Source organism: Vicia villosa, linkage group LG5 (genome assembly GCF_029867415.1).
Source record: "Vicia villosa cultivar HV-30 ecotype Madison, WI linkage group LG5, Vvil1.0, whole genome shotgun sequence".
NCBI classification, from domain to species: domain Eukaryota; kingdom Viridiplantae; phylum Streptophyta; class Magnoliopsida; order Fabales; family Fabaceae; genus Vicia; species Vicia villosa.
The window spans coordinates 102121144-102193232 of NC_081184.1; the positions used below are offsets into that span (position 1 = coordinate 102121144).

The following is a 72089-nucleotide window of genomic DNA, read 5'->3' on the forward strand; positions in this document are numbered from 1 at the left end:
TGCGTATGATACGCGTATGAGGGATGGTGATACGCGTATGGACGCGTATGGACTTGATGATACACGTATGGCTTCTGTATGTGAAATTTCTGTTTTGTGATTTTTCTGGAAAGTTCAATGATGCGTAACTTTCGATCTGTAGGCCTATTTTGTATGTTGTTTGAGACTGTGTAAACCCTGTGATGTGATTCTGTGGTTTACTGATGATTGATTGTATTGAATGATGTTAATGTATATATGAACATGCTTAGTAATGATGATGATGATGATGAAATGAGTATAGATGATGCTACTCATAGAATGGTAATGATGAAAGTATGTTATATATATGTTTGCATGCATTCATAGTCATTTGATGAGGGCTGTATCTTAATGATGAGAGGATACAGTGAAGGGCAAGATTCCCATTGTGTGGAATCTGTGCTGGCAGGGCCGTATCTGGATGATGGTAGATCGGTCGGTGGATGATTTCCATTGGTGATGTTGGTACCACATGCATAGTGTCAGTTTCATACATGTGCATGACTTGTTTTAATATGATGATATATGTTATATGACGACTTGTCTGTTTATCGGTGGATGTGTGAACGATGATTTGTCTGAATATGAAACAATTGGGTGAATGATATAACTATGATATGTTATTATTTATGATGCAATAACATTGGTTAACTGTGATGAGACTCACCCTTACTTGTTGACATTTTCAGATTGAGGATAGCGACACGACTTGGTGAGGATTAGCTCATAAGTCGGTTATTAGTTATCGAGTCGGTGTCATGCTCTGGTAGTTGTAACACTGGGAACGCGTTGTTTTGGAGTTTTGGATTATAACTCTATTTTGTTTTGTTATTTGAAGTCTTATACATTAAATGATGAATGTTGACTTGATGAATTAATTCCGCTGTGCAAAACATGATTTTGGTTAATGAGTTATAATTTCAGACGTTTCAGTGAATGCATGACATGTACCAATGTGATTTTCTTTACTTATGAATTGTGACACCTCTTGCATGCTTACTCTGATTTAATAATTGTTTAATTGCCGCGGGTTATTAGAGGGGTGTTACAATAGTGGTATCAGAGCATAGTCGGTCGTTGTGACCAGAGTCTTTGCGTCTTAGTGTCAGTCTTTCCTGTGTATGCGATTAATACGTGTTATTGTCGATACTTTTGTTCTGACTGGATTGTTTGTGTTAAGTAGAACAATGGCTGGAAGAGGAGGAAGAAATGATGATGCTATCGTTGAGGCTCTGGGCATGATTGTTGGTGTGCTGGGAGGGAATGCCAATGGAGCTGCGATCGGTGCTGACAGGCAGCTGAACAGTTTTCAGAGGAACAATCCTCCATTGTTCAAAGGCACGCATAATCCTGAAGGTGCTCAGAAATGGCTTAAGGAGATCGAGAGGATTTTCAGAGTCATTGACTGTGCTGAGGATCTCAAGGTGAGGTATGGTACTCATATGTTATCTGAGGAGGCTGATGACTGGTGGATGTCAACCAGAGCTGAACTGGATGCTGATGGTACAACAATTACTTGGACTGTATTTAGAAGGGAATTCCTGAGGAGGTATTTTCCTGAAGATGTCAGGGGCAGAAAGGAAGTTGAACTTCTGGCACTGGTTCAAGGCAATATGTCGGTACCAGAGTATGCGGCCAAGTTTGTGGAACTGGCAAGGTACTATGTGCACTACAATGAGGATGAAGCCAGTGAGTTCTCGAAATGTGTCAAATTTGAGAATGGTCTTCGTGATGAGATCAAGCAAGGTATCAGGTACCAGAGAATCCGGAGATTTGTTGACCTTGTAGATTGTAGTAGAATCTTTGAGGAAGATAACATCAAGATGAAGTCATCTCACTCTCGCGAGTTGGTTGACAAAAAAGGAAAGAAACATATGGATAGAGGTAAGCCATATGGTAGAGGCAAAACTGCTAATTGGAAGAAACCCAGTGGGGGAGATTCCAGTGCTCGTATCAGATGTTACAATTGTGGCGAGATGGGACATCGTAGGAATGAGTGCAAGCTTGATCAGAAGAAGTGTTACAAGTGCGACCAAGTGGGTCATATTGCTGCTGATTGCAAGAAGAGGGTTGTGACTTGTTATAACTGTGGTGAAGAGGGTCACATCAGTCCGAATTGTCCTAAGCCGAAGAAGAACCAATTAGGAGGAAAGGTTTTTGCTTTGACCGGGTCAGAGACTACTCCAGATGACAGGTTGATTAAAGGTACGTGTTTCATTCATGGCACGCTGTCGCACGCTCGCGAAAATGAAACAACAGAGTCGCCACCAATATATTTATCCCATAAGGGAAAGGAATATCAGAAAACCTAGAATAAGGATAAGAGAAGGTCTTGCGACCAGAGATAGGGTACGGGAGTCGGTTACGCGAGGGGAAGGTATTAGCACCCCTCACGTCTGTGGTACTCCACAGGATCCACTTATGTTTGTTCTATTCTAAGGGTGTATAAATCTAAAGCTTAATTACTAAGGGAATGCATGCAAATGAAAGAAAAGAAACACGGGGAAAAAAAGGTTATAAATAATTGTGCTCGCTTAGGCCCCGCGACCCAATGCCTACGTATCCTTTTCAGGAATCAGAGCGCCGTAGTTCGGCTCTTTAGTTTTTGTTTGTTTTTATGTTTTTTAGCTGAACAGTTACATTCGCACTCCGCTGCTCGACCTCTGGAGTCTTAAGCTGGGAATGGAGCGGAAATAACGTGTCCGATTAATGAGAAAGAATGCCCTGAAGGCAAGAGAAAGAAATGCCTCGGAGGCAAGAGAGAAAAGATTGGTTTGTGTCTTTTAGGTGTAATTCCATGATGACGAGAACCTACTACAAGGTTTCGCATCACTTCCTTACTTTGTTTAGGTCTGAGCCTTTATTAGATATTTTGAAGTGTTTTTGTTTAGGTGTCTTTTAAGGGAAATTAATTTGTGACTTAGATCATACCAAAAAGAGTTTTGTTTTGCATATTTAGAGAAAGCACATCGAGGCCTACGCCACAATCGTTTCTCTAAATAACGGTTAAGAAATACATCGAGGTTTCACACCTCAATCATTTCTTCTCCGCTAAGTAAAGGAGATACAAAAAAAGAGTTCTTTTGTGAATATTTAGAGAATGCACATCGAGGCCTACACCACGATCGTTTCTCTAAACAACAGTTAAGAAATACATCGAGGCTTCACACCTCAATCATTTCTTCTCCGCTAAGTAGGAAAGAACATACATCAAGGCCTACGCCTCAATCATTTCTTTCTTACTATGAAATATAGTAACGGTATGATCTTCATCGATATTTATTAAGTATTTTAAAAGTTGAAAAGAAAAGAAGGAAGACTAGCCTAAAATGATCAACTAGCCTAATATGATGGGAGCCTCTAAATCCTAAAGTTGTCATGGTTTCTACCTAATGGTTAGGAGCAAAAAAGCGGCATGAAAGTAAAGTCACGATTATAAGTCATAAGATTGAGTAAGGATACATTGGCACAAAATTATACACAAGCATGAAGTAGCAAGTCAAAAATATAGTACAAAATGAAATAAAATACTACTATTTTTTTTTTATATTGATTTTTATGGGAGAAATTGAATTACAAGCAAAAGACTAAAAGCAAATAGCCTAAAACTAATGTTTTTGTGATTATTTTTTTATATGTCAAAATCTATGTACTAAAGTCTTAAAATTAATAGGAAAAAATCAGTTTTTATTCACTAAAAAGAAATGGCAAAGAAAACTAATAGAACCTAAAAATATTAATGGAAACAAAGTAAACAGAGGGGTGTGAATCTGAAAAATTCGTATGGCCCAAAGAAGTTTTATTGTGACAGTTTTCTCTTATGTCAAAAATGAAGACAATGGGCCAGGGGTGTGTGCTAGCAGTTACGGCCCAATAGAGTTTATTAGTATTCAGATTAGTCCAAATTATCACAACTTTAATCAACAATTAATGACATTAAATCAGAGACTGAATTTCTGTTAACATTCTCCATTAACTTAATTAATTCATTCTGTTAATTAATAATAGAAAACAAATTGAAATGAAAAAGAAAAATAAATTGAAATGAAAAAAGAAAAGGGATTAGGGTTAGAACCTTGCGTCGTTCCCCCTTCCCTACTCGTCTCTCACTCTCGCGAATGGCGCACCTGAGCGGCGCCGGAGAAATTCACCCTCTCCGATCGGCCATCCACCAACGACACCACTCAATATCTCTCTTCGCACCCTCAATCTCGGCAAAGAACTCTTCTCCTCTCACGAGCAAGATGAAGCGGCGGCGGTGATTCTGCCCTTCTTCTCCGATCAAACTCTCTATCGCCGTCACGAAACAACCATCAAACTCTCTATCGCCGTCACGAAACAACCGCGAGACAACAATTCTCTCGTCTCTTCGTCTCCGATTCAGATCCTCCGCCTCATCATCATCGATTGCCTCGCACTCTTCCTCTTCATGAACGACGCGCGGAGAGTCTCACCGTCTCCGATCAAAACTCCGGCCAACGCCATGAACAAGCTCTCGTTTCTGCCCTCTCGTTTCTGTTAGCCTTTTTTCTGACGATTTTGTTGACTAATTGAGGTGATTGAAGGATTGAGGATTGGATATTGAAGGAGATGGAAGAAGCTTCGATGAATGAGGATTGAAGGTTGTTGATGTGTTTGGCTATGGTGATTGGAGGTTTGATTGAATGATGAAGGTGGTGATGGTTTGTGAATGATGAAGATTGAGTTGTGCAGAATGATGGAGTGAAGTGAAGTCGTGAAGAAGCTGATGCAGATTGAAAAACCAGTGGAGGATTTGTAGGTTGATGAGGTGATGAAGATTAAAGAAGATAGGGTTTTTGAGAGTGAAGGTTTAGAGATTTTGAGGGGAAGAAGATGGAAATTGGAGTGTGAAGCGATGAAGATGATGGAGAGTTGAACTTTGATGAATGATGAAGATGGAAATGGTGCGGAGATAGTGAATTGAGAGTGAAAGTCCAGAAGGAAGAATGGTGGAGAGAAGGTAAAGATGGTGGAGAGTTATGGAGGAATTGAAGAAAATGGTTGAAACCTGAAGCACTGCAGAAGATGATGATTATATAGAGGTAAGTCCCTTGACTTTTTCTGTCACATTCTGAACCTTCTCCTGCTGAATAATTCTCAATGATTCTGTTCACTTTCAGTTAGTTTGTTATGGAGCTGTTGGTTAGTTAGCATATTCTGTTAGAGTTTGTTAGAATGAGTAACTGATTCTGTTTGAGTTAGTTATAGGTGAGTAATGAAACAGGTTAGTTATATGCGGTTATTGATAGTTGGAACTGTTTTTAGTTTGGTATGTGGAAATTCTGTTAGAGAAGTTAGGGAAGTTTTGTTTGGATTTTCGGTTAGGGGTTAGTTATGGATGGAGGGCTGAGATGGTTAGAGTTAGTTAGTGAATTGATGGTGACAGTTATGAGTTGGTTAACAGTTAGTATTTCTGTTATAGGGTTGAGTGTTAATTGGTTTAAAAAGTGGTTAGGAAAGGTTTGGTTTAATATAGTGAATGAATGCTGATTTTCTTATTGTTTATGCAGGGCTTTTATACTAGTGCAGTTTGGATTTATTTGTGTACATTCTGAACTGGTGTGAACACAAATGGTTTCTTTTTGATGTGTATGTATGCTGATGTGTAGGGATGCATGATAACACCATTTCTGTTTTGCTGGTGCAGTAGGAGTTTATGAGGATTGAAGATGGAAAATGATGGATGACGAAAAGAGGTTTGAAGATGGAACAAGAGATGGAACCAAGGCTTGGCTACAAGAATAGAAATAACTTTTGTATTCAAATGGTGTAATGTGCAATTGGATATGGATTTATAAAAGTGTATTCTTGTATGTTGACTTTTGATGATTTGTCATGAACATAAATGGACTTTGGTGAAATATTTGGATGAAGAAACTTGGATAATAATGTATTTGACCATGCTCTGACAATGCTCAGATAAATTGAACTTTGAAGTTGAATCTTAACAAATGAATTGGATCTTAAATGACATTGGCCTTTGTGAATAAAGTTGGATGATGATAAATGCTACTTGAGTGACCATAATGATACAGACCTTGGAACTTGTTTCTACGCCCTCCAATTTTGCAAGCTCAAGCAACTTGGATCCACCTAAGTCCGTCTCCAATTAATAAACTCCAATGATAAACTTAAGTAATTAACCAAAACTCTAATTTTCTCTTGAGATATAAAATTGATGACTAGAGATGTGGGAAACAACCAAAGTACAATACCAAGTAAACTTCTTTTAATCCCCGATGAAACAATATGCACTTGATGTTCTTAAGGAATTTTGATAAAGATGTTGTAGCTTGACATCCTTGAATGAAGAGGGGCCTTGAGACCATGGATACCTTAATTACCTACATCCTTGATCATAAACCAGATTGCATGATATGTTAGATGACCTAAAATGCAAATGAAGTTAAGAACAATAAGCTAGCTAGTAGAAAAATTGGATGGGCAAATTTTGGGGTGCAACAGCTGCCCCTATTTAATCATCTTAAACCTGAAGGTGAGATTGGCGCTAGCCTTTCGAGCATTCGAGGTAGAAGAGGATTAAATACTAAGTGAACCTGAAAATTTGCTTGATGAGAGATAGGATCCACTGGGGAAAAGACGGTGTCAACTCTACTGAGGAAAAGTGTATCAATTCTGGATTGAACAAATTAACTCTGGGTTAGAAATGAAATAGAACTCAACTCTGGGTTGAAGAAGAATAGTGGGTCAACTCTGGGTCGAAGAATAAAGGGAAGTCAACTCTGGGTTGGACAAGATGTAAACATCAAATCTGGGTTGAGAATAGAAAGGGAAATCAGTATTAATGGGACAAGATATAGGCATCAACTCTGGGTTGAGATAGAAAGTAGGAATATCAACTCTGGGTTGAAAACAAGAGATAGACATCAACTCTGGGTTGAGAGAAAGTAATTCAACTCTGGGTTGAAAGGGGAAGGATGAACAATTAGAAATAACCGTCAACTCTGGGTTGAGTGGGAAAGAGAAATCAATTCGACATAACCGTCAACTCTGGGTTGAGTGGGAAAAAGGAGAAGTCAATTCTAGATTGAATAAAGGATGATCGTCAACTCTGGATTGATTGGGAAAGAGAACAAAAGACAAACGTCAACTCTGGGTTGAGTGGGAAAGGAGAAAAGATAATGAGCAATATCCGTCAACTCTGGGTGAGAAGGAAAAAGACAAAAGATAACCGTCAACTCTAGGTTGAGTGGGAAAAGTGAAGTCAATTCTGGATTGAATAAAAGATATCCGTCAACTCTGAGTGAGAGGGAGGGACAAAAGATAACCGTCAACTCTGGGTTGAATGGGAAAAGACAAAGGATAACCATCAACTCTGGGTTGAGTGGGAAAGGAAAGGATTAACTCTGGGTCAAATAAGAGATAACCGTCAACTCTGGGTTGAGTGGGAAAGAGAAAAGATAACTGTCAACTCTGGGTTGAGAGAAAAAGGAGGAAATATGACCGTCAACTCTAGGTTGAGTGGGAAAGACAAAAGATAACCGTCAACTCTGGGTGAGAGGGAAAGGAATCAATTCTGGATTGAATAAGAGACAACCATCAACTCTGGGTTGAGAGGGAAGAAACAAGACAACCATCAACTCTGGGTGAGAGGGAAAGAAACAAGACAACCATCAACTCTGGGTTGAGTGGGAAAAAAGATAAGCATCAACTCTGGGTTGAATAAAAGACAAACATCAACTCTGGGTTGAATAAAAGGTGACCGTCAACTCTGGGTGAGTGGGGAAAAGGATAAAGAATAACCATCAACTCTGGGTTGAGTGGGAAAAGACAAGGGATCAACTCTGGGTTGAATAAAAGATAAAAGTCAACTCTGGGTTGAATGGAAAAAACATAAGATAACCGTCAACTCTGGGTTGAGTGGGAAAATATAATGAACTCGGGGTTAAAAGTTGAAAAGGAAATCAACTCTGGGTTGAACACCAAAACATCAATTCTGTGTTGAAAAAGGGATAACCGTCAACTCTGGGTTGAGTGGGAAGAGATAATTAACTCGGGGTTAAAAGATGAAAGGAAAGTCAACTCTGGGTTGAACACAAAAACATCAACTCTGGGTTGAAGAAAGATGAACATGATTGACTTTAGAAGATGACACCACAATGGTAACTCTGAGTGCCCCAGTGGAATATCAATTGATTGCTTGTAGAGAACCCATCTGATGAGTAACTTGGCTTATGCTTCACATGCAAATGTTTGATTTATTTGTGCACTTCTGGAGATGCAATGCAATGGATTCTATATGCAGTGTACTGAATGATCGTTCAGGGTTTCTGCTTCGATGTGGAATAGATTAGGTGGAGTTCTGAACTCTGCTTGATTCAAGATGGGGTGGATGGCCCTGCTTTGTTGATGATTGGATCATGCGGGAGAAATGATAATGAGAATGCAATGATATGCATGATAATTGTATGATTATGAATGGGATGATTGTCTCCAAGATACCAGGAGTGGATGGAGAATGCCTTTGTGGAAGGTTGTTGCTTGAAGAATAGAACTTGCGAAGGTGAGGTGTTGACTTGACTCCTCGACACTTGTATCCATATCTGACACTTGCTTGGGGATAAAAAAAATGACTTGTTACTAGCTTGCCCCAGCTTGTATGACCTTTTGAGATAGAATTTTGACATGCTTGAATCATGGAGATGTGCAATGGTCTGCCCCAGTGTGGATGAAGGGATGAATGCCCCAGATTGAAGGGAACTCTTCTACCAGATGGGTGCTTCAGAGATTTGCTTTGTGGATGACCAACCTTTGCCTTTGTAAGATTATTTGACTGACTTTCGATGTTAAACTTTCCTTGGTATCAAGTACTTACTTTCTGATTAGAGGCAATTCTGTTTTGAAAAGATAATGAGAATGCAATGCACATGTTAATCTCAAAGGAGAAGTTTTATTTGTCAAAATGTTGTATTGATACTAACACAAATGACAAGCAACATTAGGAGTCAGTTTTGACATGATTTTACAGTTTGTATGCTTTCAGAACGAACCCTGCTTCAATTAGGACTTTTGAGGGTTGTAACGTGGTCGGGTTCACGGTTTGAGAAACAAAGGATAAAGGCTCAAATTCTACTTAACCCACCCCTCTTCGTGATGTTCTCCAGTCCTACGTTCAGTTAGTTTGACACGAGTTCACCTTTCAGGAAGAATTGTGATGGATGAGGATCCTTTGCAACTTTGATGGAGGTGGCAGCCACCCTTTGGTGCTTTCGTCGATGATCACGACAACTTGTCCCTTGGAGGATTTTTGCTCTTTTGCTTTGTCTTTTGCTTTCCCTAATTTTTGCCTGGACAAAAGTTTCTCTTGACTTTGGTTTTCGTTGTCCAGCGGGATATGCCCTAATTTTTGCCTAAGTCATTTGCTTCAAAGCTTTTATTTTCTTTTTTTTTGACTTAGCGGGCTATTATTTCTTTCTTTCTTATCATGATTCATAACTTTCTTTTCACCCTTTTTTGTCTCGTTCGGGAACAAGTTGTATGACTTTTGTGATTGACTTGAAGAAAAGTTTGTGATTGCCTTCTTCTTAGTGAATGAGAGACACCCATTGTGGATTGTGCTCTTCCCTTTTTTGTTGTGAGATCTGAAATATGATTGATCCTCTGATGGAATACCTGAAAGTTGAACGCTCGGTCGCACTAACTGAAGACTACCCTGCCCCTGGTTAAGATTGAGGGTTTTATATATTTGAAAAGAAACTACTACTCCATAGGCTCAAAGGGGTTGACGAAGGTTTCACTCCCTTATAACTCCGGTGTTTAGGAATCGAAACAATGCCTGCACATCGTCAGTAGGATCTTTGTTCCAAAAGCATACAGTTAGTAGTTCATGTGTTTTTGATTTTTCATCATTCTCCTTTTTAGTTGCTTAAGACAAATGAGTAAAGTATCAATGAACATAATGACAAAGATGAAATGATTTGAGAAAAACATGTATATTGCATTATTTTTATTTATTCAAACAGAATGAGTTTCTTACAGTGAGAAGTACTTGATAACAACAAAAGTAATACAATTGAAAATACTAAAGAAATTTATACAATGGCAAGCTTGGCCTTATTCTGATGCAAATGAAATGTTCTCTGACAAACACAAAGTCTTCAGGGTTCCTTGGTAGAAGGTACCCTCACGAGGAGGCGTGGGGTCTTTAGATAGTAGCTTGATTTTGTTTATAATCCCCCATGATTCTTTGTTCTGTGAGCTTTTGTCAGATATCGGTGTGGAGGAATCGTTTTGACTGATCTGGTGGAGAGGAAGAGTGTAAGAGTCCTTGGTAACCATGGATGCAAATGCATGAATGCACAAATGTTAATGGAGATGCAAATGTATCATAAATCAGGATCAAGGATCAAGGCCTCTTGGATAACATCTTCTCATGATCAATAAGATATGGTCGAATCCTCCAGATTCAGAGGTTCGACGTTGCTTTCTGGATAAACTGCTTGTGCATAAGTCAAGGGTGGTCGAATCCTCCAGATTCAGAGGTTCGACGTTGATTCTGATAGATAACCTTTGCAAGAGTCACATAAGGTCAAACCTCCAGATTCAGAGGTTCGACGTTGATTATGATAGATAGTCTGAATGGTTTAAGGTAGGATGGAGGCATGTTTTCCTGCAAAACAAAATTCCCCACCCCTCTCACAGGTAGGATCTAGCATATGGTAGGTCAAAAAGCCAACAGAGGATTGAAAGTAGGCGCTATCATACGATATTGCCTCGTTCAACCAAGCTCTGTCCGTGGATACATGATCGGATCAATCAGACATACGTCTTCTGTCCGTCATGGCCACTCTATTCCTAGTTCCTAAGGTATCACTCTGGCCTGGGTATTGGGCCTTTTACCTCATAGAAATCCCACCCAACCTGCAAACATAGAAAATATGTGGTCCCCACGGGGACCCATAATATAGTCCAGATGCATGCGGAAAGTAAATATGATATGCAAACAGGAATAAACATGATATACAAACATATATACACAGGATGTAAGCATATAAACAAATAAAGAAAAACACCCAAAGAAAAGAAACAAACAAAGACTAGGATCGACTCGTTAAGAATGGACCAGCACAGGTCTACCACATCCCCAGCAGAGTCGCCAGCTGTCGCACGCTCGCGAAAATGAAACAACAGAGTCGCCACCAATATATTTATCCCATAAGGGAAAGGAATATCAGAAAACCTAGAATAAGGATAAGAGAAGGTCTTGCGACCAGAGATAGGGTACGGGAGTCGGTTACGCGAGGGGAAGGTATTAGCACCCCTCACGTCTGTGGTACTCCACAGGATCCACTTATGTTTGTTCTATTCTAAGGGTGTATAAATCTAAAGCTTAATTACTAAGGGAATGCATGCAAATGAAAGAAAAGAAACACGGGGAAAAAAAGGTTATAAATAATTGTGCTCGCTTAGGCCCCGCGACCCAATGCCTACGTATCCTTTTCAGGAATCAGAGCGCCGTAGTTCGGCTCTTTAGTTTTTGTTTGTTTTTATGTTTTTTAGCTGAACAGTTACATTCGCACTCCGCTGCTCGACCTCTGGAGTCTTAAGCTGGGAATGGAGCGGAAATAACGTGTCCGATTAATGAGAAAGAATGCCCTGAAGGCAAGAGAAAGAAATGCCTCGGAGGCAAGAGAGAAAAGATTGGTTTGTGTCTTTTAGGTGTAATTCCATGATGACGAGAACCTACTACAAGGTTTCGCATCACTTCCTTACTTTGTTTAGGTCTGAGCCTTTATTAGATATTTTGAAGTGTTTTTGTTTAGGTGTCTTTTAAGGGAAATTAATTTGTGACTTAGATCATACCAAAAAGAGTTTTGTTTTGCATATTTAGAGAAAGCACATCGAGGCCTACGCCACAATCGTTTCTCTAAATAACGGTTAAGAAATACATCGAGGTTTCACACCTCAATCATTTCTTCTCCGCTAAGTAAAGGAGATACAAAAAAAGAGTTCTTTTGTGAATATTTAGAGAATGCACATCGAGGCCTACACCACGATCGTTTCTCTAAACAACAGTTAAGAAATACATCGAGGCTTCACACCTCAATCATTTCTTCTCCGCTAAGTAGGAAAGAACATACATCAAGGCCTACGCCTCAATCATTTCTTTCTTACTATGAAATATAGTAACGGTATGATCTTCATCGATATTTATTAAGTATTTTAAAAGTTGAAAAGAAAAGAAGGAAGACTAGCCTAAAATGATCAACTAGCCTAATATGATGGGAGCCTCTAAATCCTAAAGTTGTCATGGTTTCTACCTAATGGTTAGGAGCAAAAAAGCGGCATGAAAGTAAAGTCACGATTATAAGTCATAAGATTGAGTAAGGATACATTGGCACAAAATTATACACAAGCATGAAGTAGCAAGTCAAAAATATAGTACAAAATGAAATAAAATACTACTATTTTTTTTTTATATTGATTTTTATGGGAGAAATTGAATTACAAGCAAAAGACTAAAAGCAAATAGCCTAAAACTAATGTTTTTGTGATTATTTTTTTATATGTCAAAATCTATGTACTAAAGTCTTAAAATTAATAGGAAAAAATCAGTTTTTATTCACTAAAAAGAAATGGCAAAGAAAACTAATAGAACCTAAAAATATTAATGGAAACAAAGTAAACAGAGGGGTGTGAATCTGAAAAATTCGTATGGCCCAAAGAAGTTTTATTGTGACAGTTTTCTCTTATGTCAAAAATGAAGACAATGGGCCAGGGGTGTGTGCTAGCAGTTACGGCCCAATAGAGTTTATTAGTATTCAGATTAGTCCAAATTATCACAACTTTAATCAACAATTAATGACATTAAATCAGAGACTGAATTTCTGTTAACATTCTCCATTAACTTAATTAATTCATTCTGTTAATTAATAATAGAAAACAAATTGAAATGAAAAAGAAAAATAAATTGAAATGAAAAAAGAAAAGGGATTAGGGTTAGAACCTTGCGTCGTTCCCCCTTCCCTACTCGTCTCTCACTCTCGCGAATGGCGCACCTGAGCGGCGCCGGAGAAATTCACCCTCTCCGATCGGCCATCCACCAACGACACCACTCAATATCTCTCTTCGCACCCTCAATCTCGGCAAAGAACTCTTCTCCTCTCACGAGCAAGATGAAGCGGCGGCGGTGATTCTGCCCTTCTTCTCCGATCAAACTCTCTATCGCCGTCACGAAACAACCATCAAACTCTCTATCGCCGTCACGAAACAACCGCGAGACAACAATTCTCTCGTCTCTTCGTCTCCGATTCAGATCCTCCGCCTCATCATCATCGATTGCCTCGCACTCTTCCTCTTCATGAACGACGCGCGGAGAGTCTCACCGTCTCCGATCAAAACTCCGGCCAACGCCATGAACAAGCTCTCGTTTCTGCCCTCTCGTTTCTGTTAGCCTTTTTTCTGACGATTTTGTTGACTAATTGAGGTGATTGAAGGATTGAGGATTGGATATTGAAGGAGATGGAAGAAGCTTCGATGAATGAGGATTGAAGGTTGTTGATGTGTTTGGCTATGGTGATTGGAGGTTTGATTGAATGATGAAGGTGGTGATGGTTTGTGAATGATGAAGATTGAGTTGTGCAGAATGATGGAGTGAAGTGAAGTCGTGAAGAAGCTGATGCAGATTGAAAAACCAGTGGAGGATTTGTAGGTTGATGAGGTGATGAAGATTAAAGAAGATAGGGTTTTTGAGAGTGAAGGTTTAGAGATTTTGAGGGGAAGAAGATGGAAATTGGAGTGTGAAGCGATGAAGATGATGGAGAGTTGAACTTTGATGAATGATGAAGATGGAAATGGTGCGGAGATAGTGAATTGAGAGTGAAAGTCCAGAAGGAAGAATGGTGGAGAGAAGGTAAAGATGGTGGAGAGTTATGGAGGAATTGAAGAAAATGGTTGAAACCTGAAGCACTGCAGAAGATGATGATTATATAGAGGTAAGTCCCTTGACTTTTTCTGTCACATTCTGAACCTTCTCCTGCTGAATAATTCTCAATGATTCTGTTCACTTTCAGTTAGTTTGTTATGGAGCTGTTGGTTAGTTAGCATATTCTGTTAGAGTTTGTTAGAATGAGTAACTGATTCTGTTTGAGTTAGTTATAGGTGAGTAATGAAACAGGTTAGTTATATGCGGTTATTGATAGTTGGAACTGTTTTTAGTTTGGTATGTGGAAATTCTGTTAGAGAAGTTAGGGAAGTTTTGTTTGGATTTTCGGTTAGGGGTTAGTTATGGATGGAGGGCTGAGATGGTTAGAGTTAGTTAGTGAATTGATGGTGACAGTTATGAGTTGGTTAACAGTTAGTATTTCTGTTATAGGGTTGAGTGTTAATTGGTTTAAAAAGTGGTTAGGAAAGGTTTGGTTTAATATAGTGAATGAATGCTGATTTTCTTATTGTTTATGCAGGGCTTTTATACTAGTGCAGTTTGGATTTATTTGTGTACATTCTGAACTGGTGTGAACACAAATGGTTTCTTTTTGATGTGTATGTATGCTGATGTGTAGGGATGCATGATAACACCATTTCTGTTTTGCTGGTGCAGTAGGAGTTTATGAGGATTGAAGATGGAAAATGATGGATGACGAAAAGAGGTTTGAAGATGGAACAAGAGATGGAACCAAGGCTTGGCTACAAGAATAGAAATAACTTTTGTATTCAAATGGTGTAATGTGCAATTGGATATGGATTTATAAAAGTGTATTCTTGTATGTTGACTTTTGATGATTTGTCATGAACATAAATGGACTTTGGTGAAATATTTGGATGAAGAAACTTGGATAATAATGTATTTGACCATGCTCTGACAATGCTCAGATAAATTGAACTTTGAAGTTGAATCTTAACAAATGAATTGGATCTTAAATGACATTGGCCTTTGTGAATAAAGTTGGATGATGATAAATGCTACTTGAGTGACCATAATGATACAGACCTTGGAACTTGTTTCTACGCCCTCCAATTTTGCAAGCTCAAGCAACTTGGATCCACCTAAGTCCGTCTCCAATTAATAAACTCCAATGATAAACTTAAGTAATTAACCAAAACTCTAATTTTCTCTTGAGATATAAAATTGATGACTAGAGATGTGGGAAACAACCAAAGTACAATACCAAGTAAACTTCTTTTAATCCCCGATGAAACAATATGCACTTGATGTTCTTAAGGAATTTTGATAAAGATGTTGTAGCTTGACATCCTTGAATGAAGAGGGGCCTTGAGACCATGGATACCTTAATTACCTACATCCTTGATCATAAACCAGATTGCATGATATGTTAGATGACCTAAAATGCAAATGAAGTTAAGAACAATAAGCTAGCTAGTAGAAAAATTGGATGGGCAAATTTTGGGGTGCAACACACACCTTTAGTTGCAATTATTGATACTGGAGCAACTCATTCTTTTATTTCTTTGGATTGTGCTGAGAGGTTAAATCTTGAAATATCTGACATAAATGGAAGTATGGTTATTGACACTCCTGCGTCGGGTTCAGTAACTACTTCGTCTGCATGCCTAAATTGTCCGGTTGACATTTTTGGTAGAGAATTCGAGATGGACTTAGTGCGCCTTCCGTTGAAGCAACTCGATGTAATCCTGGGAATGAACTGGTTGGAATTCAACCGTGTTCATATCAACTGTTTTACGAAGACGGTAATTTTTCCTGAAGAGGTTAGTTTTGATAGTCTGGAAATGACAGCTAGGCAAGTGAATGAGGCTATCAAGGATGGTGCAACAGTGTTTATGTTGTTCGCATTGATGGATGTGAAAGAAAAAGTGGCGGGTAGAGAGTTACCTGTGGTATGTGAATTTCCAGAAGTTTTTCCAGAAAAAGTGAACGAATTGCCACCGGAAAGAGAAGTGGAGTTTTCTATTGATTTGGTTCCGGGAACTAGTCCAGTGTCGATGGCACCGTATCGTATGTCGCCGTCTGAATTGGCTGAACTCAAGAAGCAGTTAGAGGAATTGCTTGAGAAGAAATTTATTCGTCCTAGTGTTTCGCCATGGGGTGCGCCTGTGTTGCTGGTAAAGAAGAAAGAGGGTTCAATGAGGCTATGTGTGGATTACAGACAATTGAACAAGGTTACTATCAAAAATCAGTATCCATTGCCGAGGATTGATGATTTGATGGACCAGTTGGTTGGAGCATGTGTGTTTAGTAGGATTGATCTGAGGTCTGGGTATCATCAGATACGTGTGAAAGATGACGATATTCAGAAGACTGCTTTTAGAACGAGGTATGGACATTATGAGTATTCTGTGATGCCGTTTGGAGTTACTAATGCACTTGGTGTTTTTATGGAATATATGAACAGGATCTTCCATCCGTATCTCGACAAGTTCGTAGTAGTATTTATAGATGACATCCTGATATATTCTAAGAATGAAGAAGAACATGCGGAGCATCTCAGAACGGTATTGGGACTGTTAAAAGAGAAGCAACTTTTTGCCAAACTATCGAAGTGTGAATTCTGGTTAGAGGAAGTCAGTTTTCTTGGGCATGTGATTTTTGAGAATGGTATTGCTGTTGACCCTACAAAGATAGAAGCTGTGTCTCAGTGGGAAGCCCCGAAGTCAGTGTCGGAGATTCATAGTTTTCTTGGTCTTGCGGGTTACTACAGAAAGTTCATTGAAGGATTTTCAAAGTTAGCATTGCCGTTAACTAAACTAACTAGGAAGGGACAAGCTTTTATTTGGGATGCCAAGTGTGAAGAAGGATTCCAAGAGCTGAAGAGGAGGTTGACTAGTGCTCCTATCTTGATTTTGCCGAATCCGACAGAATCATTTGTGGTTTATTGTGATGCGTCACTGATGGGTCTAGGCGGTGTATTGATGCAGAATCAACAAGTAGTCGCTTATGCGTCGAGACAACTCAAAGTGCATGAAAGGAATTATCCGACTCATGATTTAGAGTTAGCAACTGTAGTTTTTGTTTTGAAGTTGTGGTGGCACTATTTGTATGGTTCGAGATTTGAGGTATTCAGTGATCATAAGAGTCTGAAGTATCTCTTCGATCAGAAAGAGTTGAATATGAGGCAGAGAAGGTGGTTAGAATTCCTTAAAGATTATGATTTTGGTTTGAATTACCATCCTGGTAAGGCAAACGTCGTGGCTGATGCATTGAGTAGGAAGACCTTGCATATGTCTATGCTAATGGTGAAGGAATTGGATTTGATTGAACAATTCAAAGACTTGAGTTTAGTGTGTGAAGGTACTCCTACTAGTGTCAAATTGGGTATGCTGAAGCTGACTAGTGGTATTCTTGAAGAAATTAGAGAAGGTCAGAAAGCTGATGTTGGATTGATTGATAAGTTAACTTTGATCAATCAAGGCAAGAGTGGTGAATTCAGAGTCGACGAGAATGGTATACTGAGGTTTGGTGACCGAGTTTGTGTTCCTGATATTGATGAACTCCGGAAGCGTATTTTGGAAGAAGGACACCGTAGTGGATTGAGCATTCATCCTAGTGCTACCAAGATGTACCATGATTTGAAAAAGTTGTTTTGGTGGCCTGGAATGAAGAAGGAAGTTGCTGAGTTTGTGTATTCTTGTTTGACTTGCCAGAAGTCAAAGATTGAGCATCAGAAGCCATCTGGGTTTATGCAACCGATGCTTATTCCTGAGTGGAAGTGGGATAGCATATCGATGGATTTTGTTTCGGGTTTGCCGAGAACTGTCAGAAATTGTGAAGCTATCTGGGTCGTGGTGGACAGGTTGACGAAGTCTGCACATTTTATACCAGTGAGAATGGATTATCCGATGGAGAAGCTAGCTCAGTTGTATATTGAGAAGATAGTTAGTCTACATGGTATTCCTTCAAGTATCGTGTCAGACAGAGATCCGAGGTTTACGTCTAAATTCTGGGAAGGTTTGCAGAAAGCTTTGGGTACTAAGCTGAGATTGAGTTCTGCTTATCATCCGCAGACGGATGGACAGACTGAGAGGACGATTCAGTCGCTAGAGGATTTGTTGCGTGCTTGTGTGTTAGAAAAAGGAGGCACTTGGGATAGTTATCTGCCTTTGATTGAGTTTACCTACAACAACAGTTATCATTCGAGTATCGGTATGGCTCCGTTTGAGGCTTTGTATGGTATGAGGTGTAGGACGCCGTTGTGTTGGTACGAATCTGGTGAGAGTGCTATGATTGGTCCAGAAATTGTACAACAGACCACGGAGAAGATTAAGATGATTCAGGAGAAGATGAAAGCTTCTCAGAGTCGTCAGAAGAGTTATCATGACAAGAGGAGGAAAACACTTGAGTTTCAAGAGGGAGACCATGTGTTTATGAGAGTTACTCCTATGACAGGTATTGGTCGGGCATTGAAGTCAAAGAAGTTGACTCCGCGTTTTATTGGACCGTTCCAGATTTCTGAAAGAGTGGGAGAAGTGGCATATCGTGTCGCTTTACCACCGACGCTTGCAAACTTGCATGATGTGTTTCATGTGTCTCAGTTGAGGAAATACATTTCAGATCCGTCCCATGTGATCCAAGTAGATGATGTACAGGTGAAAGACAATTTGACAATTGAGACTTTACCTGTAAGGATTGAGGATCGAAGACTGAAGCAATTGCGTGGGAAGGAAATAGCTTTAGTTTGAGTAGTTTGGGGAGGGCCAGCTGAAGGAAATGTTACTTGGGAGCTAGAGAGTCAGATGAAAGACTCTTATCCAGAACTTTTTACCTGAGGTATGTTTTCGAGGACGAAAACTCTTTTAGTGGGGGAGAGTTGTAACACCCGTATAATTTTAATATTAATTTAATTGGAATATTGAATTAATAATTAGAATTATAGGGATTTTGTGAAAATAATGAATAAATAATGGTTTATGGCATTTGGGCCATATGAGGAAATAGTAAAGATGGGGGTGTGGTTTAGTAAAACTTTCACTAATCTCAATATTATTATTTTTCATAAAATAATTGGGAATTGGGAAGAAAGAACGTGAAAGAACAGAAGTTAGAACGAGGAACGTGACGGAGAACTGTAGAGGGAGAGACCAAGAACCAAGACTTTTATCCGAGGTAAGGGGAGACTCTCCGTTTAATCTCTTTTATCGTATTATAGGTGATAGTATGGATTAGGAGTATGGTTGGATCCATTGATTCTATATTCTGAATTGTTATTTGTGTTCATCATTGAAATTTGGACTGTTAATCCCTAATAACTGATAGATTTAGGGTATGATGAATGAAATTGATTTATGGAATCATATACTGTGGTTGTGGATGAATTCGTATGCTGTTTAGATGTGAATTTTCTGGTTTTTAGACTCAAAATCGTGGACTGGTATGAGTAAAAACGAATGGGTTTTGGACTGTTACGAAGTTGCAGGTTCTGGACAAATTTTTCTGGTGTTTCGCGTATGAAACAGTGCCATACGCGTATGGGATGAGGTCATACGCGTATGAGGGACATTCCCCAAGGGCTATACGCGTATGATACGCAGCTGCCCTGTCCCAAAGTACCTTGTGCTGGTGAATTGCATATGAGAGCGTATGAGGATGCTCATACGCGTATGGAATTTTTAAAAGAGGAAGTTGATCTGATGATACGTGTATGGCAAGGCTCATACGCATATGAAGTTGTTTTTAGGCCATTTTTGACTCAGAGGAAATGCGTATGATACGCGTATGAGGGATGGTGATACGCGTATGGACGCGTATGGACTTGATGATACGCGTATGGCTTCTGTATGTGAAATTTCTGTTTTGTGATTTTTCTGGAAAGTTCAATGATGCGTAACTTTCGATCTGTAGGCCTATTTTGTATGCTGTTTGAGACTGTGTAAACCCTGTGATGTGATTCTGTGGTTTACTGATGATTGATTGTATTGAATGATGTTACTGTATATATGAACATGCTTAGTAATGATGATGATGATGATGAAATGAGTATAGATGATGCTACTCATAGAATGGTAATGATGAAAGTATGTTATATATATGTTTGCATGCATTCATAGTCATTTGATGAGGGCTGTATCTTAATGATGAGAGGATACAGTGAAGGGCAAGATTCCCATTGTGTGGAATCTGTGCTGGCAGGGCCGTATCTGGATGATGGTAGATCGGTCGGTGGATGATTTCCACTGGTGATGTTGGTACCACATGCATAGTGTCAGTTTCATACATGTGCATGACTTGTTTTAATATGATGATATATGTTATATGACGACTTGTCTGTTTATCGGTGGATGTGTGAACGATGATTTGTCTGAATATGAAACAATTGGGTGAATGATATAACTATGATATGTTATTATTTATGATGCAATAACATTGGTTAACTGTGATGAGACTCACCCTTACTTGTTGACATTTTCAGATTGAGGATAGCGGCGCGACTTGGTGAGTATTAACTCATAAGTCGGTTATTAGTTATCGAGTCGGTGTCATGCTCTGGTAGTTGTAACACTGGGAACGCGTTGTTTTGGAGTTTTGGATTATAACTCTATTTTGTTTTGTTATTTGAAGTCTTATACATTAAATGATGAATGTTGACTTGATGAATTAATTCCGCTGTGCAAAACATGATTTTGGTTAATGAGTTATAATTTCAGACGTTTCAGTGAATGCATGACATGTACCAATGTGATTTTCTTTACTTATGAATTGTGACACCTCTTGCATGCTTACTCTGATTTAATAATTGTTTAATTGCCGCGGGTTATTAGAGGGGTGTTACAGGAGGCACAACGGCAACAACTTTTAAGGAGAGTTATGTTAGGATCTTTTAGAAATTTGATACCAGATAATTGGTTTTCTGTCCATTTTCTCATTACGGATAAAGAGTATATACACTACATGAGTGTTGACTTGATTTGACATAATTACACGTAAAAAAGAGAAGAAAAAATGGGTTGACAAACTAGACACCCAATATCACAAACAATGCGCAGGCCCGGCCCAAAGCAAGTGAAGCAAGTGCTGTTGCACAGGGCCACATACATTAAAGGGCCTCACTTTTGTTAAAATAAAAAAATTGGCTTGTAATATTTTTTTTTAGGAATTAAAATAAAATTTAAATTAATTAGTATTTTTACATCCTGTCCACATGAAATCCATAAGTCAATTTTAAACTACCCTGTGAGTTACTTATTTCATGATTTAATCTTTCTCTAAACATTTATAATTTTTGATGTAGGAATAATATTTCATTATTTATTATTTGACAATAATTACATATTTTAATAGAAGATTTCCTATAAATGTGTTTGCTATTGTTTGATTCAGTCATCAATCAATTTTTTTTAATTATCAATGTTTTGAAACTTATAAGTTTAAATATATACATATACATAAAAAAAAATTAAATGTGCCAAAAACAAAATCTATTATTTTATTTTAAAATGTTAAACTTATTTATTAGTATACCATCTCCTAATAAATTTTTTATGTGTTTTCTAAAGAAATATTTTATATTAAAAATTATATATTAGTATTTTTTTTTTGACAAAATTATATATTAGTACATTAGAGTATTAAAATTTGTCATATACATTGTCTTCAACTAAATTTATGATTGTATGAATGAGCAACAATTCTAAAAAATTAAGAAATTTTATTGATGGAAAAGATTAAAAAAAAATTATAGTTGTATTTGTCGAAATATTTCTAAACAATTATTTAATTTTTTTAGTTCTTATGCTACAATTTAAATAATTTTTTAAATTTTTTTATACTTTATTTTATAACGAGCCTATTATTAAAATAGAACAGGGCCTCTAAGTAGTTTGGGCTGGCCCTGACAATGCGAATAGAGAGTTAAAAAATAAAAATGGGTTGACAAAGAAGACTAACGCCCACAAAATATAGCAGTGCCACAAAAAATGGAGTTTCAATTTGCCCAAAGCGGATCTCATTTTCTTGATGAAAAAAATATAAAATTTAAATATATTTTTAGTCCTTCACTCATGTATAAGAATTGAGAATAGCTTCTTGAATTGTTAGACCAAACTCATGAGTCTAGAGTAAAAATAGTATCATAACATATAGGCACTAGAGATCACTTCATTCTTTTCAAATCAGATCTTCTTTTATTGTAATGACTGTTTTGCATTGACATTCCCATCTAATTTACAACTATAATTCCATCTTACTCGGGCTAGAGAAGTGACATGTCTATGTACAAGTAGCTTCAACAGCTAAACTCTTGGTTACTCCATTGCATGGATTTCCAAATGTATCAATTGATACTCCAATATTACAACTGCTTGATCCAATGCAGGCCTTCTGCACAATGGGTAGAGCCTTATTGCTGCTGCAGTGTCCGTGGTTGAAGTTTCCGCATGTTCCATGAGGAGTTCCAAAGCTTGCAAATTTAATAGTAGAGATCACCTGATTAGGATAAGGGCACTCCAGTGACATTACAGGACCAATCTTTCTTTCCGTATCCAAATACCACGTGTCTATAGCTGGAGGGTGAGACTCAGATACATGTGAACACACACTTTCTATCTGTTTTGTACCAAATGATATTTTTCTAGGGTCGCCTCCGCTTTCCTCAAACAATACAAGAATGTTGCTGCCTGGTTGCAACCATGATCGCGGTACATGCTATCTGCAGGATCAGTGACTCAATGAGTATCTAAATGGTCCGCTTTTTTCGAACAGTTACATATGTATAATTTCCAGGTGCGATCATACTGACGCTAATTAGGTGCAATTCATATAGAAAAAATGTCTAATGTAATACCCTGACTCTCTAAACCCAATAATTATCATTTAATTGGTTAAGTGATGATTAGAAGGCATATTGATATTGGATTATATTAATCTAAGAAGGATTATTAAGGAAAAGTTTCATGTGGAATGGTTAGAATCTAATGACATAGTTAGAATATGACTACATGGCATTGTTGTAAATATGAACAAGTTGCAGGATATAATGGACCTTGATCTCTATTGCATGATCATAAGGGCATGTTTGGAAGGTTAGTGTTTCTAAGTCAGATTTTTACAACTAAAGTGGAGAGAGTTTAGAAGAGAAGCTCATGGATGTCACCTTCAAGACTCATTTTCGTACACAATGGACAGCTTCCACTAAAACAGGTATAACTCTCAACTCGTAACTCCGATCGTAACGATTCCGGTCCCATTGGAAAGCTAACGAATTTCTCTTCGATTTGCACCTATGGTTCGCATTTATAGCTTCTGTTTCGAAGGAGAAATCTGACCTTGAAGTTGTGTCAGTGATGCTGAAAGTGGTACAAGAGTGGATACGGGTTTGATGAAGATGAAGTGGAACTTTGTCTATGGTGGGAGTGCAATGGCAGCAAAGAACATGATCTCAACCTCCATTTTAGCAAGGTGAGTCCTTTAGATAGAACTTGGGTAGGATTTGGGGAAAAATGCATGTCAAGGGTTTAGATTGAGATGAACATATTGCATGCTTAAGTGAATGATAAAATATGTTTCCATGATGATAATGTATGCTTTGGGTGATTACAATATGTTGGAATTCGTTTATGGATTGTATGTGAAGCTGGGCATTATTTGGATAGGTTTGGCACTGGTTTAGAAGCTTTAAAATGCAGAATTTTGGGTTCTGCAGGTGAAGTAACCGGTTACTTGGATGAGGTAACCGGTTACCTGGGAGCGAAAGTGAGAAAAATGGATTCTGGGCTGAAGTAACCGGTTACTTGAAATGAAGTAACCCGTTACTCTGCATGCTGAGCAGAATTTTTAGAATTTCGAAAATTCATAACTCCCACTTCGTATATCCGTTTGGCGCGTACCATATATCGTTGGAAAGCTAGCGACGTGTACTTTCTAATTAAATAGGTCCCCAAACCAGAATTATTGATTTAATAATAGTGGAGCCCCACTTAGTAAATCAACGGATTAGCATGGGAACTTATGTCTTTACCAATTGAATAATAATTCTTATGTTAAGCAAGGCATAGTAGTTTATTGCTTATTGTGATGTGATATCCATAATTGAGAATGTTATGCCATTATGTTTTATACATGAAAATCCTGCTAACACCGTCGTTTTGGTTAAACGATCGGTATTGATTGTATTGTGTGATTGACGCTTGTTATGCGTGTGGTATGCTAGAATCGAAGTAGACCCGGTACTAAGTTACGATTCGGACCGTGGGTCCTGGAGTTGTCCGTGGGACTGCCCTGATCATGGATCCCAGAGGCACATACCTGAACTACCGTTGCAGTGTGCTTGTGAGTGCCGTACGGGGCTTTTTACTCACTTGCTGTATACACACTCGCGTGCTCGGTATGATGGCGTTATGCGGCTAAGTAAGCCTACGCATAACAGGTAAACCATCTCTAGTGATGCCATGTAGGCTACATCATTAGGTTCCTACCCGGATGGGCTCATGCGTCGAGACGGCGTGTTGCACTTGCTGTTAACACCACGTGCGTACAGATGGTTAATGGGACGGTGTCGCCTCTTAGGCAAGGTCATCTCGCAGCCATGTAGGCTTGTGCGAACCCATTTAATCATTCTTGCAGGGTGCTTGTGCAAGTCTCTTGACAAATAGGCATGGGTGAACCCACCGAGGGTGTGTTAGTAGCTTAGTCTAGCGGTATTAACGTACTTCTGGATTCCCCATACACGGGTATGGGTTATGGCATACGTGGTTGTTATACTATTTGTATACTTGTGATATGATGACTCCTATGGTGGACGAATCATGTGTTTGCTCCGTATTTGTACCGGATGCGAGGATAAACCCCGGATCAATGGTGGATTCGGTTTTGTTGATGCATGTACCCTGTAGAACCGAGTGGACCCATAGGATAGGAGGACTCACTGAGATTTAGTAATCTCATCCCAATCAACTTATTTTTTTTTCAGGTGCGGTTTAGTAGCGTTTGACAGGTAACAGGTTTGGAATGAAGACAACGAAGTGGTGATGGCTCGGAGACCTCGTCAGATCTCATCTTTCCGCTGTGCAGATCCATGAAGACACATGTTTTGTAATTGTTAATATGATTCCATGTTGTATTCATATGGATCATCTTGTATCTTAGCTTTTGTATGTACTCAATATCAATTTTAACGTTTCATGCATAATATACTAGTCAGTTATGTATGGGGTGTTACAGTTGGTATCAGAGCAGGTCGATTCTCGGCCGAGCCATGAGACATCACTAGCAATTCTTTTTCCTCCTCTCAAGTGTGTGTTGCTAGCCTGATTTTACTGATATCTCATTCAGTCGTTGAACTTGATCAACTCATCGACTGAGTGTGAGACAGTAGGATTACGGCAGAGCCGCCACGAGGACTCGAAAACCTGTAGTGTTGTGAACCCAAGTAGAAAGGATCAGTTGGGTGGTGGATTGTATATGGAATCTGGATTTATCGGACGACGTAAGTAGAAGGAATATTGGAGTTGTCAGGATTAAGGAGAGCGGTTGACACAAAGTAGTAATATCCAAATTGTCAAGGTGTGGATGGAGACAGCTAAAACCCCCAGGATTTTGATTGGACGAAGTGAAATTCTCTAAGTCTTGGTAATAGCAAGGGAAATCCAAATAGGATTGAGTAGGAGCCGTGTAAGGGAGATTCTCCGAAGGTGTTGAGCTGTGAATTAGTAGGATTCAGTACTGATGATGCTGTCGGTGTTGGGTGTGACTGATGAGCTGATAGGACAGAATAACCTTTGGAAGTAAGGACATAGAAGTCAGACCATTCTCTGATTGCGCTGGTATGGACAGTAATTGGATGGATGAAGTGTTAGATCCTGATCCAACTTGAAGTACCCTAAGCGAGAGTAGTTACCTAGTAGATGTTGGTGGAATGTATGGGTGTGGTAGCTTAAGATTGGCGAAGCTTGAATACCTTGTCGGGGAAGAGGGCATGCATTTCCATTCTCATCATTTTATATTTAAGTTCTAGAACTACGCTAGATGGAATATGAAATGATGTAGAAGCGTGAAATGCAGTGACCTAAGCTCTTGTTAGTTGTTGTTTGTCTGACCCTGAGTGAAGCCATAGAACTACGCTTGGCGTTGGGCGTTCAGGCGAGTAGGAACTAAGATCTATCTGGAACATCAGTAGGATGATCGCAGTTGAGCCGAATGTTAGGAACTATGATATTCCTATCTGGACTGAATTATCCTTGGAATCTCATGCATGCGTGGGAAGAGAGGGTACGCGTCCTGCATGGTAATCCGAAGTTGAACTTCAATCTTCGTGCTTGGCGTTTTGGCTTTCCGAGTAAGTAACCTTGGTGTGTAGCACTCTCAGGTTTTAGCATCCTGGGGAGTGTGATTCGAAGGACTTTAGGAACGATGAGCCTATTGGAAGCCTGTTCAGACACTTGTCGGTTGTGATAATAGGATACTCGTGTGGGTCATTATACGCCACTGAGGTAGTTTACCTGGATACATTGCCTCGGAGTTAGACAACCATGTTGGTACTACCAGACGGGTATAATGCCACAGTATCGCTATCGTGCACAAAGATGCGTGAGCCATCTTTTTCTGACATGTGTGGGACAAAGGTGATCTGAAGCTTAAGGTAGAATTCTGATTTGGCACTCGTGAGACACATATCCAGACTCTCATAACGTATGTGGGATGAGGATCCATACGTCACGCTCGATAGTAGAAGAATAACTAGACAGGCGATGGTGTGATGGATCAAGATCCAATACTATACTTATGGAGACTCTGAGTGATCGTGATCGCATGAGTTAGTATCTGATTGTACCTTAGGGATGTTCTCGTTTCGTGGAGTGTTAAGTTGGCATTTTTCCATGAGTGTCTAGAGTGGAACTTATGTGCGGCCATGATATCCTGGTCAGCATAGTGAATGGCTATCATGTACCATTAGCGACCGGTGATGGAATATGCGAATTGTGTCCTGGACTAGTTCGATGTGTGATGTGTCTGGTAAAGTATTGCTAGATACTCTGAATGGAGAAGTGTTAATCTTGGTAAGGCATGGACATTTTGGTTTGAGAACTGCTAAGGAGTTTATAAAAGAGACGTTCGAAGTGCAAAGTGCAATTTCTTGCATTGTGGCTACACTCAGACCGTTGGAAGCACTGCAATGAAGGATGCAGCCACTGAGGAAGGCAGTTCAGTGTCTGATTCAGAGGTGGAACATACGTTAGATGACTGTGTGAATGGAGTGTGGCTATGGGAGGATCGTCATATCAGTAAGTCGCACGAGTTATCAGAGGCGATACTACGCTAAGAGAATGAAGGTGTACGGTTGGGGTAGAAGTTGTGTAAAACTGCTAGAGTTATCATGAACTGCAATATGTCGTGAAGGATTCGATATACCGGTTGAGCAACAAGATTTGTAGGAATGATAGACATAGCAGTTATACACTATGGGAATCAGTGACAAGGACGAACCTCTAAGTCTGTGAGTGTTTGGGTTTCTATGTCCTGAGGATGAAATATGTACCTAAGTTGTGGTAGATAAACTGTAGGGAATGGCAGAGTAAGTAGAAGCTTGATTCTTGAGAGTATGCAACTCTGACGAGTAGTAGTTGATGATGGACGTATATGGAGACCTGGAACGTGTTGTAATTGGACAACTGTGGATAAGGAATTATTGTGTAATAAAGGAAACTAAGTGAATTATGGATATAACGTGACTCCGAGGATTTCAAGGTGTGTGACTTGTTGGAATCAGAGTAGCGCAACGGATCAAGGAAGAATCAGATAAGTCTGAGGTAAGACTGAACGGACTATTCGTAGGATTTTATGTTGGGATTAAAGTATCTTCCTAAGGGGAAATTTTTGAAGCGACGTTTTGTTCATTCCAGTCTCTCAAGGATTACTATAAACTCATGAGGTGTTGTCAATGAACCAGCTTGGGAATATACTTCGTGGATGACATGTGGTCCAATGTTAGTAGATCATCAGTTGAGCTTGTAAGCAACAAGGGTTTGATATAGTATCGTGACCGCTGGAATACTGAAGGCTAGTAAGGACATTCAGTTGGCACAAGTTCTTTATGGTTAAGCCTTGTGCACTATGATCATGCAGGAAGACTTGGACAATGGTTACAGGTCAGCTGTGGAATTTCACTTCTCATCAGTAGAATCTTGTGTGAAGTTGATAGATGTCAAGGCTATAGTTGCAAGATGTTACAACTTCGTGGTTTGCGGTGACAGTTGTTATGTCTAAACTGGAGTAAGGGTTAAAGTAAGAAGAATCAGTTGTATAAGTAAAGGTAAACTTGGGACAACCATCCTAACACCTTGGAAACCAGAAGTTAGGACCAAGAAAATTGGCTAATGCCTAACATCATCGTATGGACTTCTGTGGAGAATAATTTGGAGTGCCGTCATAGAAAGGAATATTGTGGCAAGAATGCTTGGATGGGAAGTAATTCAAGGAGCCTGAGTGAATCAGTAAGTTTGTTGGACAAGAGTGAGCACAACAGAGTTTGTATAGCAGATATCCAGCATGAGTGGATTATTAGAGTTTTTGAAGTTTTGGAGATTCAGTGCAGAGTAGTGAAAGTCAAGGACCCTGGAAGAATCTTTTCTTAGGTATGTCAAGACGAAGTATCTGAAGAGACGTGTTACTTGATGGTTAAGGTTTCTAATCATGTATAGCGGGATGCAAGTATTTTGGCAGATTACGTTTCCTCGTACCGAATGATCCTCAGACAGAGTAGTGAGATTATCTAAGGACGAATGTGAGTAACATCCTTTCCCCTGATTGGAGAGATACGAAGGGTTGGTTTTCGTGATGAACGGAAGGAATTCGAGGACGAATTCTATTTAAGGGGGGGAGAATGTAATACCCTGACTCTCTAAACCCAATAATTATCATTTAAATGGTTAAGTGATGATTAGAAGGCATATTGATATTGGATTATATTAATCTAAGAAGGATTATTAAGGAAAAGTTTCATGTGGAATGGTTAGAATCTAATGACATAGTTAGAATATGACTACATGGCATTGTTGTAAATATGAACAAGTTGCAGGATATAATGGACCTTGATCTCTATTGCATGATCATAAGGGCATGTTTGGAAGGTTAGTGTTTCTAAGTCAGATTTTTACAACTAAAGTGGAGAGAGTTTAGAAGAGAAGCTCATGGATGTCACCTTCAAGACTCATTTTCGTACACAATGGACAGCTTCCACTAAAACAGGTATAACTCTCAACTCGTAACTCCGATCGTAACGATTCCGGTCCCATTGGAAAGCTAACGAATTTCTCTTCGATTTGCACCTATGGTTCGCATTTATAGCTTCTGTTTCGAAGGAGAAATCTGACCTTGAAGTTGTGTCAGTGATGCTGAAAGTGGTACAAGAGTGGATACGGGTTTGATGAAGATGAAGTGGAACTTTGTCTATGGTGGGAGTGCAATGGCAGCAAAGAACATGATCTCAACCTCCATTTTAGCAAGGTGAGTCCTTTAGATAGAACTTGGGTAGGATTTGGGGAAAAATGCATGTCAAGGGTTTAGATTGAGATGAACATATTGCATGCTTAAGTGAATGATAAAATATGTTTCCATGATGATAATGTATGCTTTGGGTGATTACAATATGTTGGAATTCGTTTATGGATTGTATGTGAAGCTGGGCATTATTTGGATAGGTTTGGCACTGGTTTAGAAGCTTTAAAATGCAGAATTTTGGGTTCTGCAGGTGAAGTAACCGGTTACTTGGATGAGGTAACCGGTTACCTGGGAGCGAAAGTGAGAAAAATGGATTCTGGGCTGAAGTAACCGGTTACTTGAAATGAAGTAACCCGTTACTCTGCATGCTGAGCAGAATTTTTAGAATTTCGAAAATTCATAACTCCCACTTCGTATATCCGTTTGGCGCGTACCATATATCGTTGGAAAGCTAGCGACGTGTACTTTCTAATTAAATAGGTCCCCAAACCAGAATTATTGATTTAATAATAGTGGAGCCCCACTTAGTAAATCAACGGATTAGCATGGGAACTTATGTCTTTACCAATTGAATAATAATTCTTATGTTAAGCAAGGCATAGTAGTTTATTGCTTATTGTGATGTGATATCCATAATTGAGAATGTTATGCCATTATGTTTTATACATGAAAATCCTGCTAACACCGTCGTTTTGGTTAAACGATCGGTATTGATTGTATTGTGTGATTGACGCTTGTTATGCGTGTGGTATGCTAGAATCGAAGTAGACCCGGTACTAAGTTACGATTCGGACCGTGGGTCCTGGAGTTGTCCGTGGGACTGCCCTGATCATGGATCCCAGAGGCACATACCTGAACTACCGTTGCAGTGTGCTTGTGAGTGCCGTACGGGGCTTTTTACTCACTTGCTGTATACACACTCGCGTGCTCGGTATGATGGCGTTATGCGGCTAAGTAAGCCTACGCATAACAGGTAAACCATCTCTAGTGATGCCATGTAGGCTACATCATTAGGTTCCTACCCGGATGGGCTCATGCGTCGAGACGGCGTGTTGCACTTGCTGTTAACACCACGTGCGTACAGATGGTTAATGGGACGGTGTCGCCTCTTAGGCAAGGTCATCTCGCAGCCATGTAGGCTTGTGCGAACCCATTTAATCATTCTTGCAGGGTGCTTGTGCAAGTCTCTTGACAAATAGGCATGGGTGAACCCACCGAGGGTGTGTTAGTAGCTTAGTCTAGCGGTATTAACGTACTTCTGGATTCCCCATACACGGGTATGGGTTATGGCATACGTGGTTGTTATACTATTTGTATACTTGTGATATGATGACTCCTATGGTGGACGAATCATGTGTTTGCTCCGTATTTGTACCGGATGCGAGGATAAACCCCGGATCAATGGTGGATTCGGTTTTGTTGATGCATGTACCCTGTAGAACCGAGTGGACCCATAGGATAGGAGGACTCACTGAGATTTAGTAATCTCATCCCAATCAACTTATTTTTTTTTCAGGTGCGGTTTAGTAGCGTTTGACAGGTAACAGGTTTGGAATGAAGACAACGAAGTGGTGATGGCTCGGAGACCTCGTCAGATCTCATCTTTCCGCTGTGCAGATCCATGAAGACACATGTTTTGTAATTGTTAATATGATTCCATGTTGTATTCATATGGATCATCTTGTATCTTAGCTTTTGTATGTACTCAATATCAATTTTAACGTTTCATGCATAATATACTAGTCAGTTATGTATGGGGTGTTACATCTAACACTTACAATGTCTGTGATGGTTTTCCACAGTTTTTGAGACATTTGGATGAATTATAGGATCCTCTATAATTGCATGAGTCAGTACAACCAGATTTTGAAGCGATGTATGTAGGCCAGTATCGCCCAATGCTCTGTCCGTTCACCCAAGCTTCGCCTTTTCCCATCCCCGTGAAGTCAATTGCAACCGGGTTTCTTCCAGAAGGGGCAACAAATTTCGTCTAATATAACACATATCATCATTAGTTAGCTGAAGAAAAACTCGAGAATTTTAATAAATACTCTATTCTTAATAAGATTACCTTGTACCAAGTTAAAGGTTGATTTGTAGGTAAGGTGGATTGTGAATTCCACTGTCCAACACTTCCACTAGACAGACCTAAATCTTCACCTTGAAGTCCAACCTGAAAACGGAAAAATGAAATTAATTTCCCCAAAACTCAAAAGGAGAAACAAAAGCAGGCCTTAAGTTAATCCTAGACTAACCTGATATGTCCACCGATGGGACGAGAGATCGATGGTACTGCCATTTTTTAAACCTTTCAATATTACCGGACCAGTGATCCCTGCGCCCACTCTGTCATAAAATGCTCCATAGTTCTATGGTGTTTAAAATCCACATTAGCCGATAAATAATAAAAACCATGATTTTGTTGTCGTAGATGACCAATTATGTACTTTATAAGAAAATATAAACCTGTAATCCCACTGTTAAACTAAGGAGATCAATTGTGTTCTTTCCAGCTACAAGTGTAATAGGGATGTCCACCTTCACCTTAGCCTTTCCTTTGTTTCCTGTTCCACTACCTGAAAAAGTTCTCGATAATAACATATCGATATATTAGTAATAATGTATCTATTTATAATCTTTTCTTTTATTACCTGCAAGTTTTCCGTTTATAAAAGCATGAAGGGCATGACCAAGGGATTTAATGTGAAGAACAGGTTGAGCACCAGCATTATCTTCAACAACAATGCTTCAAAACAAATTGAAAAAGGTTAACACGCGAGGCGAAGAAGCGCAAGTCAAAATAAAGCAACTCATATACCTTAATGAGTACCACAAGTAGTCACTTCTATCGGCCGTCGTGTTTATTTGTTCAAGTAGTCCATATTTTGAGAATGCATCAGGCTTTGAAATACCGACTGGTTCACTAATCCAACTCCATCTCGAACTTGAACTGTCCAAAGAATCAACCTCTTCTTTTAAAGATTCAGTTGCAAAGCTTGAAGTCATAGACATGGAATTAATCTGTAGTACAAAAAATAACTTTAGTTTATGATACTTACTTTGCGAACAAGAAATAGATTGAAGTTTAAAATTCGGTCTAGTAAATACAACTATATACCTTTGCAGTATTAAGAATAACACTTCTGCAATCTGGCAAGATGCTCACAGACCATCCAGGCAAATGATATGAATTGCCATTAAAAGTTACCGTTGAATCGGTCATACCGATGTTAGCAAGGAAGGCGACACATACATCTCCTGTCTTGTAAACTGCAGTCTGACATTGAATAATAAAAAGAGATATAACAAAACCAATCACGTCGCTGAATATTTTATACCTTGAACAAGCAAACTGTGATCAAAACTTTCAAGGGCCTCTTATTTATTACCTCTAGATTTGGACCCGGAGATGTAATTGTTGGATCAGTAGCTATCAATGCTTCTTCACAAAGCTTTATGGCCTTATGCAAATCTTTAAGATGACCCCATTTGGGCTGTCTAATTATTCCTGCATCAAGAAGTAACACATTTTATATTTTTCTACATTTCTATACCATCAAAATAAGTATGATAGTCGAAAGATTGCATACCGTACTCATCAATGGGTGCATCATAATCATAACTAGTGGAAACGAACGGTCCGCCAGTTGTCCGGCCAAAGTTAGTCCCTCCATGGTACTGATTCAGAGCAAGCAATCAAGAGAAGTTGTGGTATCAGTAGGTTTACTATCGCAGAAAATAGCGTATTATTACGTAACAATAATGATTTTTTCAAATTCCGCTATGCTATGCTATAGCTCCTTTATTTGACAACACTAACTACATGTGAGGTTACATTACCATGTAGTAATTCTGAAAAGTTCCACCACGCTGAAAAAAGCGTGCCACAGCAAATGCAAGATCTTCCACAGGTCTATAAGGCACAGCCTCTCCAAATGCAAAAAACCTGTGGTTTGAAAGAATTTTTAGATCATATTTTGAGTATGCCATTCAAATAACTATAAATGATTTAAATAGAAAAGGTCCCTACTAACCATCCACTATAATTCTCAGTCCAAGTTTTCGGTTTCTTGTCTGAGTTTGGCGTGAATTGATCACAGTAAAATCCATTGCACGCGTTAATCTGTGAGCATTTAAGATAGAATAGTACAGAACTTAACAATCAAGTTGGAAGATTGTAGACATCAGTTGCATGTCTTAATCCCTTTCTTGTTAGAGTTTTGTGAAGGTAGATAATCCAGCAAAACGAAACCGTGTGATAAGCACCGAGCGACCTTATTTTTTCACAAAATCACATAAAACATAAACTGCATAAAACTGTGGATAGCTAAAAGGAGAAAACATACAATTGGATCAGGCGCGTTTACTTGCTGGCACATAACCCAGGGAACACCTGTATCAAGAGATGTAGCTATTGATGCTGCCCAATTGATGTAAGATTTACCAGCAGGACCATAGTGTATATCAACGTTTCCATACTCATTTTCAATCTGGCATAACAAATAACTAAGCCATAATTTCCCCGAAAAAAAGAAAAATTAGTATGATTTAAAGAGAATGAAACCTGAGATAAAATGATTGGTCCTCCTTGTGATGCATAGAGCTTCTCTCGCTTCATCAAGTCCACAATCTTCGCAGTAAACCGCTTCATTTCTGCCTTGAATGGTTCATTATCAGTTCTGAACTTAATCCCCGGAATAAAATGCAACCAAAGAGGGAAGCCACTGTTTAAGAATCAAAAAGAAATTAAAGCCAAGGATTAGATACTAATATGAAACTCTCCTTAAAAATGATACATTGAAAAGACCGATTTTACCCATAATTCCATTCCGCACACGCGTAAGGACCGATCCGGAGATGAACATATAGACCTGCTGTTGCAACTGCCTTCACAAATCCAACCAAATCCCCCCTACCTTCAAAATTATACTGCCAAGCCAAAATATGTAATCCATCATTAATTTTGAAAACTCACAAAATGCAATGTAAAAGACAGAAGAACAATATGAGAGTGAAAAGATAATGAAAAAGAACAGAACCTGGCCTCGAACGGGTTCGTGTAAGTTCCAGAAAACATAAGTCTCAATGACATCAATTCCTCCATCTTTGGATTTCTGAATAAGGTCCGGCCACATCTACAATCACAACAATTCTACCATTGTTAAGTTCAAACATCAAACACAAATTGATTAAATAGTGCATATTTACAAGCACAGACACCAGACACGTCACTAGCATACCGATACTAGTTTGGAAAAAAATTGAACTGACTAAATGTAAACATTTCAGACACAATGCATCTGTGCTACATAGGTGTATGTATATACACAAACATAAAGATAAAGAGACCTGTGGAGTGCTACGAGGATAATGAACGGAACCAGAAATGAGGACCCTTCGTTTGCCATCAATAACCAATGCTCTATGATCATAGGTAACATTGGCACAAAAACAAGCAGGAGCATAAACACCAAGAAACCAAAGCAAAACCAACACAACCTGTGTCAATCTCATTATCTTTTTTGGGTTTAGTTTAGGAACATACTTTAAACCAACACAAGCTAATGAAGAATGATTTCACCTATGTTCTTGTATTCAAAGGCCCAAGTTCTAGTTTTTAAGACACACTTATCTTCAAGTAAATAATGCAATAAAAATGACCTCGGGTTTGGAATACAGTTCACAAGAAAAAAACAAAATAGAAATATAAAATGTGGTGTTTTCTAAAAACAAAAATAAAATAAAAATTTCTAGAAATAGAGTTGCTTTAATAGTACAAAAGAATATCTCGCACAAGAATGGCTGGCTAGTTGGAATTATTGTTCACTTTGTGTTGTCTTTTCTATCACATGCTTGTAAGTGTAAGAGGTTGTTGTCTAACTGCTTTGTGAAAAAAGATAAGAATATTCATACAAAAATAGTTTAAAATGTATAATGATAGTGTATTATTATGATTGAAACATATACTATAGTTACACAAATTCTTATGAGTACATCTAAAATATGCAAATGAAAAAAATGGTCAGTGTCATGGTCGACGGTCAGATCTGGTGGGGTCTTCTTCCTATGATTCTTGCCTACCCTGCCACTGTTTTGTCTCATTTTAGTAGGCTATGTAATGGATTTTATTAACGGGGTGCCGTAGTGAAATTGACTGTTTTAAACAAGTTATTTTATTCAGTTAATAATTTAACAGTTGATATCATATCAGTTTATATACCGTGTAGGCATTCTCTATTATTATGAAAATTTCTTTACCCACCTCCTTATGGGGTCACCCCCAGCGAAAACCCAAAACTGCCCCTGCTTCAGAAATGAACTTCTGAAGTTATTTTTTTTTTGATTTTTTTGTTGACTTCGGAAATGCATCTCCGAAAACACCACTTTTTTGGTATTTTCGGAGATGCATCTCCGAAGTCATAAAAAATTCAAAACCGTGAATATTTTCGGAAGTTCATTTCCGAAAATATTTCTGCATATACAAATTTCCCTCCTTCACTATTTCATCATTTTTCTCCAAAACTTCTCAAAACCCTCTCTAAAACCCAATCAATCTCCATCAATTTTTCGCCCTAAAATCAAGTTTCAAACCGTTGATCACGTTAAAGGGAGCATAGAAAGCTACAATTTCAGGTAAATATCTTTCATTTCATCCCCTATTTCACTACATTGATTCAACAAATTTATGCTGAAAACTGATATGGTTCGGAAGTTCATTTCCGAAATATATCACCTAATAAATTTCGGAAATGAACTTCCGAAATATATCACCTAATAAATTTCGGAAATGAACTTCCGAAATATGCCCTGGCAGTTAAAAAAAAAACAGTTTTGGCCAATTTTGCTAATTTTTGCATTTGTTAGGTATGGTGCATCCGGACAACATTGTGCAAGACGATGGAGTATTAAATCCGGAAATTGTCAACGTTAATAACGATCCGGTTATTGACGCTACTCCCATGATCAATGCGGTCGATGTTCGGCAACATTTTACAAATGATCGGAGTTTCGGTAGTCGAGAACAATTGATTAATTGGGTTCGGAAGGAAGCTAACAAACATGGATTTGGAATTGTTATTTTAAGGTCGGACAACGGAAATAGTAGGCGGAAAGCTTTCGTTGTTTTGAATTGCGAACGGGGTGGTAGATATGTACAATCAAACCGGGTGCTAAAACACGAGGACACGGGATCGAGAAAGTGCGGGTGTCCGTTTAAGTTGCGTGCCACTTAGAGGGTTAATGATTTGTGGCGGTTAACCGTAATTTGTGGAATGCATAATCATGCCTTGGATGTCAAGTTACACGGGCATCCAATGGCGTGTCGTTTGTCCCGCGAAGAGAGAAATGTGATATCGGACCTAACGATAGTCAAAGTGGCGCCTCGCAACATACTTGCCGATTTGAAGCGTAAGAAACCGGATAGCGTTTCAAATATCAAGCAAGTTTACAATGAACGGCACAATCTCAAGGTTTTGAATATGGGCCCTCGGTCGGAAATGCAACAACTTTTGAAACTTCTAGTCAAGTGTTTTTGAAACCGGGTTGTCCTATACCGGCTACTTCTTGTCAATGGACGGCACATCGTTCAAATGAGGCGGAGACTTGGCCGGATCCGTTCGTTTCGAGGATGGCGGAGTTTGAAGAAACGATGAGCAAAGAGCGCGAGCAAAATAGAGAGCGGTCGAAGAACGTGCCTATTTTGGACTTAGGATCCACCGATTGGTTCGGTGAATTTTAGTTCGTTCCGGATCGTTTTTGTTTGTAACGATCATTTTTTGTATGTATTGTTGTTTATCATGTAAAATCGGACCGATTCAATACATATATAATATAAGTATGTTTTATGTTGTCATTGCCTATTTTATGCCTATTTTGTATGCTTTTGGTATTGTTTACACAAAACAGAATGCAATGCACAAAATGCAAAATTCACCTCTGTTTCTGCATAATTCGGAAATGAACTTCCGAAATATACATGTCTGGAGCCTATTTTCGGAAGTTCATTTCCGAAATGTCCCCTGAGGCAGGATAAGGTTTGTTGGGCCATCAATGCTCCAATAAGTCTATAAATACTACACACTCTTCTTCATCCTCTTCACACCACAAAACATAAATGACACAAACCTACCCCCACCTAGCATTCGTCTACTTTGAAACCGGCTACCCGATGCCGTTCCAATTTCGCTTCTCGCGCGACATGCCGTTTGCGGAATTGATACCGTCGCTCAACACGCTTTTGCGCTATCCCGAGAATTGAAAGGTTGTCAAGCTCGAGTACCGCTCGCCATCGCTTAACGACGAGGGAGGCATTAAGTTCACACCTTTTGAGATCAAGAACGACGAAGATTTAGCGGTTATGTGGACAACGTTCGACCGATTTTCTTCGAAAGGCCCGATCGAGTTGGACGCCAAACTTCAAAGATCGGCGGACGACGTTATCAAAATGTTGACTCATCCCCACCTACCCGTGTTCAACAATATGTAACTTTAATTTTCAGTAATATTATCGTTGTAATCTTCACCCGATTAAATAAAGCGAATCGTTGTTGTTTTTCATTTTTCTTCTGTCCAGACATAATATCGGAGGTTCATTTCCGAATTCCATCATGGGGGTGCGTTCGGAGATGAACTTCCGAAACACCACATTTTCTGATAATGTAACTTTATTTCGGAGATGCATCTCCGAAACCAATATTTTATATTAAAAAAAACACGTTTTCGGAAGTTCATTTCCGAAAACACTTTTTTTCCAAAAAAAAGTACAGTTTCGGAAATGAACTTCCGAAACAAGGGGTAATGTTGTAAATTCACCAGGGGTGAGCAAGAAGGTTAGGAGGTGGGTGAAGAAATTTTCATTATTATTCTGTTTTAAAATCAATGCTATAGGATTCTTTCCTCTTTGTTTCTTTATTACTAAAAATTAAGCTCAAATAAAAAATTCTTCTTTTCTTATCACATTTGTCTCATTTGTCTCCTTGGTTAATATATTCAGTTGTTTTGGATTTTATTTTTATTTTAGTTTAACCATACAAAATTTACCATTTTATAAGAGAATTTCTCACTCCACCCCTTAGATGTCTCACGCACCATTGATTTGACAAAATTGTCCCTATATTTCTGTAGATGTATTTCTGGAAGCACCATTTTTTATTTAACGTTGTTTTGTTCCGTAAATATACATACGGAAACTTCCGTAAATGCATCTACGGAAGCATTTGATGTTATATTCGCCCCAGATGCTTCCTCTCTCCCATTCTTCACTTTCTCATTTCCAAAACCTCACTTTCTCTCAAACTCAAAAAACAAACTTCCAAACAAGTTCATTTCTTTCTCTCGAGTTTGGCCGATAACGTCAAGGTCAACTATCAACACATTCTATCAAGTTCAAAACTCAATTTAATCGATAAGTTTTTGACTTTTCGAGTTATTTAAGAGTATTTGTAATATAGAGTTAGAATTCGATTTTTAGGTGTAACAATGATTGGATTGTTTTAGAAATATAGTTTAGAGACAATGAAGGTGTTGTTTGATGTGTTAAAATGACGTTCAAGCCACCAAAATGAGGTTTTTAACCCTTTGCAACAGTGACCCGACACCATTATTGGTTTTGGAGGTTTCAGAAACTTCAGTAGATGCTTCTACGAAAGAGATGAACTTTAGGTCATTCCGTAGTTGTATCTACAAAATATATAAAAAGCATTTTTTTGTTTTTCTAATTTAATTGTATCTAATTCGACTTTATTTGTATTACGCAGACATTATGGCTGACCAGGAGGATTGCACAGCCTACATCAACAACAAAACATAAGTTCCATATTCAAACAAAATAAGGCCCTCAAAAAAGCCTAGCCAACATCAACAGTAAAACATAACTTCTTTGACGTTATCAAAGATAACTGAACTCTCCTGGAGCATAGTCGACCAACATTACCATATGTTGTATGATGAAATTAGATCCAGTGCAGATCAACTACAAAGTTTTGCTAATAACTTATGCTAAACGTAATTTAAAACAACTCAAACTTTGTAGCTGTTCTGCACTGAATCTATTTTCATCATACAACACATGATAATGTGTTGGTCGACTATGCTCCGGGAGAGTTCAGTTATCTCAGATAACGTCAACGAAGTTATGTTTTACTGTTGATGTTTGCTAGAATGTTTTGGGGGCCTTATTTTGTTTGAATATGGATTAGAACTACTAGTCTCATCGGTCTCAGTTTGAGACACTTTTGATGTTTGTATTTTTATTAGATTGATATAATTTTATTTTTATTATGTTTGACACTATTTGTAAGATGTATAAGATGTTTTCTTTTCGTGTACTATATATACCATTACATTTACATTACACTACTATGATATATTACGGAAAAATCATGATTCTTAACTGTTTCAAGCAAATGAATACACTATTAAAAGCGGAATTTCACCACGAGCTCGATTCTATAATTTATTTTAAAAATATATCATCAATTATTCCGTAGATACAACTACGAAATACTCTTTTTTAACACGTTCCGTAGATGTACCTACGGAAGAATTGCTGAACTGAAATTCATTGTATTTTTCCACCGTTTACTATGGTTTTTTACGCTTCTGTAGATGCACCTACGGAAAAAATCAATTTTTTTGAAAAAAAAGATGCTTCCGAATGTACATCAACAAAAGAAGAAGACATAAATTAAAATTCGCCAAGTGGCTGAGTGAATCATAAGGTGCATTGAGAATTTTTTTTTTATAACTTGTTCATCAAAATTTCCCTCATAAAATTTTCCATAATAATAACACATGAAACAAAGGTATAAGTTGTGCCATTTTAATATTTCTATTTTGTCAAATTTTTTTTACTTTATTTTAAAAATAATCCTGGCAAAATTAGATCACAGGTCCTTACTTTAAGTTATTTTTTTATGGATTGTTCTGTTAAGTTTTTTTTTAACAACTTGATCCTTTAAGTTAACAAATATATTGAATTATGATCTTATTTTATATGTTTTGAATACTACTTTATGTATTTATGATGTTATTTTATACACTTTGGTGCAACTTTATGTATTTTCGATGATAGGTTTAATAAAAAATTTTAAAAAAAAGGTAACGATGCGCACATTTGTTAACTTATAAGACTAAAGTGTTAAAAAAAACTTAAAGGTCAATTTATTAAAAAAATAATTTACAAGATCCTTGATGTAATTGTGCCAATATTCTTTAGTTTTTTAGTTTTAATTTTATGTGTTTTAGCCTCGCACATCATTTAAGGTTAATCATGAGAAGATGAAAGTGTTTAAATGAAAATATTTACGTGAGCAAAATTATCTCTAAAATATTTATACATTAAATATTAAATTTATCTATCTAAGTGGTGCCATATGTCAATAAAATTTACTTCAAAATAGGTGGGAGACAAAAACCATTTGAAACAATTCAAATCTCTTCTTTCTTATGTTTTTTTCAACTTCTGTTTGGTATTTGAAAAAGAGAAAGCGTCATTTGACACCGGTGTTAAAGTATTAATTTTTACACAAAATTCTATCTGTTTATTATTATTAATCTAAAGGTTAAGATACATTCACTTATAAGTAACACATGAGTTTTTTAAGGAAATATATCTTAACCTTTGAATTGTTAAGAATAAAGGGGTAGGATTTGATGTCAAAATAATACTTTGACACCGGTGTCAAATGATCCCCTCCTTTTGAGAAATAGTCACTCATTTAAACACTTAATTGTGTAATACTAAAATATCTTTAAGGAAAACATGGTTGATCATATAGATGATAAAAATTAAGGGGGCAACAATTCTTACTCAATTATTTTATGTTTGATAAGGAAGATTTGATTATTGGAGAGATAATCTTCATACTCTCTTTATCTCTCAAGATTTAAATTATTTTATGTTTGATAAGGAAGATTTGATTATTGGAGAGATAATCTTCACACTCTCTTTATCTCTCAAGATTTAGATTTATGGAAGTTAGTTAAAAATAGATAAGAACATCCTAAAAATGTAGAAGAAAAAATATTTGATCTCTTCTCTATTGATGTTGCTCAAGAGAAAAATGACAAGGAGTAGGATAAGACAACCAACACTAATTCAACAAAAAACACATAGGATTCATTGTGTCTTAACCTTGATGGAAACAAGTAGGTTCCAAAGCAAATGTTTTGATAAAAAAATTGGCTATTTAAAATGAAAGAATTTGAAAAGGTAAGGATGAACCCATGAGTATGAACTCTTCAGAATAAAACATGAAGAAAACATTTATGATATACAAAAGAGTTTCATTCACATTGTGAATGCATGAGAACTCTGGGAAAATTTTTTAAAGTGAGAACTTGGTTGCAAAAGGCTTCAGATGCTTAAAGCAAAGTTGGCAACCCAAAATTATTGTAATTTTTGAATTTAGGGATTTGTCAACCGAACTTGAGCCTTCCATCATTCAACGCACCTTTTACTAAATCCCTAAAATGAACACAATGGGAAGTCTTATAACCCAGGAAATTATGAAATTTATAAAACCTTCTTTTCTTTCATTACTATAAAGGTTGCTTTTACTCCCTTAGTAATAATATTTTGGCCATACGCAGCCAAATTGTCAAAGATGTTGTCGCATTTAGTTACGTCGAATGTGTATGTTTTGGCAACGAATTTATCATTTTTGGGTTCAATTGGGTTTTTCCCGTCGGAAGGTTTCAATGACTTATAAACATAAAGAGGTCTGACTTTAATCTGCCACGTTTACATCATCTTCTTTAATCTCCTCGTACCTTATGTCATACTGCCGGTCTCCTTCATCTATGTCTAAGTAAGAGACATTTTTTTGTGGAATTTGTTTGACTTGACTTTTTCACATTTCAGACGTTCGACTTGTCAAACCATGTCAGCCAACTAAGCCATGTCTCTCAAGTATTGGGTGTCCAATTTATTCCTAATCGAATAGTCTATACCCCCATCCGCTAGTTCAACCAACCCGTGTTCAGATACTTGAGTAAAACATATTGATTTCATGATCCTGAACCTATTGAGGTAGTCATCCAGAGATTCACCCACCTTTCGTCTAACACTGGCTAACTCCTTACTTCTAATTTTTGACTGATCCATATATAATTGTTTGTCATACCCCAATTTTTGACCCTAAGATCATACATCATTTGCATCTCAATCATTAATCAAGAGCTCCCTCCATCTTGAAGCTTTGTTTTTGGTGTTGTGCTCACTTCATCTCTGAGGGGGACCATCAAGCATGTTTGTTTGTTTAGCTTGTATATATCATACTAACCAAAGTATCAAAAATATTGCTTTGTTCCTTTTGTATATATGTTTGTGTTTTGTAGGTATCAAGCCAAAGCATCCATTAAACAAGGTATTTTCAACATTTTTCACAGGGGAAATCAATTTCTCTTTGGAATAAATCGATTTCCATACTCCATTTTGCGCCAGGATTTTCTTTGAGCAGGAGTAAATCGATTTCCCTCCAGGGTAAATTAATTTCATGCAGCAAATTTGGCCAAAAAGAGCAATTCTCAAGTTTAGTGATATTTGGCACTATTTTTCATTTATTGGGAGAATATTCTTGATCTCATAATTCCATACCTCATCATGATTAAATTCTGTCACACACCCTCATTTGATGACATGTGCACCACTTGATCATTTTTGACACCAATCCCATTTCTTTGATCATTTTTTATCATCACCAATATTCCACATCAATACCATGATTAATTTCCTTCATAAACCCCATTTTAATCCCATTTTTACCAATTAAATTCAAATTAATCTCCAAAATACAATTACCAATTCGCCACTACCCTCACCCCAATTCTATAAATAGAGGTCTCCTCTCATTCATTTCACAAGCTTTTGATAGCCAAAACCACTCTTGCAAAATACTCTCTCAATCTTCTCTAAAACCCATTTCACTCATAGCTCATTTTCATAAAGTTAGTGAGATTCATATTGAATCTTACTAATCTTTGAGCTAAACCTCCATCCAAACACTTTTTCTTCATCCATTCTTGGTAGATCAAAGCTTGTTGGAGATTATTCTTGAAGAAGTTGATTTCAATTGGTAATTTCTTGATCCACTTTCATCCTTCAAGATGTGATACTTTGTGGATCTTGATTGTTGCATTTGTGTGGTTCCTATATTGGTATTTGCTAATGGTTTGATGATATTTTCGTGCACAAGTGCGAGCAAGATCATAAGGTGTTTGATAATATGTTTGAGCAAGGATTTCTCCCTTTAGATGTTATTTTTTTCTGAAAAATGCATAGGGGAAATCAATTTTCGTCTGGAGTAAATCGATTTCCCAGCTATTTTTTCGCAGATTTTGAAAATGCTTCAAGTGAAATCGTTTTCCCTCCTAGGCAAATCGATTCCATGCTGACAGAATGTTTGCCCTTTTTAACTTGTTTTTTGGGTAATTCCTCTTCTTCTACTTCTTTCTTTTGATATTTCTTTGAATTGCAAATTTAGAGGTCTAGTTCCTCTTCAAATTCAATGGACTTAGGATGTTAATGAAGTTGGATAAACATTCTTCAATTCAAATCTATCATAAAGTGAATTATTCAATTCATTTTTGGTGCTTTGAGTTAATGATATGTTTAGTGCTTTAATCCATAACATTAAGTGATTGAACTTGAAGATGGTGTCGCTACCGCGAAAAATGGAATCAGAGTCGCCACTAATATATTTATCCCATAAGGGAAAGGAATACCAGGAAACCTAACTCAGAATAAGAACAAGGTCTTTCGACCAGAGAACAGGGCACGGGAGTCGGTTGCGCAAGGGGAAGGTATTAGCACCCCTCGCGCCCATCGTACTCGATGGTATCCACCTATGTTTGTTTCTATCTAAAGGGTGTATACTATGTCTAAAATCTAAATGCGAAATGAATGCAAAATGTAGGGAAAAGAAAGAATTGTACTCGCACGGGCCCTACCCTGCTGCCTACGTATCCTTTTCAGGAATCAGAGTTACCGTAGCTCGGCTCACGATTTTTTGTTTGTTTTTGTGTTTTTTAGTTGGGCGGAGTTAACGCTCGCGCTCTTGCATAAGGGGACAGCCTAGGATGCAATAGAGCGGAGATAACAATGCCCTTAAGAAAGGAGAGAAAGAGGGAGAGAGTTTGAGTGTTTCGAGGAAATCCCTAAGTACGCCAAATTTGGCTTTTAACAGCACACCTACGAAAGCGCTTTTGCCCAAAAGCACTCTGGTAGGTTTGGCTAAAAACAAAATTAAAAATCACGCTAGAAAAGCGCTCTTATAGGGGGGGGGGGTAATGAAAGCGCTTTCTAAAAGCGCTCTTATAGGGGGTGGGTATGAAAGCGCTTTCTAAAAGCGCTCTTATAGGGGGTGGGTATGAAAGCGCTTTTGAAAGCGCTCTTATAGGGGGTGGGTACGAAAGCGCTTTTAGTAATAAAGCGCTGGTATAAAGGGGCATATGAAAGCGCTTCTGAAAAGCGCTCTGGTATCCCTTTTTAAAATTTTCATAAAACTAAAACACGCTATTTTCAGAAACCCAAAACTCCTCCGTACATCTTCTTCTTCTTCCTCGCTCACATACTCTCTGCTTCCTCGCTCTCACTCCCTCCGCCGTGGTCTCAGCCCCTCCTCCGTCCCTCCGTCGTCGTCTCAACTAGCCGCCGTCGTCGTCTTCTTGCTGCTTCTATCAGAATCAAAGTCTTGTGGGATTTTAGGGTTTTTCTTGGTCAAAATCAAAGTCCAGTTCTGCTTCTGTTCAGGTAAAGTCTTCCCACTATTTTAAGAGCAAATTGTGAGAATACTTTGAAACATTTATGAGAGATAATGGTATAGTTTACTCTAAAAGTATGATATCAAGCAAATAGTTTCTGGTTCTGCTTCTGTTCATAATTTCTGTAATGTAGAAATTTGTTTTTGTGTTGCTATCTTATTTGATCCTGAAGTGATAATGGTATAGTTTACTCTAAAAGTATGATAGCAAGCAAATAGTTTTTTCTATGTATCTTTGGCTTATGATTCATCATAATCGTATAGTTTACCATGTACAATGTTTGACAAGTCTAATATATCTTATCATCAAATAATCATAGCCTGATATATCTTTGCCATTATATCCAAATCAAATCCCACTCTCCTTTGATTGTAAGTCAGTTCCTTCACTATGCTTCTATTGCTTGCTTCTTCTTCTGGATACAGGCTCAACTCTCCATCACTCACATAAGTTAATTCTTCCGATTTCTCTAAATAACATGATATCACGATAGAGGACGGTTATTATATTTTGAAAGTTAAAGAAGATGTTTGTGTTATTTAGCTAAATCTAAAGGGAGTTGAGTGTATTTTCCTCTTTATTTTGTTAGACATCAATGCTGCCCCGTTATGAAAATACATGCTAAATTGTTGTTTTCTCATGAGATATAATTGCTCCACCTTGATTTCTCCATTTGTATGACTCGACTATGATTTGTGGTCGTTTTCACGACGTTGTTTTGACATGCGTAGTTGCTGCCCCGGTTTCTAAGTAGTTGTTAAACTTTGATTTACCTTGCGGTACTATGTATCTAGAATTGCTATAACATATGGGTTATGATTATTTTTCAGGGGATATTAAAGATTTTTTAAAAGAATATCACTAGAGACATCAGATTAGCTTACAGTGTGTGGTTCCAGAAGTTTCTGAATTTCTCTAAAGGTAATTAGTTATTCTTTTGCTAATATAAAAATGTATGTCAAAATAATATTAATCTATTCTTAATCATTGTAGTTTGTGCTACAGTTTGCATATAGTTTCTTAATCATTGTAGTGTGTGTGTGTTTAATTTTACAGTTACTTTGAAGTCTCTGGTTTCTACTTGTACAACGCCGATTCAAACCTACCCATCTCCCACATAAAGTCTAACTCAGGTTACTATCCCTTTCTTCTTGCTTATAGTTTGTTATTTTCTGCTTATATTTAATGTTTATGGTTCTATTTAATATCAATTTAGTGTCTCTCAACCAGTTTTTTGGTTTGTGGACTTATATTACCTTGAAATAAGGTAATGTCTTCTTTAAGAAATCGGGTATTCTGATTAGGTATTCTGATTAGGTATTCTATTATGATGATAGCTATTTATTATCTTGACAGAATTCCTTAGTACCTGATAGAGAAACCAAGAAGCATTTGTTTAGCTTAATTAAGACATGGATAAGACATGGATGAATTCAAACCGATTGTCGAAAGAGTACGAGAAAGGGGTATGGGAATTCGTTGAGTTTGCGGTTGCGCACTCCGAAGACCCGCTTCGAATGCCGTGTCCTTGCTTGGGTTGCTGTTATGGGGGTAAGGTTGACGGGAATAAGTTGGCATCCCATTTACTACGGTTTGAAATTGATAGAAGTTATACATGTTGGACAATGCATGGTGAGAAAAGTAACGGGAATGCTGAGTCGAGTTGTAATAGGAAGTATGCTTCAAACGACGATTGCACAGACACATACGAGTGCGATCGAGTCGAAGAGATTGCAGAAGCGCTTGAAGAAGATCTTGCGGATTGTCCCAAAATGTTTGAGAGGTTGGTAAGCGATGCAGAGAAACCGTTGTATGAGGGTTGTACAAAATTCACAAGATTGTCTGCGGTGTTAAAGTTGTACAACTTAAAGGCGGACAATGGATGGTCGGATAAAAGTTTTACAGAGTTATTAGCCCTTATGAAAGATATGCTACCAGATGATAATGTTCTTCCCAATCGAACGTATGAGGCCAAAAAGATGTTGTCCTCTATTGGCATGATCTATGATAAGATACATGCATGTCCAAACGATTGCGTTTTGTTTCGAAACGAGTATGCAGCGTTGAATGAGTGTCCTAAATGTGGTGCCCCTCGATATAAGAAAAAGTTGTCTCCTGCTAAAGTCTTATGGTATTTTCCTATAATTCCGAGATTTAGATGCATGTATCGTGGTGAGACCGATTCAAGACACTTGACTTGGCATGCAGATGAAAGAATTATTGATGGAAAGTTGCGACATCCGGCAGACTCACCACAATGGTTGAAAGTTGATACTGATTATCCTGAATTTGGAAAAGAAGCAAGAAACCTTCGGTTGTCATTGTCTACTGATGGAATGAACCCGCATGGTATTCAAAGTATCTCGCATAGCACATGGCCTGTGATTCTTATGATTTATAACCTACCTCCGTGGCTATGTATGAAGCGTAAGTACATGATGTTATCTATGCTAATTTCTGGGCCTAAACAACCAGGGAAAGACATAGACGTATACTTGGCACCCTTAATCGAAGATTTAAAGTTTTTGTGGGAGAACGGTGTGGAGGTTTACGATGGGTATAGGAAGGAAAGTTTCAACTTGAGGGCGATGTTGTTTGGAACAATTAATGATTTTCCAGCATACGGAAATCTATCTGGGTATAGCAATAGAGGTTAAAAGGCGTGTCCTGTTTGTGAAGACGAAACCGATACGACACGATTGGAGCTTTGTCAGAAGAATGTCTTTCTCGGCCATCGTAGATTCTTAAATTCTAATCATCACTACCGTGGGTGGAGAAAAGCATTCAATGGAAAGGCCGAACATCGTACAGCCCCGCCTTTTTTGTCAGGTGATCAAATTTTTGAAAAGGTGAAAGATATGAGCACTCAGTTTGGCAAGCCTTTTCCACATTCACTTGTCAAGGGTGGGTGGAAGAAGAAGTCAATTTTTTTTGAACTTCCATATTGGAAGTCGTTGTATGTAAGACATTTCCTGGATGTTATGCATATTGAAAAAAATGTATTTGACAGCGTCATAGGTACGTTACTCAATATACAAGGAAAGTCTAAGGATGGCCTCAACATAAGGAAGGACATGGTAAACATGGGAATGAGAACTGAATTAGGACCCGTGACGAAAGGAAAACGAACATATCTGCCACCTGCTGTTTACACTCTATCTAGAAAGGAGAAGAAAACATTGTGTAAGTTCCTCAGTGAAGTTAAAGTTCCAGAAGGCTACTCTTCAGATATTAGAAGACTTGTGTCCATGAAAGACCTCAAGTTAAAGAGTTTGAAGACGCATGATTTCCATGTTATAATGGAACACTTTTTACCAATAGGTATACGTTCTATTCTGCCAGAAAAAGTAAGAAGCGCAATAACTAAGCTGTGTTTCTTCTTCAGGTCTATTTGCAGTAAGGTGGTCGATCCCGCGATCTTACCAACATTGCAAAAAGAGATAGTTGTTACTTTATGTGATCTTGAAATGTATTTTCCTCCCTCGTTTTTTGACATAATGGTTCATCTAGTCGTTCATCTTGTGAAAGAGACACAATTGTGCGGACCAGCTTATATGAGATGGATGTACCCTGCTGAACGTTATATGAAAATATTAAAAGGGTACGTGAAAAACAGAAGTCGACCGGAGGGTTGTATTGCCGAACGATACGTTGTTGAAGAAGCGGTTGAGTTTTGTACTGAATATCTGTCAAATGTTCAATCAATTGGACTCCCCAAATCTCATATTGTCGAAAAAAAAGAAGGAAAAAGGCTAATTGGAAATAAAGTTGTGACAGTATCAATGGTCGAACGGGATCAAGCGCACTTGTATGTTCTGCACAATGAGATTGAGGTTGAGCCGTATGTTGAAATGTGTCATACCCCAAATTTGTCCTACCCTTAATTTCTAACTGGCTTAAACTTTACATCTCATCTGCATACTATCCATTAGGTCATTAACATAATTCATGCATCATTAACCAATAATTTGACATGGGATCAAGGGTTTCTAGTGTTAAGGTCCCTCTATGGTTTCGAGATTCCTACTTTAGATAAGCTTGTGTCAACTGGTTCTTACATATGCACTAACGTGTATTAGGGTTGAGTCATGGATTCACTCTTCACCAAGTCATAAGGGGTGCATCATTCAAGGTTTCGACTGAAGACCATTGAGATGGGATTTATCGTTCGCGGTGTCTGAGTTTGTTAATATTCATTTGTGGAGCTTAATTGGATTTCGTGTCAAGATGTTTTTATGTGCTCCAATTCATATCTTCTTCAAGGATTCCGCATGCTTCAAGTCTTATCTTTTAAGGATTTCTCAAGTAAGGGCTTTTAGCAAGAAAGCTAATAGGTTGATCTCATCAAGAAGTGAGGACGGATTTGGATTCAACATGGTGAAACATTCGTTCAGGTGATATGAGTTCAATATTTCTAAATGGGCGAGAAGTGTGATTCAAGGTCGTGGGTTATGGTTCTCTTTTGATATTGATATTGAGGATCTCAAGTGCATGTTTTATTCATCACTCAAGAGTGATTCAAAGGAATTTTGCACAGGAGTTTATTCTGAATTCAAGACTGTTAATTCAAATCCATTCATCCTGAACCCAACCTCGTTTACAAACCTCATACAAATATCCATGAAAATTCCACCAATGTTCATTCACAAGTTCATACAAAACTACAAAAATTACATAAGCCGCTTCTTCACCCAAAAGGTCCAAATTCGAAGTCTTTATAAAATTACATCACAAAATTTACCCATAATTCATTCAACAATTATAAAAGACTCATCCAATCCATATCTCATTACAAATATCTAAAGCCCATACACATATTACAAAAGTTGCCCTTACAATATTCACCAAGATCCATTACAACAAAAACATGTCCTGATAATGTGGAGAAAATATGTAACCATTTCTTGTCTGAATCCCCTTTGTGTCATGGGTATTGGAAGAAGTATGCAGCTCACATGTTACGGTTATGCACCATGGATAGGGCTGTTGAAGTCTTCGAACAAGCTGTGTTGGCCGCGACATATTCTGTTGGCGCGTGGGTTGACTACTGCAGCTTTGGCATGGTTGCCTTTGAGGATGCATCTGATATTCAGAGAATGTTCAAGAGAAGCCGAATCCACCCTGCACACATAACAGTCCCTGCACCCGACAAGCCCAGTATTACACAACAAGAACAAGAAGCATTCAACAAACCTGCAAGCATACAAAAGAGAGCACCCTGCTGTAGTATTATTCAAAAACAGACCTTGATTCAATCAATTCAGCATAGCAGCTTCTCAATAGCAGAAAAAAATCAAATAACAATTCCTAACTATAACCTCTTTTCAACCAATTTCAAAAGCCATTTAAACCTCAATTAACCAATCAAGCCCTGCGTTGAAAAGAAAATCCAGCATAAGACTAAACATCAAAAGCCACATTCAAATACATACATATTTGCATTCAAAGGTTATCTCATCCAACTCCTACAGGCTACATCGTAAAAAACAGTCCGTACACATGCCATTAAAAGGACAGCAGGCTTCCATCAGTTTTTAATTGCCAAACCCATACATCATTCCAACACAATTCATACCTGCATCCTTCCAACAATATCCCTGCCGCATACTCACTTACTTTGCTACCAGTCCAACATTATACCTAAAAGAATCACAACTAACCCAAAACTAACATTTCCATCCTAACCGATTTCTAACCAAGACCATAACTAACATATCAACAGAAAAAAAACAGTTTATAAACTCAGTTTCCATTCTCTAACAGATCCTTCTTCAAAAACCACATTTCAATATTTACTCAAACTCACCCAAAACCTGTAACTACTTTCCTAACTAACCAACTGCCAGCTCACCCTAACCGACATAACTACCTTCTAACCTTTAACCAACATTCCCTAACAGAATTCCCTAACTTCTCACCATCCATCCGTAACTGCCATTTCACTCTCCTAACTAACTTTGTTTTGACCTTGTAAGTAACAAAACAGAATTGAAACCAACTTCATTCCTTACTAACTTCAACTCTTAACAGTTACACTCTCCCTTCATTCACTTCCCTTCATCTCAGACTAACTAAACAAAATAACTAACATATAACAGAAAATAGAAAACTCCCTAACTGCCCTATAACAACCATAACAGAATTAAAACTAACTTCTAACCGCTCAATCTCCACCCTCAGATTCTCTAACCGTTTCTCACCAATCCTACGCACCAGATTCAATCACCTTCTCTATATAACTTCTACTCCCTCCATAATTCAAACCTTCACGCTCACCACTTCATCACCACTCTCTAATCTTAACGCTCATTCACCACCACCACAACAACCTCTTTCATCCTTCTCTCTCTGAATCCTCTCTTCTCCCTCAATTCTTCACTATCATCTTCATCTTCCTCACATCACTAGAGCACAACCACAAGCCTTCCTAAGAGTTCCTCCATTGAACTCTGAATGAAGGTGTGCTGAACCACTCCTCCCCACCGCTACAACCTCGCTGCAACTCTCTCAACGTCCCTCAGCTCTCACATACACGGAAGAACACAGAAAGTCGAAGACAGAAAAGAAGAAGAATATAGAAGAAGAGGAATACACAGCGCAATAAACAAAAAGAGAGAGGAAGAGACTTGTTTACCTGAGTTTCACGGTGGTCGGGAATCTCCGCCACCGTACCGGAAGCTCAGGTCGCCACACAGAACTTAGGGTTTCATAGTGGAGTTCGTCGATCCGGCCAAGTGAAGGGTTTTCCGTGTAATCGGTTGATGGAATAGGTTTCGAAGCCTGGTTTTAGGTTAGGATTGTGCTTAGGTTGTGTTGATTGAGGGAGATTAGGGACGGCGGAAGACTCGCCGGAAAAAGAACGAGAAAGGAGAGCGAGGCCGAGAGAGGAGGTTGTCGATGTGTATTTTCATCACGGTGGTGTTCTGGATTTTGATCGGAGGGAAGCTTCACCTCGTCGCCGCCGTTCGCTCACGAAGAAGAAGAGGAAGCTGATTCGTCGTATCCGGTAACCCTAAATCCCTCTTCTCTTCAATTTAATTCTTGTTTTAATTCTTCTTGTTTTGATTAAAAATCTGAAAATAAAATGTGTGCGGATCAATCCTTGGGCCTTCACCGAATCCTTGCACCTCCCCCTTAGCCCATAGCAAACTTTTTGGCTGAACAACAAAAACAACTGGTTGGGCCAATCCCTTTGGGCCCTGCGCCTGAGTTTCATAGCATACACCTATAACTCAACTTAACACCCCCTGTTCCCTTTATCTCAATTAACAATTTAGATTTTACTTAGTTTTTTTTATATTTTCTTTAGATGATAAACACCAATTTTCTTCCTTTTAATTTTAGACTTTTAATACAATTTTTTGATACATAAAAATAATCACTAAAAATATTAGTTTTAGGCTAATTGTTTTAATCTTTTTTGCTTGACTTGTAATCCAATTTCTCTCATAAAAATCCATAAAAATAATAGTACTTTTAATTCGCTTTTGTGCTATATTTTGACTTGTTCCTTTTCATGCTATTTTCAATATTCCACCTAGTGCTTTACTTTTCATGTCTCTTTTAAATCCTAACATTAGGTAGAAACCATGATAATATTAGGTAGAAATTCCCATTCATATTAGGCTAGTTTACTTAGGCTAGTTTCTTTTTCTTTTACAACCTAAAACATCTAATAAAAATACTTGAATAAATTCCCCATAAAAAATACAAAGAAAATACTAAAAACATTAATAATCAAAGTGAAAATCTTAAAAAGGGAATGGAAGCTTGAACATCCCTTGCTTTAGGGAATGTTCGAGTGCTTGGATCTCCCTTGCTTTAGGGTTCCATCCGGGTGTAAGTTCCCAACGTTAAAAGACACAAACCAAAGAGTAACTCGAGTTTCCCTTGCTTTAGGGATTTCCTCGAAACGCTCAAACTCTCTCTCTTCTCTCTCCTTTCTTAAGGGCATTGTTATCTCCGCTCTACTGCATCCTAGGTCGGTCCCTTATGCAAGAGCGCGAGCGTTAACTCCGCCCAACTAAAAAACACAAAAACAAACAAAACTATGGAGCCGAACTACGGCGCTCTGATTCCTGAAAAGGATACGTAGGCATCAAGTCGCGGGGCTTGAACGAGCACATTTGTAAATAATTCCTTCTTTTCCCCGTATTTCTTTTGCATTCATTCACATGTAGACATAGACATAGTACACACCCTTTAGATAGAAACAAACATAGGTGGATACCATCGAGTACGATGGGCGTGAGGGGTGCTAGCACCTTCCCCTCGCGTAACCGACTCCCGTACCTTGATTCTCTGGTCGCAAGACCTTGTTCCTTCCTTTCCTAGGTTTTCTGATATTCCTTTCCCTTATGGGATAAATATATTGGTGGCGACTCTGTTCATTTTTCGCGAGCGTGCGACAGCTGGCGACTCTGCTGGGGATTACCTAAGCAAGTCGATCCTAGCCTTTGTTTGTTCTATTTTATTGGGTGTTTATTTGTTTTATGTCTATATCTTGTATATATGTTTGCATGTTTATTTTCTGCTTGCATATCATGTTTATTTCTGCTTGCACATCATGCATATGGATTATATTTTGTGTTCCTTGGGGTCTTCTGTTCTGTTTTGCAGGTGGGGGGTTTGTGTGAGGTAAAAGGCCCACTACCCAGGCCAGTGACACATAGGATTAGCGTGGAGGCTCATGTTGACTCCCGTGGCCCTTGCTACGATCGAGTTCAACATGGGGTACCACAACTGGGCGAGGTTCTTTCATGGAACACTGTGTCTGGCACCCTTGTTGCCTCAAACACTTTGTACCCCATGGGAACTGTAGACCCTAGTGACCATTAGGGACCACTTGTCCGTGTCTAGACTTCATACCCGTGAGATTGGGGTGGGACAGGAAACCTTGACTCCTACATACCATTGTTTCTTCATATTTGAGGTCGGACCTTTATTTGGTCTGTTCTCATGGTGCTTGGTATTCTGGTATTCAAAAAGGCGTCGAACCTTTGATCCTGTGACACTTGGCCTGTACAGAAGCTTCACATCAGTTATTCAGAGGATTGTGTGGTGGTTACTCAGATCATATAGACCTTGATCCCATGCTTGCATTGCATAACATCATTGCTTTATCCACTTCATTTGTGGGGGATCCTAAAGTCTATTTCAAAAAGAAAAGAAAAGAAAAAGAAAAAGAAAAGAAAAGAAAAGAAAAGAAAAAGAAAAGAAAAGATAACCAAAAAAGAAAGCTTTGATCCCAAAAGAAAAAAGAAAAAGGAAAGTGTAAAAAGACTTTAGGATCCCTCATAAATGAAACATGCATTCATACTATCATGCATTTCATGGCTCTCTCAAAGACTTATGGGACCTTTTCAACAGATTTCAAGATCAATAACAGATTTGACTTCTCACTGCCACAACTCCAAGATCAACTATGGAACAACTCCGTGAGGAAATGGATGAGATGAGGGAACAAATGGGTCATCTTATGTTGGAGATGCAAGACTTGGTCTGTAATCAGGATGCACTAAAGGAGGAAAACAATCAGCTGAAGACTCAGTTGAGCCTGGTCATGGAAGTTCTGAAAACGGTATTAAGAAAGGAAGGTGATGTTGTTCCTGCTGCCGCAACAGAAGTTGTTGATTCCTTCTCCCCAATAGGGTCTCTTTTCACTCATGGGATGCCTCAGGGAGCTCTCCCTCAATTTCAAATGCCATTGCCTCCACGTCAAAATGTTCATGCCCCTAGAAGGAATCAAGGAGACCAAATGTGTGGGAAAAAGCCTAAGATACCTCAGAGGCTTATCAATCCGATCCCGATGCCTTATGCTCAGTTGCTTCCTCGCCTGCGGGAACTTCAGTTGATTGAGCTACGAGAGTTGGCTACGCCTGAAAAGCTTCCTCCCAATTTTGATGCCAATGCTCGATGTGAGTTCCATTCTGGGGCACCTGGCCATGGTATTGAAAATTGTAGGGCGATGAAACATCAAGTTCAAGATCTCATTGATTCAAAAGTGATTTCGTTCACCCCCGAAGGTATGATTGTTCAAGGAAATAAGGTTCCATATGTGGTGGAAGAAAAGGTTGATTCATGCTTCTATGTCGGATCTACTTCAAATGCACCATCTTGGGTTCCAAATTTCCCACTTCATCAGTCTCCGTTTGTTTCACAGCCAGATCAAAAGAGGAAGACACCTGAACAGAATGGGTACTTGAATCATTGTCATCAACAGGGTCCGCAAATGCCAAGGAGACCACCAAGAAGGATTGACCCAATTCCTATGACCTATAGTCAGCTGCTTTCTCATTTGCTCAAGGATTCTTTGGTCCAACTAAGGGAGTTTAAGCCCCCTCCAACACCGATTCCTCAAGGATATGACTTAAATGCAAGGTGTGAGTACCATTCTGGGACGTCTGGACATTCAATCGAGGATTGTAATATTTTGAAACACAAAGTCCAAGATCTCATTGACTCCAAAGCAATATCATTCACTCCAAATGGCCTGCACATAAAACGAAGAGTTCATGCATAAGTGAATGTCCGTATTCCACAATGTATCATAAAAAAAAAAGAAGAGAATAATAAGCCCAAATGGGGTCAAGGCTCCTCAACTATGGCAATCATCATTTCCGTATTCTCATTTCTGTGTTTCCTGTTTTGTAGAAGGCTACTTCCTCGTTCGAACTCGTTGGCACGATAATAATGAAAACACCACAAATTCTCGAGCAACTTTGTCAGAATCTTTTTCAAAAAAGTAATCAAGAATGTTTTGTAGAAGCATCTCTCATTCTCAAGGTTCTTGTGCTCAGTTGTATCCGTGGAGGTTGGTGTTTCAGTTGGTGTTTGAGCTCTCCTTGCAACAAGTAGCTTCTCTAAGTTTGGTGACCACACAAGGTTCCTCCATGTTTGATGGCAAATACTTCTTCAACGAATGTGCTTGGGGCTCCCGCACGAGGGATAAGCAAGACGTACTCTTATCTTGAGCATTGCATCACTCGCATTGCTCGAATCCCTAAAGCAAGGCAAAAGTTTACGACTCATGGGTGACTTCGTTGGAGTTCTCTTTTGGAGTAATCTGAAGTGTTTGGAAAGAACTGCAAAAAGTATTCAAGATCAATAAGTCCAGACGGAGTCAAGTGCTCAACAATGGCATTCAATTAGTTTCGTTATTGCATTCTCATTTGTAATTTTCCTTTGTGTGTTTAAGCATTGCTAGCATGTAAAAACTTGTTAATATTCTGAATGAAAATCATAATACAAAGTTTATGTTTGTCTTGAAGAAACCCATTCGTTTTCACTCATAAAATGTTTTTGGCATTACGATACCAACTTTACTAATCGCTTGCTTAGGCAAAAAAAAGAAAAAAGCTGAGGGAGAATGATGAAAGATAAAAATGCAAAATCTCTAATCATGTGTTTTTGAATAAAAAAACCCTACTGAGGATATACAGGCATTGTTTCAAATCCCCAAACACCGGAGATATAAGGGAGATAGACCTTCGATAACCCTTTGAGCCGTGAAGTAGGAGTTTCTTTTCTAATCATAAAAAAAACCCTTATTTTAACCTTGGGGCGGGGTAGTGTTCATTTAACTTGATCGAGAGTTCAAAACTCACCAGAAGGGCATGCATCTAAGGATACAACAATGGTTATCCTCCAAAAGGTTGAGGAATGTTAAAACCGCAATGATCATCCTTATTCCATCAAGAGATCAAGAGATGATGATACCACAATGGTAATCCTTCATCAAATCAAAGGAGTGAGGCAGTCGCAATCACTTCCAACAAATCAAAGACTATGCGAGGTCACACGACTTGTTCAAAAAAGGAGAGCAAAAAAAAAATGGCAAAAAAAAAAAAATAATGAAAATAAAAGATGAAAAGAAAATGGCAAAAGAAAGAAAATAAAGAAATTGCCAAGCAAGAACAAAGTCGTGTGACAATGAATCAGAAGAATAAAAGGTGAGCGACCGCCATGTCAAAAGAACCTCATTGATTCCTCAACCATTTCAAAATTCCTTGTGAGGGCTAAACACTCGTGTCGAGTTAATTGAACATAGGACTGGAGAACATCACGAAGGGGGTGGGTACAAATAATCTTGAGCCTAAAAATCCTTTGTTTCTTTAAACCGTGAACCCGGCCAAGTTACAACCCTTAAAAGTCCTAATTGAGGTAGGGTTTATCTCGAAAAGCACACTCCGATGAGATAGCATTTAACTGACTCCCAATGAAGCGTGACACATATCCATGTTGGTATCGTATGTTTGCTTTATCTTCCATATGCAAAAATCGAGGTTGTGTCAACTAGTGATTCGGTCACAAGAGGTTGCAACCTCATTTCATAAAAAAGTTTTACAACTTCAAGACTAACATAGGCTTTGCATTAGAATTATCATTCTTAGAATTAACATTCTTTTGCATACAAAAAATGTGCTTAACATCAAGGAAGTTACCATGATGAGAATCAGTGAGTAACTTGATCATATCGAAGTACAAGAGACTTGAGAACTCCGAGGAGTAAAAGCTAATCATCTCAAATGTTGACCATCAAGGGGCAAGTTCTCTAAAGAAATCCGTGGGCATGAATAGTTGATGCGTTCTTTGATTACTCTGTGGGGAAGGGTTTGAAGACCCCGTTGAGCGTGGTAAAGTTGTTTCCATGTTTGTTTGACTTCAAAATAAGGAAAGCTTGAAGATTCTAGTAAGATGTACCTAATCAGGGACAATTAAGTCGAGGTTTGACTTCTCAAATTCAGCATATCTGGGGCAATCATGTCGATAAATCTCTTCAAGCTTTGATCAAGCTGGGGCAATCATGTCGAGGAATCTCTCTTGAGTTTGACCAATCTGGGGCAGTTACGTCGAGATTCGACAAATCTCTCCAAGAATCCTTTAGGGAAAATTCCTTCATGGGTCACGAAGCTGGGAGCACAATCTTTTGAGTTATATCGACTCCCCCCGACCATGGGAGTTTATTTCTCCTAGAACCTTGGTCTCTCCCCAAGCATGGAGTTTATTTCTCCCGAGAGTTTGTTCCAGTCCTCAAGCATAGGAGTTTATTTCTCCTAGGAGTGGTCCTACTTCCCTAACCAAGGCTCATTACCTGGATTTCTCATCCCCAACATGGTGAATCGAGGGAATCTCCTCAAGCTGAAAATCATCCAAGCAGTGGCACATGGTGAGAAGTCAGAAATCATTCTTCAAGTCAAAGAAAGTGCATCTTGCAAGTCAAAGTCCAATATGTATTGGCACCTCCACATGGTCCTTAACACTAAGGGGTTTCTCCCTGGTGTTTACCTTACTAATGCCTTTATTTGGCACTCTGCATATAGTATCCATTGCGTATAACATTGCATCCTCAAAAGCGTAGCATATCCATCAAAATGGAGCATTACGCCATAAAAATCCAAACATGCATACAAAGCATAAGCCAGATAATACAAATCAACACTCAATCAAGACGACGACACTTCCCCGCATAAAAATATTGTCCTTACAAACTCCAATTGATATCTGCTACTCCATTACAGATCTCCTCCATCCACGGTGCCGATACTTGGTTTTCTCAATCCCCAAAAAGAAATCTTATTTTCTCTCTCCAACATGGATCGGATGCAATGTCTTTCTTCGTCAGAATCGTTGTCTCCGAGGTTATTTCCCGTGTGTTGCGTGCAGATTAGAGCGTGAATGAGGGTGGGCATTCAACCCATCTCATTTTTCAGTCGTTTGAATAATCATACTTAGTGTGTGGCAATTCGAACGATTGCCGCTCTTGAAGAGTTACACCCCGCCTTTGGCCTGAGGGACCGATGTAATTCTTATGCTTCACAAGCATCAATATCTCCGTAATTCCCAGTGGTTACTTCTATCTTCTTGTCAAGTCTAGTCGTCACTAGTCTTGTTGTGGTTATTTCCCGTGTGCTGCGCACAAATTAGAGTGCGAATGAGGGTGGGCATTCAACCCATCTCATTTTTCAATCGTTTGAATAACCATACTTGGTGTGTGGCAATTCGAACGATTGCCACTCTTGAAGAGCTACACCCCGCCTTTGGCCTGAGGGATTAATGTAATTCTTATGCTTCGCAAGCATCAGCATCTTCGTGATTATGTCTTTTGATCGAGTCTAGTCGTCACTAGTCTCCATGGTCCCTCCCCCGTATGGGAAAACTTTTCAGGTCCAACCCCCGTGTTGTGAATCCTTTGCCTTCCGACCTTCAAACCATTTCAAAGCCCAGTCCCGATCCTGGCAAACCCTTTCAAAACCCAGCCTCCCGTCCTGGCAAACCATTTCAAAACCAATTCCCAATCCCTAGCCTCAGTGTTGTCAATAATCTTCTCGTGCTCCGGCCTCATTGTTTATCCTCATCTTTTCATTCTTATGGATCGTAGGTCCGTTGACCTTATCCTCATCCTTTGCATTCTTGTGGATCGTAGGTCCGTTGACCTTATCCTCATCTTTTCATCCTTGTGGATCGTAGGTCCGTTGACCTTATCCTCATCCTTTGCATTCTTGTGGATCGTAGGTCCGTTGACCTTATCCTCATCTTTTCATCCTTGTGGATCGTAGGTCCGTTGACCTTATCCTCATCCTTTGCATTCTTGTGGATCGTAGGTCCGTTGACCTTATCCTCATCTTTTCATCCTTGTGGATCGTAGGTCCGTTGACCTTATCCTCATCCTTTGCATTCTTGTGGATCGTAGGTCCGTTGACCTTATCCTCATCTTTTCATCCTTGTGGATCGTAGGTCCGTTGACCTTATCCTCATCCTTTGCATTCTTGTGGATCGTAGGTCCATTGACCTTATCCTCATCTTTTCATTCTTGTGGATCGTAGGTCCGTTGACCTTATCCTCATCCTTTGCATTCTTATGGATCGTAGGTCCGTTGACCTTATCCTCATCTTTTCATCCTTGTGGATCGTAGGTCCGTTGACCTTATCCTCATCCTTTGCATTCTTGTGGATCGTAGGTCCGTTGACCTTATCCTCATCTTTTCATTCTTGTGGATCGTAGGTCCGTTGACCTTATCCTCATCTTTGCATTCTTGTGGATCGTAGGTCCGTTGACCTTATCCTCATCTTTTCATTCTTGTGGATCGTAGGTCCGTTGACCTTATCCTCATCCTTTGCATTCTTGTGGATCGTAGGTCCGTTGACCTTATCCTCATCTTTTCATTCTTGTGGATCGTAGGTCTGTTGACCTTATCCTCATCTTTTCATTCTTGTGGATCGTAGGTCCGTTGACCTTATCCTCATCCTTTGCATTCTTGTGGATCGTAGGTCCGTTGACCTTATCCTCATCCTTTGCATTCTTGTGGATCGTAGGTCCGTTGACCTTATCCTCATCTTTTCATTCTTATGGATCGTAGGTCCGTTGACCTTATCCTCATCCTTTGCATTCTTGTGGATCGTAGGTCCGTTGACCTTATCCTCATCCTTTTCAATTATGGTGGATCGTAGGTCCGTTGACCTTATCCTCATCTTTTTCATTTCTTGTGGATCGTAGGTCCGTTGATCTTATCCTCATCTTTTTCATTTCTTATGGATCGTAGGTCCGTTGACCTTATCCTCATCTTTTTCATTTCTTGTGGATCGTAGGTCCGTTGACCTTATCCTCATCTTTTTCATTTCTTGTGGATCGTAGGTCCGTTGACCTTATCCTCATCTTTTTCTTTTCTTGTGGATCGTAGGTCCGTTGACCTTATCCTCATCTTTTTCATTTCTTGTAGATCGTAGGTCCGTTGACCTTATCCTCGTCTTTTTCAATTCTTGTAGATCGTAGGTCCGTTGACCTTATCCTCATCTTTTTCATTTCTTGTAGATCGTAGGTCCATTGACCTTATCCTCATCTTTTTCATTTCTCGTGGATCGTAGGTCCGTTGACCTTATTTTCATCTTTTTTAATTCTTGTGGGTCGTAGGTCCGTTGACCTTACCCTAGTTTCGAATCATGAATCGTAGGTCCCACCTTTCCATCGAACCCGTATTTTCCAACCACAGTTTCATGCAATCATTTCCATTGAGAACCTTGTATTGGCACCTTGGCTACGTTACAAGCTACCCCATTTCAACCCTTCATCCATATACTCCACCAGAAAAACAAAATTTCCCTTTCCCCAGCAGATATCAAAACAAAAAAATAAGGAGTTAAAGAGTTTGAAGACGCATGATTTCCATGTTATAATGGAACACTTTTTACCAATAGGTATACGTTCTATTCTGCGAGAAAAAGTAAGAAGCGCAATAACTAAGCTGTGTTTCTTCTTCAGGTCTATTTGCAGTAAGGTGGTCGATCCCGCGATCTTACCAACATTGCAAAAAGAGATAGTTGTTACTTTATGTGATCTTGAAATGTATTTTCCTCCCTCGTTTTTTGACATAATGGTTCATCTAGTCGTTCATCTTGTGAAAGAGACACAATTGTGCGGACCAGCTTATATGAGATGGATGTACCCTGCTGAACGTTATATGAAAATATTAAAAGGGTACGTGAAAAACAGAAGTCGACCGGAGGGTTGTATTGCCGAACGATATGTTGTTGAAGAAGCGGTTGAGTTTTGTACTGAATATCTGTCAAATGTTCAATCAATTGGACTCCCCAAATCTCATATTGTCGAAAAAAAAGAAGGAAAAAGGCTAATTGGAAATAAAGTTGTGACAGTATCAATGGTCGAACGGGATCAAGCGCACTTGTATGTTCTGCACAATGAGATTGAGGTTGAGCCGTATGTTGAAATGTGTCATACCCCAAATTTGTCCTACCCTTAATTTCTAACTGGCTTAAACTTTACATCTCATCTGCATACTATCCATTAGGTCATTAACATAATTCATGCATCATTAACCAATAATTTGACATGGGATCAAGGGTTTCTAGTGTTAAGGTCCCTCTATGGTTTCGAGATTCCTACTTTAGATAAGCTTGTGTCAACTGGTTCTTACATATGCACTAACGTGTATTAGGGTTGAGTCATGGATTCACTCTTCACCAAGTCATAAGGGGTGCATCATTCAAGGTTTCGACTGAAGACCATTGAGATGGGATTTATCGTTCGCGGTGTCTGAGTTTGTTAATATTCATTTGTGGAGCTTAATTGGATTTCGTGTCAAGATGTTTTTATGTGCTCCAATTCATATCTTCTTCAAGGATTCCGCATGCTTCAAGTCTTATCTTTTAAGGATTTCTCAAGTAAGGGCTTTTAGCAAGAAAGCTAATAGGTTGATCTCATCAAGAAGTGAGGACGGATTTGGATTCAACATGGTGAAACATTCGTTCAGGTGATATGAGTTCAATATTTCTAAATGGGCGAGAAGTGTGATTCAAGGTCGTGGGTTATGGTTCTCTTTTGATATTGATATTGAGGATCTCAAGTGCATGTTTTATTCATCACTCAAGAGTGATTCAAAGGAATTTTGCACAGGAGTTTATTCTGAATTCAAGACTGTTAATTCAAATCCATTCATCCTGAACCCAACCTCGTTTACAAACCTCATACAAATATCCATGAAAATTCCACCAATGTTCATTCACAAGTTCATACAAAACTACAAAAATTACATAAGCCGCTTCTTCACCCAAAAGGTCCAAATTCGAAGTCTTTATAAAATTACATCACAAAATTTACCCATAATTCATTCAACAATTATAAAAGACTCATCCAATCCATATCTCATTACAAATATCTAAAGCCCATACACATATTACAAAAGTTGCCCTTACAATATTCACCAAGATCCATTACAACAAAAACATGTCCTGATAATGTGGAGAAAATATGTAACCATTTCTTGTCTGAATCCCCTTTGTGTCATGGGTATTGGAAGAAGTATGCAGCTCACATGTTACGGTTATGCACCATGGATAGGGCTGTTGAAGTCTTCGAACAAGCTGTGTTGGCCGCGACATATTCTGTTGGCGCGTGAGTTGACTACTGCAGCTTTGGCATGGTTGCCTTTGAGGATGCGTCTGATATTCAGAGAATGTTCAAGAGAAGCCGAATCCACCCTGCACACATAACAGTCCCTGCACACGACAAGCCCAGTATTACACAACAAGAACAAGAAGCATTCAACAAACCTGCAAGCATACAAAAGAGAGCACCCTGCTGCAGTATTATTCAAAAACAGACCTTGATTCAATCAATTCAGCATAGCAGCTTCTCAATAGCAGAAAAAAATCAAATAACAATTCCTAACTATAACCTCTTTTCAACCAATTTCAAAAGCCATTTAAACCTCAATTAACCAAACAAGCCCTGCGTTGAAAAGAAAATCCAGCATAAGACTAAACATCAAAAGCCACATTCAAATACATACATATTTGCATTCAAAGGTTATCTCATCCAACTCCTACAGGCTGCATCGTAAAAAACAGTCCGTACACATGCCATTAAAAGGACAGCAGGCTTCCATCAGTTTTTAATTGCCAAATCCATACAGCATTCCAACACAATTCATACCTGCATCCTTCCAACAATATCTCTGCCGCATACTCACTTACTTTGCTACCAGTCCAACATTATACCTAAAAGAATCACAACTAACCCAAAACTAACATTTCCATCCTAACCGATTTCTAACCAAGACCATAACTAACATATCAACAGAAAAAAACAGTTTATAAACTCAGTTTCCATTCTCTAACAGATCCTTCTTCAAAAACCACATTTCAATATTTACTCAAACTCACCCAAAACCTGTAACTACTTTCCTAACTAACCAACTGCCAGCTCACCCTAACCGACATAACTACCTTCTAACCTTTAACCAACATTCCCTAACAGAATTCCCTAACTTCTCACCATCCATCCGTAACTGCCATTTCACTCTCCTAACTAACTTTGTTTTGACCTTGTAACTAACAAAACATAATTGAAACCAACTTCATTCCTTACTAACTTCAACTCTTAACAGTTACACTCTCCCTTCATTCACTTCCCTTCATCTCAGACTAACTAAACAAAATAACTAACATATAACAGAAAATAGAAAACTCCCTAACTGCCCTATAACAACCATAACAGAATTAAAACTAACTTCTAACCGCTCAATCTCCACCCTCAGATTCTCTAACCGTTTCTCACCAATCCTACGCACCAGATTCAATCACCTTCTCTATATAACTTCTACTCCCTCCATAATTCAAACCTTCACGCTCACCACTTCATCACCACTCTCTAATCTTAACGCTCATTCACCACCACCACAACAACCTCTTTCATCCTTCTCTCTCTGAATCCTCTCTTCTCCCTCAATTCTTCACTATCATCTTCATCTTCCTCACATCACTAGAGCACAACCACAAGCCTTCCTCAGAGTTCCTCCATTGAACTCTGAATGAAGGTGTGCTGAACCACTCCTCCCCACCGCTACAACCTCGCTGCAACTCTCTCAACGTCCCTCAGCTCTCACATACACGGAAGAACACAGAAAGTCGAAGACAGAAAAGAAGAAGAATATAGAAGAAGAGGAATACACAGCGCAATAAACAAAAAGAGAGAGGAAGAGACTTGTTTACCTGAGTTTCACGGTGGTCGGGAATCTCCGCCACCGTACCGGAAGCTCAGGTCGCCACACAGAACTTAGGGTTTCATAGTGGAGTTCGTCGATCCGGCCAAGTGAAGGGTTTTCCGTGTAATCGGTTGATGGAATAGGTTTCGAAGCCTGGTTTTAGGTTAGGATTGTGCTTAGGTGTGGTGTCGTTTTTTTTACCTCCCCGTTTCACTTGGGAGGACGGCACGCTAAACCCTTCACGCGAAATTTGGAAGGAGAATGCGCCCGTGGTGGGATGAATTTTATTTCAGTTCTTCCTACGATATCACACGAACTTTCTTATTTGTCCTACGAGTAGGAAAGGGGAAAAAAGATCTCAACTAAACCCTAGGAGTTTGCTAAGTGTGGGGATTTCACCTAGACTAGAAATTCTGGAGTCCGGGAGGTCGGTTATACATAGGGAAGTGTTTAAACACCCTACATATCTGTAGTACTCTACAGGAACCTTCTCTGTGTCATTGTGATTGTGTTTGCTGCTAATGATTGGGAAAGTTTCTCCTTTGTGTTAGGAGAAGGAATTGAATTGATTTGAAAAGACAGACAGACAGACAGACTATTTTTGGTATTTTATTAGCTCGCTGAGATTCCTTGTGAACCTCATGCCTACATATCCCTAGTGGAAGTCAGAGCTTAATGTAGTTCGGGGAACTAACTAGGGAAATTAATTGTTTTTGGTGCCTTGCTTGAAGCTCAAGGTTGAAGCTTGGAGTTAAATCTCTGTTTACAGTAAAGAGACATGAAATCATCTCTACAGAGAGGTATTTGTACTATTCTACCACAAACATTTAAAAGTGACAGAATAACTGAATTCATTTCATTCAAGAGGGGAGTCTACTTGGTTGATCAAGTATGACAGCCATTGTGCCTCTAAAATGAAAGAAAGGTGCTCATCCAAATTAGGGAAAGTGTACAAGTCTGGGGATGTGCCAGAGCATGTCTTTCAGAGTCCTAAATGGGAGACTTTGATTGAAATTGAAATGTTTGTTTGTTTGAATGTGGTAGAGTAGTAAAAATATCTCTCTATAGAGATAAGCTATGTCTATCTACTGTATAAAAGATTTGACTTTAGCTGGCTTGTATGAGGCCCAAGCTTGAGGCTTTTTGATTGATTAATTAATATTGACTTTGGGAGATGACTCCACTGGGGATTAATTACAGGGTATTTTAGTGTTCTGTACGAAGCCCAGAATTGAGGCTGACTCTACTTAGGGAGACTCTATTTGTGTGCCTTGTACAAAGCCCAAGGTTGTGGCTAACTGCTGAGGATAATTGAATGAATGACTCTATTTTGTGTGCCTTGTACAAAGCCCAAGGTTGTGGCTAACTCTAGCTAGGGAAAACATTATTTTCTGCCTTGTACAAAGCCCAAGGTTGTGGCGGACTCTTAAATAAACTGAGTATGGATGACTATATGGGGAAAGATCCTAAGTGTTAGGAATCTTTGACACATGAAAGATATGGTTTATCTGCCTTGTACAAAGCCCAAGGTTGTGGCTACTGAATGATGAAGAACTCACTGGGGAGACTCTATTATCTGCCTTGTACAATGCCCAAGGTTGAGGCTGACTCTTGACAGGGGAGTTTTATTGTTTGGGTGCCTTGTATGAAGCCCAAGGTTGAGGCTAACTGTTTTTGTTGGTTTTGACTCTACTGAGGAGGTTTTATTTATTAAAAGACTGTTTTTCTTTGGAAGCTAACCCTTTCCAGGGATTTTGACTCAGCTGGTGAATTTGTCTGTTAAAAGACTGACTTTATCATGTTTTTGGAGGCTAACCCTTTCCAGGGGTTTTGACTCTTTTGGGGAAATTATCTCCTAAGAGAAATGAATCTTTATTTTTTTTGACATTTATTAATTGACTTTGGAGGCTAACCCTTTCCAGGGGTTTATATTAAAAATGAAAGAATGTGTGGAAGCTAACCCTTTCCAGGGATTTATTGAAATGGAGGTTGATTTTAATTGACTTTGGAGGCTAACCCTTTCCAGGGGTTTTATTGAAATGAAGGAATGTGTTGGAGGCTGACCCTTTCCAGGGGTTTATTGAAATGGAGGTTGATTTTAATTGACTTTGGAGGCTAACCCTTTCCAGGGGTTTTGTTAAAAATGAAGGAATGTGTTGGAGGCTGACCCTTTCCAGGGATTTTTTGAAATGGATGGCAGAAAGATTATCTAATGGAGACTTCTTGTTTAAAGCCCAAGATGAAGGCTGACTCAATGCTGAGGATGACCCAAAGCATGGATCCTAGACTCTGCTAAAGAAGATTGATGAAGATAAGGGTGACAGAGACTGTCCATGTCTCTCATTCCAAAAGGTGTACTCAATGCAGAATTGAGACAAACTTAGCTTGTTTAAAGTCTGGTTTAAATTGGAAGAAACTCACCAGGGTAGGCTAAAAGGTGACTAAAGACCTGTTCCTATGTTTATAAGAAACCTGATGGGTCCTTGTATACAAGCTCAAGAGGAAGCTGGAAATGCTTTTAAGAAGCCTGTGGGTCCTTGTACAAAGCCCAAGAGGAGGCTAGAAATGCTTTTAAGAAGCCTGTGGGTCCTTGTACAAAGCCCAAGAGGAGGCTAATCGAGGGTCCTTGTTATAGCACAAGAGAAAGCTTATGTGGTTTTGAACTTATTTTGGCTCTAAGCAAATGGGTAAGAGGTTTCACCGGGAATAATTCCTCTTTGGGTGGATGTGTCCTATTATTTTTGGATTCTAAGGTTTTTGCCAAGATGTTTCACCGGGAATAATTCATCTTGGGGGTTTGAACTACAGATCTCTAATTAGGAAAGAGCCTTCACCGGGAAGACATTCTCAATCCTAGGCCATATTCCTATAATATATATATAGTTTAACTGTCCTAAGGTTTATACTCAAACGTAATTCTAAACTAATATATGCACAGTTTATATTTGACAGTAATTTAAATAAAGACTGTAAATTGAAAGCTTGTAAAGCCTAACCTGGATGGAGTGGAGGCCTTTGAAGAAGTATGTACAGAGCCTCACCAGTAATTGATGGATAACAGTTGAATATATATATGATAAACAGTTAAGAGTTTTTGAAAACAGAAGAAGTGAAGATGGACAAAGGTCACATAGGTATCTGAAGAGTTTCACCGGGAATAATGCCCTTCAAATACCAGAAGAATGTTTTGAAAACAGAAAGAAGATTTTGAAAATACAGTTTTGAAAACAAGCTAAGAAGAGAAGGTTTTTGGGACTTACACTCTATTAGAGGCCCAGTACTTTAAAGTACTGGTGTAAAAGCAATTTGAAAATGATTTGGAATGATACAAGGTTTTGTTGTTTGAAAACCTTAATCGTCCGTTTAATTAGAGATTGAAAACAGTTTTGAATATTGACAAAAGTCAACTTAATCAAAGTAAAAATAAAGATTTTTACTTAATTAAGACCTAAACAATTAGGGTTTTATCATAAACTTTATTTACAAAATGATTAGGTTGAAATAAAGTGAATATATGTATTTAAAGTATTTAAGAAAACACTTAAAACATACTATTTTAAACCTAAAAAAATATATGAAATAAATAATATTTTTTATGATTTTTTTATTTATTCACAAAATAGGTATATTAAATGATAAGTGTGTGAAAAATGAAGTGAAAATAAATTAATTTGATAGGTTAAATAAATATGTGAAGTTTGTGAGAAAATGAAAGAAATTGTGTGTAAAAAAATAGTTTTGGCCCTTGGAGGGTTTGAACCCACGCCCTCTAGGTCACACACTCAAAACAAACACCACTGAGCCAACGCGCGTGTGGTGATAGTAACTTGCATTCATTTGGTTATGTTTCAAAACAACTAGTAAATCATTGAAAAATAAAAGAATCAAAAAGTCTGGGGCGAGGGGGATTCGAACCCCAGACTTGAGGCATGATGAGACTAAGGGCGTATGGGAGGCCACTAGGGCAAGTTTGTTCAGTCGTTTAAGGAACGCATACCATTCAAAATAAAATAAACTTTGGCCCCAGATTCAAATTTTGCGCGCCATGGCCATAGTCATCTTCTTCCTCGAGCTCAAAGAATTTCAAAATCCTAACTCTCTGGTTTCTCAACTAAATGATATGATGTAAACATCAATCTTGTTCTAAATTTCCTCACGAATCCAGATATGTAACTAACATTTATTTATATGCACTATAGCTACCTAATTTCTCAGAAAACTCTAAGAACATATAAACCCTAAATTTGAAATTAAATGACAAACAAGATGAATAAATGCAAGATGATAGAGGGTTTTCAATCCTCTGATGATGCTAAACAAGATAGAATCGAGCTTTAACTTAGTGAGTGCTTAAATTAAAGAGGTGAAGTTCAGAAACTTACCTCTGAAAATGGAGGTCGTGAGGATGATTGAGAGCACCTGGGTTTGAATGGATGATCTCAATAGCTTCCTTGAGACTCAAAGATGCTAACTGAATGCTTATTGGAGCTTGAATCCTCCTGAATTGCTCTATGGACCTCCCTCGATTTCAGCTTCAAGTGAACATGGAGGTTGTTGAATTTGGAGTTACAGATGAGCTGCAGCCATCTGGTTAGCTTCACTATGACCTGAGGAGTGTGCCTGGATGATTGGCTTGGCTCAGAACCTCCTGAATTACTCCATGGACCTCCAACTGCAAATGCTCCAAAGTGAGAGCAACAATGGTGTTCCTCCACTTACAGAAGTGATCCAGGTGCTTGGATCACCTCAAATGACCTCCCTTGAGATGTTAGAATGTTCACTTCCCAAAGATGAGCTCTGGTTTGAAGAAATCGATTCTTCTTGCCAAAGAACTTTGAAAAACAATGAACATGAGAAGAGAAAGAGAAAGCAAGGAATATGGTTGCTTTGGTGTGTCTTTCTACTGAAGTATGCTCCCCTATTTATAGGTAAATGGTTCAGTACTGATTGAGAGAGTGAGCTTGCTTAGTGAAGCAAGTTTGGTTTCTTAGCCATGAAGAAATTCAAAGAATATTCCAAGTGCAATGATGAGCCCTTTGATACCACTCCCTAGCCATCGGTTTTGCTTGATCTTAGGGGACCAAATGGCTGCAGAAATGAGCTCCAATTGGTTGGGAGAAGATTCCTTTGATGAATCACCAATTTGTCATAAATTCAAAAATGCAATCATTACATAATCACATGCCTTTGTTTTTGGGAATCTTCTCTAATCCTTATGCAATGATGGAAATTGATGTATGGTATGGTTTCAGATGTATTAGAGGTCGTGTAGCATCACTTAGTGAAGGAAAATGCACAGAATTTGCAAAGTCCAAAAGTGTCCATGACCTATAATTTTACTTCATGAGGCCAACTTTGAACAAGCATAACTCTTAGCTCAAATTGAATTTGGAGAAGGTTGAACACAATTTGGAAAGCCCTAAACATCTACTTCAAATCATTAGTTTGGAGTTTCTTCAGAATCCTTTGGCAAATTTGTGAAAAATGAGGCCAAAGTTGGAAGAAAACTAGGTTAAAACACTTAGAAAAATTTCTAAGTATTTATGACCTAAACTTCAAAATTTCCAAAACTTCATAAATGATTGATCTTTTGAAAAAAGTTCCTTTGTAAGATGTTGTTTTATTTTGCAAGATCTACAACTTTCATGTTGGAAGTTTTTTGAGTTGTGTAGGTGAAATTTTGAGTTCTCACCATGCCCTCAAAAACCCTAATTCCCGACTTTTTGCTCCTTGATGAATTTCTTTGAATTTCTTTGGTCAAATGACTTCATTATCCATATATTGATGATATTGATCCTTAAAAGTCATGGTTTGACCAAAAATCTCAAAAGTCAATGGTGATCCCACACAGTTGACTTTTCCTGACAAAGTGAATTTTTTGGGCTTTTGTGAAGAAACAAGGTCTTCTCCTCAAATGAATGATGTAAATGGATTATATTGAGGTAGTAGAGATTCTTGAATCATGTATTGAGTTTTGGATCTATGCCCTGATTAAAAGTCAACCATCCTGGTGAATTAGGTCAAAAACCCTAATTGTCGACCAGATGAGAATGATGACTGTAGACTTTGAATTGAGGTGTGATGTCCAGTGGATCTTGTCATATGGGTTATTTGAAGATGATTGATGTCTTTGAATGATCCCCTGGGGCTTTTTAGGATTTCCCAAAGGTGATCCCTGATTTTAGTCCTTGATAGACTCCAAACCCTAGTCTGTTGATCTGAGTAATCCTGTACTTAGATAACTGGGTGTCTTAATCAATCATAGGTGTAATAATGAGGGTTTTGAGTCTTATGCTTGTATTAGAGACTAATCCTCCTATTGATTGATCCTTTGCCTGAGTTTTCTTGTCTTTGAACACCCTCGATTGAATGTCAGGCTGCTCTGGGTACTTGCTTTGACTTGATGAAAATCCTGAAGATATGTCATCTCAGGGGGGTCAAAAATTAGGGTATGACAGATGCCCCTATTTAAGTTTCTTTTATCTGGAGGGAGAGAGATTGAGATCTCGATCTCTCCTGCGTAAAAGAGACTTAAATATCAAAGAATGCCCGAATTTTGGGCGCTCCTGAGATGATAAAATCTTTGCATGATTTAATCCCGTTGTCGCACTTGGCGGGGGATGAGGAGACAAACTCTTGCAGAAATACTTGATGTGGATTCTGGTGAATGGATGGCAATGTAGGATGCGCAATCCATCTTCTTTAACTAAGTGTTGATACTTAGAAAAAGGTAAACAACCTCCTCTCGTTCCGGATGTCCAAATCTCGGAACTGGTCTTAGTTGTGTTTGGACAATATCTCAGATAAAGAGAAAATTTCCAAAGGTTTGTTTCCTCATCAAACTTCTCATCAGCACTTGGAGACGAGACGCCATTTGATGGTAGTAAAGAAACTTCAAAGGTTTGTTTCCTCGTCAAACTTCTTATCAGCGCTTGGAGATAAGATGCCATTTGACGGCTGTAAAGAAACTTCAAAGGTTTGTTTCCTCGTCAAACTTCTTACCAGCGCTTGGAGGTAAGATGCCGTTTGACGGCTGTAAAGAAACTTCACCATCTTCCCTTTTGACTTGACGTCTTTGAAAGAATGTCATATGGCCTCATGATCTTTTGAGGGGCTAATGACTTTGTTTGAAGGCGGACGAACTGTTTTCGGGGTGAAGACTGCCATTCGTCAACTGATGCCTGGGGAATCAACGAACTGTTTTTCTAAGAGGAAAACTGCCATTCATCGACTCTGCGGGGAGTTAAACATCCTAGAAACAGACAAACTGTTTGAAGAAACTGCCATTTGTCGATCTCTTGAGTATTTAACAGACAAACTGTCTTTTCTTGGGAAAAGACTGCCATTTGCCAATTGCTAGGGGAACAAACTGTCTTCTGCCGGGGAAGACTGCCATTTGTCGACCCTGTCATGAAAGAAAGTGAG

At 38.6% G+C, this 72089-nt stretch overlaps 1 protein-coding gene and 2 long non-coding RNA genes across 4 annotated transcripts; 2 read left to right on the forward strand and 1 right to left on the reverse strand.

Annotated features, from left to right (window-relative positions):
- Positions 1–4010: 4010 nt before the first annotated feature.
- LOC131606939 (uncharacterized) lies at positions 4011–5903 on the forward strand. The gene is made up of 2 exons (XR_009285122.1): positions 4011–5084; positions 5652–5903. It is a non-coding gene; the product is annotated as an uncharacterized LOC131606939 (long non-coding RNA).
- Positions 5904–12923: 7020 nt separating this feature from the next.
- Positions 12924–14816, forward strand: LOC131606940 (uncharacterized). Its single transcript, XR_009285123.1, has 2 exons — positions 12924–13997; positions 14565–14816. It is a non-coding gene; the product is annotated as an uncharacterized LOC131606940 (long non-coding RNA).
- A 7154-nt stretch (positions 14817–21970) lies between these two features.
- LOC131601904 (beta-galactosidase 8-like) lies at positions 21971–35042 on the reverse strand. 2 transcript variants are annotated; one of them, XM_058873836.1, is made up of 17 exons: positions 34754–35042; positions 34444–34539; positions 34221–34333; positions 33969–34128; positions 33751–33894; positions 33439–33527; positions 33245–33350; positions 32995–33082; positions 32794–32912; positions 32523–32681; positions 32223–32425; positions 32056–32150; positions 31871–31980; positions 31660–31773; positions 31476–31577; positions 31183–31394; positions 21971–22619 (listed from the first exon to the last, which is right to left on the reverse strand). In XM_058873836.1, exons 1-17 carry the CDS (start codon positions 34916–34918, stop codon positions 22616–22618), a joined length of 2079 nt encoding a protein of 692 aa, XP_058729819.1. In that variant the 5' UTR covers positions 34919–35042; the 3' UTR covers positions 21971–22615. The 2 variants fall into 2 exon arrangements, with proteins under 2 accessions (XP_058729819.1, XP_058729818.1); XM_058873835.1 differs by lacking the exon at positions 21971–22619 and having other exon boundaries at positions 30012–31394.
- Between the last annotated feature and the right edge of the window lie 37047 nt (positions 35043–72089).

Coding starts and splice junctions, on each gene's coding strand:
- LOC131601904 (XM_058873836.1), bottom strand. CDS start 34,918: ATGAGATTGACACAGGTTGTGTTGGTTTTGCTTTGGTTTCTTGGTGTT. Junction 34,129..34,220: donor TGTGCGGAATGGAATTATGG/GTAAAATCGGTC, acceptor ATTCTTAAACAG/TGGCTTCCCTCTTTGGTTGC. Junction 33,895..33,968: donor GACCAATCATTTTATCTCAG/GTTTCATTCTCT, acceptor TTGTTATGCCAG/ATTGAAAATGAGTATGGAAA.